Genomic DNA, 72,089 nt, shown 5'->3' with positions numbered 1-72,089 from the left:
GTGCACCTATGTATGGGTGTAGTTCCCACCACACTGAGTATTGGGAGTCGAGTGGAGCTGCCATAAGGAAAGGGCTACCGCCGGGTCAGTGTCAATAGAGTGGGCCAACGAGGACGTTGTGTCTAGAAGCGTGGTGGGATGTTGGGACGGGGCTTAGTTGGGTAGTTTATAAATCTTTGGGTTCCCTTAACTTGTAGTAAACCGATTTTCGAGTTGAGTTCTACCCATGGGCTTACGACGAATTGGGGCAGGTACCCTAACACATCCTAAAGGTGTAGGGTGGAACTATTGAAAGTTTGTTCAGTTTTAGGGTGACATCCTAAACATGTAGGGTGGAACTGAGATGACAACTAAGTGTTGCCTTCTCCTTAAGGTTATGTAGGGTGGAACTGCAAAGGCACCAGAGTGTTTCCTTCTCCTTAAGGTTATGTATCAGGCTAATTTCTTAATTTATTTATTAAACACAGAATTTGTGTTAGGGTATTAACTGCTCCACTTCATAACTAACCTTTAGATACTACACTAGAGCCGGTCACATAAAACTTTTGAGTTCCAACGTTGCTAGTACATAACACCACACAAAGCATAATAAACAAGGGCTGAAGCCCGAAACACTTAGATGTATGGGGCAAGAAAAACTCAAAATTCTGGGGCCCTACAAGCTGCAGTACCTCTCACACATCGGTACTGCTTAGATTCCAAGTATCGTACTAAGGGCTGAAGCCTAAAACACTTGGATGTGCGAGGCATGAAATACGCAAAATTTTTGGGGTTCTACAAGCTGCAATACATCTTGCAGTACTGTTTAAATTTCAGATATCATACTGCGAAAGTTATTCAGTTCCGGTCTTATATTTGTGGGGTCTGTACCTTGAATTTATTTCCTACATTGTTGTACAACTTGTTTTCTACTATTTCTTCCATTGCCAATAAATATTTCTGGTAGACTAAAGTGTTTTTCATATGTTGATATCATACTTGAGTTTAGCTCTAGTTCATACTCGGGTTATATTCATACTCGGCTGATATTTGTGCTGGCAAAAGATTGACTAGGCGGTGTCTCTCAGTCATGTGTTGGTTTCAGCATGTTTAAGCTGTCTCATATGTAGCTTGATCTTTTAATTTTTCTCAATAGTTCACTCTTCAAAAATCTTTGCTTCATGCTCTTAATTTGACCCATTTTCATACTTCCATTTTTCTTGATTTCAGGGTGTCCGGCATAGGTCTCATCCTTTAGACTTGGGCAAATTTCCTTCCTGGGATTTCCCTGTTACTGTTGGCGGCAAAAAAAATCGTTATGTTGATATCCGTAGTCCGGATGATAAGCACGTTATTGGTCTACCCCTTGGATCGGATGTTCCTAGAGTAAGAATTTACTTTCTGGTTTTTGCATTTCCATGGTACAGTGCTTGCTTTCTCTCTGGAAGCTCAACTTTCTTGTCATTTTTCAGGTGATTGCTGACAACTACAAAGGCTTGTTGCGTATGGTGAGTGGTATGAGAAATATCATTACTGACACAATTCAAGAATCAGCTCGGTACCAGAACGTTGCTGCTCTCCTTTCGGGCGAAGTGAATTACTACCGTCGAGAATATAACAAATTGTTGTCTACGGTGGGTGGTGGTAAACTTCAACATGTGCTTTCATCAGGACCTAAGACTGTGCCTGCCGCTACCCTACTGGCCCAGGAATCCTATACAAAAGAGAATGAGAACGACAGACCCCTAGATATTGGGAAGGCCTCGCAAGGCAAGGGTGTAGTGGATATAAGAAATCTGTCATCATCTCCTGAAGTGGAAACTACGTCAATTGACTCACTTGAATCAGGTGAGATTACTGATGAACCTATGGAGGTTGCAAGTAAGACGTCCTTGTCTGATTGCCCGACTCCTGACTCCACTGCGTTAACTGTTGATACCATGGAAAGGTTTGAATTATTGGTCAACTGCAAATTTGTATAAGAAAATATATGAAAAGTATGGGCATATGGCGACTAAAAAAGTCGTCAGGTTCAATGATGATATCTTACTCACATGTGTGACTAGCTTATTAAAGATCATCTCGGCGATGGAAACTGTGCGGGGTGTGGAACTGAGTGAAGCATTGCTGGAGACATGGGATGGACATATCAAAGATGCAGAGGCCTTGCAATTCAATGTTAAATGGCTTCGTGAAAGATTTAATCTACTTAAGAACCAATGGAAGTCATCATTTGAGATATATAAAGATGTTGAAAGCCATGAACAAGTACTCGACGCAATGCAGGGGAATTATGTTAGCCTCTGGACTAGAAAAGACAAACTGGATGCTGAATTTTCCGACGTAAGGATTCAGATAAAGAAAGCTGAAGCGATGATTTCATCTGAACGAGAAGCTATTCATGATAATCTAGCTCGGAAAATCATTTTTCACGATGAACTTGTTCTAGGAAAATTTCTAAGTTGAATGTGTACTCTCTGGCTGGGTATCAAAATTGTGTACATCAAATATGTAATGGTTTCCGACTTTCCGTAAATTGTATGAATAGTTTTTCTTTGCTGTGCAATTTGTTCGTTTCATGGTGACTTCTCATTTTGAATCTAGTTAAAACGATAATAAGAAATGCCAGGCGAATTCAACAGAATGAATACACTCTGGTGTTGAGATTATTAGTCCCAGATTGTCTGGAGAATATAAGATCCTGCGTCTTATAATCCCTTAGGGCCTCTTCACTCATTGCCAATTGGTTTTGAGTTGCCCGTATTCTAACATCCGGTCTACCTCTATAACCACCAACAACCACGCTTAGCTTATTTCTGGAAAAGCATAATCAATAGACTCGTATTTGGAAATTGGAGAAGCTAGTAAAGACCGATATTTGCATAGCTAGGCCCAAATGTTGGCGAAGTATTCTTTGCACCATGATAATCACCTATGGTGGAGCTTTTCCTCTCCTCCTTCCTTTGATCAGTTAGCCGGAAACTTGTTTTCTTTCCTGTTGTTGTTCTTGGTTTTGTCTTGCACTACACGGTATGATTTGTCCCCCGTATCCCCATCAGAAAACCCCCATCAAAAATTTATCTTAATTTTAGTAATGGTGGTGAGGGCAAGGGTTGTGTATACATAGAGGATGTCTGCTTCAAAAATAAATAAATATAAAGGATGTCCGTTGTCGGACCAGGACACAACAGAAGAAGAGTGCTCCTGGATATGACATCTATATGTTGTTGTGGTGGTTTCTGTCCTGCGGATCCATTCATGTAATTTTTTTTTATTTTTTTTTTGTTTCGGACAGACAGAATGTGTTTGCGTTTTCTCGCTCTAGTTAATGGGTTGTGAAACGGACTTGATATTAGGTAATTTTCCGGCTTTATAAGAGCAAGCATTGTGGTGCTTCATTGGCGAAATTTTCCAATGGGAAACTACTATAGTGGAATTAGTGGAATTAGCTAGCTAAGTCATGGATCACCATAATTACACATATGCGGAAACCTGACTTCCAGGCGGCCACCTAGTTTCCGCCTAGTTTTTTGGGTATATATAAAAGTTCTTTTAGATCAGTTATGAAATTCATACAGTCTAACCTCGATAAACGAATGTTCCGTAAATGAATGACCTCGCCAAATGAATAATTTTTTCCGATCTCAACTTGGCTAAGATGGTAAATGAATAACCCCGCTTAATGGATTAGTGAATTAAAAAAAAGTTGAATCCTTAAAGGCCCTATTAAAATATAAATGAATAACTACTAAATTATATATAAAAAGAAACAAAAATATATAATCAGTAAATTTTACATTAAAATGATATGCAGAACTCAAAATAATTCATCTATGGTTGAGTGTTTTTTTCTTCCACCCAAAACATAATGCACTCCTTAATTTTATGCAATGATTGCACAATCTTTGGTATATTTTGCTCGTGTTGTAGCAAGTAATTTTTTAAAATGACCATCGCTTGAGAGGTATTTTTAGATGACACATTTGGTACGACGATCATTCTACTGACCCAATAATTTCTTCATCCGTTGGAAATCCATAACTGCATCATTCTCCTTAGGATAGTTTAAAAGATGCTCGACGTCAATCACATTTCTATAACGTAAATTAGAAATGACACAAGTTAATCCTTGGATATCTTCTTCTAATTGCCCATTTTCTGGTTGGAGAACATCAATATCTTCAGACTGAATCTTACTATGATGGAAACAATTTGCAATTTTTTTTTGCCATCACATCAAATCTCCAAGCCGTAGTAGCAAAATTAATAACATCCAAAATGTTAATCTTTTCAAGATTCGGTGGGTCAAATTCAAGGCTTTGCAAGATGCTAGAATAAAAACGATACCGATAATGAACTCTGAGTGCTCGAATAATCCCAACATCACATGGTTGAATTTCAGATATTATGTTAGGGGGGAAGAATTTTGACCAATACCCTCTAGGTACATTTGTACATATTCTCTTATACAATTTAACTTCTTAATTAGGAAAACGTTGTCTAAATGAATAAATATTCAGTTATCGATAAATAAATAACCCCGCTAAACAAATATTTTCTCTTGGTCCCGAGGACATTCATTTATCTAGGTTAGACTGTATACAATTTTTGACCTTGTTCAATTTCCTTGTGACCTTGTTCAATTTCCTATAGTCAATACACACATGCCATCCCGTGGTCACTCGGGTTGAGATTAATTAATTATTATCATTGTGGACTACAGTGATACCTGATTTCTTGGGGACAACCTGAACAGGGATGACCCACTTACTGTCTGAAATTGGGTAAATAATACCCGCATCTAACAACTTAAGCACCCCTTTTCGAACTACCTCTTTCATGTTAGGGTTCAGTCGACGTTGCATCTCCCTAGAAGGTTTGGTGTCTTCCTATAAATGAATCTGATGCATATACACAGTAGGACTTATACCCTTAATGTCTGCTATAGTCCACCCTAAAGCCTCCTTATTGTCTTGAAGTACATTTACTAGCCTATTTTCCTGATCACTATCCAAATCGGAAGCTACAATCACAGGTAAAGTCTCAGATGGACCTAAAAACACATACTTTAGAGTATCGGGTAGTGGTTTAAGGTCCAACTTTGGGGGCTCTTCTAAAGAAAGAATTAGGATAGTCTCAGAAACTGGTAATGGTTCGAACCTAGCTTTCCATCTATCAGTGTCTAACACAGGGGTAGAATCTAATAGAGCATTCACCTGTTCAATAGTGCTATCGTCGTCAAAATCTAAACCAAAATGGGATAGACAACTTTCTAATGGCTCTTCAGAAAGAGTTTGGTAATGACTCCTGAACTAAGGATTCTATCATGTTCACCTCCTCAAACACATGTGTCATCTAGCTCATGAGGTTGCTTACTGACATTAAAAATGTTCATCTCATAGTCATATTACCAAAGATAAACTCATCACACCATTTCGACAGTTAATGATCGCATTAGACGTAGAAAATGGGCGACCTAAAATCACAGGTATCTGGTTCTCTGGGTCAGGGACAGGTTGGGTATCTAGGACCACGAAATCCACTGGATAAATAAACTTGTCGACCTCAATAAGAACATCCTCGATAACACCTCGAGGGATTTTAACAACCTATCAGCTAACTGCAGTGTCATCTGAGTAGGTTTCATTTCACCAAGTCCTAGCTGTAAGTATACATGGAATGGCAGTAAGTTCACACTGGCTCCTAAGTCAAGTAAAGCTTTTTCTACCCGGAAGTTACCTATTGTGCAAGCAATGGTAGGAGAACCTGGGTCTTTGTACTTTGGAGTTGTGGTGTTCTGAATGATTGAACTTACGTGACTAGCTAAAAAGGCTTTCTTATGGACGCTAAGTTTTCGCTTTCGCGTACACATATCCTTAAGGAACTTGGCATAAGCAGGAATTTGCCTAATTGCATCTAATAAGGGAAGGTTTATGGTAACTTGCTTAAAAACCTCCACTATGTCATTAAAGTTGATTCCTTCTTTGTTGGTACTTAGTACTAATAGCTGAGGAAATGGGGCTCTAGGCCTAAAATCAGACCTTTCAGGAACCGAATTCACATCATCAAAACTTTATCAGTCTCTTCAGCTACTGGTCCTGAGAGGTGAGATCTGAGGGGTGAACTACAGTATGTTCACTATCGGGCATGGTTACCTTATTGTCTACAACTCTACCACTTCTAAGGGTTCTAACAGCATTCAATTGATTCGATGGTTTTGCACCTAATTCATGAACTCCTCTAGGGTTGGGTTGTGTTTGACTAGGAAACTTACCTTTTTCTCTCAAAGAATCACTTATCAGACCAACCTGGGTTTTTAACTCGGAAATAGCCTGACTATTTTCTTGTCCTATCCTGTTACTAAGTTGTAGACTCGTTCTACGGATAACTGGAATTTTGCAGTTTGCTGAGTTAACAAGGCGAGAGATTCCTCTAAACTTAGGATTTTCTTATCTGACTGATTCTGAAACTGAGCTAGTCCTGAAGGATTCTTAGTATAGCCAAAACCTGGGGGAGCATTAGAATTACTAAACTGACCTTGACTTTGGCCCTTAGACCACGAAAGGTTCGGATGGTTTCTCCAACCAGGATTATAGGTTTCTGAATATGGGTCAATCTTTTGACGGTTATCAAATCTAGTGTTATTATAAAGAGCATTGGCCTGCTCTTCAATATTCTGGCCTTCCCAAAAAGGCTCCACTCTACCACTAGTCTGGCCCACTTCTAAGGCTTCTAACCTTTTTGCTATAGCAACAATTTTGGCATCTGATTCATAGCCTCCTTCTACCCTATTAACGTTTCCTCTACTTAAAAGAATTTTTCTGGGGTGCCCTACTATTTTCCCATTGCTGGGTTTTTTCGGCGATTTCATTAAAAAATTCCATCGCCGCATCAACAGTTTGGTTTTCAAATCCACCAGTGCATAGAGACTCAACCATGGTCGTTGTGGAATAATCTAAACCCTCATAAAGGATCTGAACTAGCCTAACCTTTTCTAAACCATGATGAGGACACTGGGATAATAAATCATTGAACCTTTCCAAATACCTATATAAAGATTCTCCCTCTTGTTGTGAAAATGTGTATATTTGCGTCCTAATAGACGATGTTTTGTGCCTAGGGAAAAACTTATTGAAAAGGCAGATGTAAGTTGTTCATATGTCTCAATTGACTCGGAGTCCAAACTATACAGCCACGACTTGGCCTTATCTTTCAGGGAAAATGGGAATAACCTAAGTTTCAAAGCATCATCATCTAAGCCTCTAATTCTTAGAGTACTACAAATTTCCTCAAAATCCCTAACATGGTAATAAGGGTTTTCATTTTCTTTCCCTAAAAAGATTGGGAGCATCTGTAAGGTCCCAGGTTTCAGTTCATAGGGTGCCTCCGTTTCAGCTAACTTAATACACGAAGGACGGGTAGTCCTAGTTGGATTCAACAAAGCTTTCAAAGTTGCCATTTCTGGCGCTATCGGAGCAACAGGATTCTCTCCTCAGTCAAAGAACGTTCAAAAACAGACTCTTCAAAAGCGGACTTTCTAGATTAAGGTAATCGAGACGCTTCGAACTACTAGGTTTCTCTTTAACAAATCTACCTAGTGCGTCTCTTTTACGTTCAGGCATACAATAGAATTTTCTAAATTGGAAGGGTAAGCAAACACAGATCAAGGCCGACTCAACCAAATCAAACCTATTGATTTCTAGCAAACAAAAAGCATGATGGCTCCACTTAGATTGTTTCTAGACCAGCTTCTAATCCTTCGAACGGGAATTCGTTACAATTTAAGCAAACCCCTCTGGAATCAATCCGAGTTAACGTAAGTTGAATAGAGGCGAGGGAAGCTCGGTGGAGCTTTGATACCCAAGGCCTCACCGGTATTACAAGGCGGCGCAGTCACGCATTCAACTTACAGAAACCGTCAAGAACTTCGAAGTATGCTTAAAAGAGTAACCAATATTTTTCGAATGACTTTCCTGTTAAGCTCGTTACCCTATCGGTCTCGTTCTAGTCAAAATTTTAGGCTTAGGTTCGCGTAGGTTACGTGTTCCTAAAGCGGGCAAGAAGAGAACGGTGATGAAATCCGAACCCTTATCTTGTATGGCCAGGCCTTGCCCTTTACTAGAAAAATAAATGTCGTATTCAGTCCTCAACATATATGCATACGAAGGAGTCCAGTAACTCGCTGACAGGGGATTCGCGAGTGTTTAGAATCTTACCTCCCGTTCCAGACGGGGGATGAATCGGTTGTAGTCGACTCGGGCCACTGACTCCGATGTCTAGTGTACGAACCCAAGGTGCAGAGACAATATCGTAATTGTCCTCCTTCTCTGCAAACAGTTTATATTTAAAGTACCCTTCCGTAGGGTAATAAAAAAATAATGTCCCAAAGTCCAAAAGTCCAAAAAAATAAAGAAAAATTACAAAAATAATAAACCCTAATACAGTTTTTTTTTTAAAATAAAATAAACAAACCCTAAACTAAAATTGTCTAAAATAAAATTGTCTTCTTTTCTGTTCTTTTTGCTTTAATCTTTAGCTCCAAGTCTTTATGAAATCACCAAACTCCTTGGCTCAATTTTCTTTATGATCCAGAACCTGTAGACACAAGATAAATACCCAAAAACATAAAAAAGACAAAAATAATAAAATAAAATAAAAAAATCTAAAACCCTAAAAACAAGTCCGCGTCGGCGGCGCCAAAAATTGATGTGATTTGTAGATAGTGGTAAAAGTGGTTCGATTCTCAGACTTGTGAAGGATATTAATTAGACTTAAATTCTAATATTAAAATAGAAAACTCACTAAAAATTATAACAAACTCAATCAAAGATGATATCAATACTAAAAGAAACACTGAGGCTAAGATTCCACTATTTTCCAAGTTCAAAGTGATTAAACCAATACTTATATTTATGCAATTTTCTTGTTTAATTTGATTCTAAAATATTGCAACAAGTAGATTTTCAAAAGTAATAATTGTAAATACCAAGTATGAAGCATCAAAAGTCTTAAAACTAAGCATACTCCATCAAAATAGATCACAATCACTCAAATAAAAATCATATTCAATAATAGTTCAAGGCAAATAATCATATAATTATTGCAAATAAAAAGATAAAATAGAATATACCACTTTTTGTTGGAAAAATAGCTTCCTCTATCGCCTCAGCAATGGGGTTTAGCTCCTCATATTAATCATGATCTCAAAATATGTGTTTGTTGCTCAAAAGATGATTAAAAGAGTGAAAAGTAATAACACAGACTGTTTGCAACAGTGTATTGGTGTTGCAAAACAGCTGTTACAATGGAACTGTTACAGAAAAACTGTTGCTTTGTCGCTGATTTTAAGACCCTAGAATACGACTGCCCTACAGCTTAATGTTCTTCAGCTGTTAAACAACGACACTGTTCTGCGACTGTTTCCGTGCGTCAATGTTCTTCGCGTTCTTCTCTTCAGCAGCAGCAGAAACAGAGTTTGGTAAAGCTCTGATTTCTTCTTCTCTGGCTCTCCTTAGGTTCCCAAACTCTCGACACCTCTTCTATATGACCCAAGACATCTATTTATATCAAAAATACCGATTAAATCTCTCCCAAATCTTCCAAAATCTCTTTCCTTCTCTTCTCGGCAAAGTTGCGGCAATTTCTTGTTTTAGAATTTCTACGCGTTTCTGAGCTTTCCTTTTTATTCTAAACTCTTCCTTAGACAGATACAAATCTTTGGAAAGGTTTACAACACTTTGATTTCTCTAAAATTCCCTAAAACAAGTCACACACGTGACTTTCCATATTTTCTGTTGTGATAAAAATCCGTCAATTGAGCCCAGTCTAATCGATTTAAACACCCATATCAGATTCCTAGACCCATAAGGAGTCTATCCTATGAAAATCAGAGGTTTAATCGTCCTCAAACTCCTCCAAACCACGATTGCCAAATATTTCCCGCCAATTTTCTGGATTTGAAACCGTGAAGAAGAAAGGACACTCCCTATCCAGAGTAGGGATGCCTTTAGCAGCTGCCTCAAGGGGTGTCCTGGGGTTGCCCCTTATCCAAGCCGGGGGTCCGAATAACAAGTGTCCCTCGGGTTCTTTCCTTCAACTTTTCGAGCCATTTTTTTTCCAAAAATGTTTATTAGCCAAAAATACCTACAAATAAATAAAACACCGTAATAAGTACAAAAATGATCCCTAACAATATATAGAATCCAGAAAAATCGGATACAAAAATGTGTCTATCACATATTAATTCCTACAATATTACACCATTGGAGGCTCGAATCTGGGACCTCCTGCATCGCATGAAACTTTGGGAAACGAATATGACCAGTTGACCTAGGTGTCCGTTTTTAATACCCCGGTTTTTATTTTCGGGAACATCTTAGTCTCACCTTTCTTTAACACTAAACACTAATGCTTGTTTGCAAATTTACATTACATGTAAATCGGATAAGACTATGGAGCATTTTGAGTAAAAATATGTATTCGTAGAAGAAAAAGAATGAGTTCAAGTTTTGACAGTAATATGTTGAAGCTAGACTATGTGCCAGACTGTTGCAGCCACAATAATATCGTCGCCTACTATGTGCCAAACTGAAGGATTCGAATTTGCAGAGAACTTCAAGATCCCAAAAGAGTATGGAAATGAATTTGCTTACACTTGTAATTAAACTATTATTGAAGATCGATTGTACAACGGAAAATATGCTAGTTGCGGAACTGAGTCAACAGTTATTAGAAACATGGGAAGAAGACAATAAATATGCCGAGACCTTAAAATTCAACATTAAATGACCTCGTCAGAGGTTTAATGAAGTTAAGAGATATTGGAGTTTAGATAAATAGATTGAAAGACATGAACAAGAATCGAATTCAGTACAACTGAAGTATGTTGGTTTTTGGGCAAGAAAACAAGAACTTGACAAAGAACTTGCAGAGGTTAAGGTTCAGAAAAGGAATGCTGAAACCAAAATTTCATCTGAACGGGGATTCTGCTTTTATACTTACCACTGGTATAAACAGTGCGTATGTATTGGGATATTCCGGCACGGTTATGGTTCCTTTAGGTTGGGTTGGAGGTTCAGTTGGTTTGGTTTTAGCAGCAGCTTTGTCGTTGTATGTCAATGTTCTTCTTGCTAAAATTCATGAGCTTGGTGGAAAGAGACATATCAGATGCAGAGATCTTGCTGGTTATATCTATGGAAAGAATGCGTATGCTCTTACATGGGCATTCCAGTACTTAAATCTATTCATGATTAACATTGGTTATATCATTCTAGATGGTCAATCTCTCAAGGCTATGTACGTTCTTTTCTGGGATGATCATCTAATGAAGCTCCCTTACTTCATTGTTATAGCTGGGTTTGTTTGCGCTTTGTTCTCCTTTCGTGTACCACATCTATCAGCTCTGAAGATTTGGCTAGGATTTTCAAATTTCTTAAATATCATATACATCGTCATAGCATTTATATAAGCGCTTAACGACGAGAAGAAGGCTTCACCTAGAGACTACAACATTCCGGGTTCAATAGCAACCAAGATTTTCTCCTGTATCGGTGGATTTGCAAATCTCTTTTTCTCATTCAATACAGGAATGCTTCCAGAGTTACAGGCAACAGTGAAACAGCCCGTAGTTGGCAACATGGTGAAAGCTCTTGTCTTTCAGTTCACAATCGGACTTGTACCTATGTACGCCATTCCTTTAATGGGATACTGGGCATACGGAAACGAAACATCAGCATACCTCCTTAACAATGTCTCAGGTCCAGTATGGGTGAAAGCAGTTGCCAACATTTCATCCTTTCTGCAGTCCGTGATTGCTTTACCTATATTTGAGAGTCCAATGTACGAATACTTGGATACAAAGTTCGGTCCAACTAAAGGAGGTGCATTTTCTCTAACCCATATCTCATTCAGAGTTCTTGTACGAGGGGGTTACCTAACTATAAACACCATAGTGTCAGCTCTTCTACCTTCCCTCGGAGATTTCATGAGTTTAACAGGGGCCTTCAGCACATTGCCGCTCACATTTATCCTCGCTAATCATATGTATCTAATGGCGAAGAAGCATAAGCTTTCAATGCCACAAAAATCCTGGCATTGGCTCAATATCGCATTTTTTAGTGTCATATCTGTTGCTGCATGGGTTTCAGCCGTGAGGCTAATCCTAGCTGACTCCAAAACTTACAACATTTTTGCGGATCTCTAGAGGCCAGACGAAGTACTAAATCTAATTCGGATATTCCGGCTGTTTATGCTTCAGCTGATTAATATTACTTGCGCTATTTTTTTTTCTAGCACTCAGACATTTTACTAACTAAATGTAATTCAGACATTTTTGAATCATTCTTCCATATGAAATGTGGAAGATCTAATATTCAATTAAACTGCTTTCTATATATCTATTCTGCAACACCAATTTTATTGCTGCCCCAAGAGATTATATTTTTTTGCCACACTCTTTTTATATTGTTGTCACAGTTATGTGGCAAAAGTTTCATTTTATAGCACTAAATTATATCTTTTTAGCTGCAGTTAAAAAGTACCGTGGCTAGAAATTTGCTTTTGCAACACCTATATTGAATGTGTGGCAATATATGGTGTACCAATAGCTATATTTTCCTGTAGTGGAAGGATGGACAATTGCTAGTTAGACAGAACCAAAAAATGTTACTTTCCGATTTGGATTTGAATACTTGCAAGGTAGTAAACAAGAAAGGATTTAAGGATGATAATCTTCGACCAGTGGTTCATACACATAGTATAGTCTCTTGTATATACCGAAAAAATGATACAGTTAGACTCGGAATGAGTTTAAATTTTTGGTCCAATATATTTTATTTTAATTTTTTTTTCAGAAAAAGACGTAACTTGCATTAATATCAATACTGGAATTGGGGATGAAATCAAGGATCCCTTTGATCAAGTGAGACTCAAGCGAATATATAGAGAGGCAAATTCTGTCACTGATGAATTACCTAAAGAAAAGCCTTCAATGAAACAAAACTATTAATCGTTGTTGTATCGTTGTTGCAAAATGCCTTTCTCTCTCCAAAAACAATTCTCTCCAGAACTTAGTAACCTTGATCCTGTTAGTGATTAGATCCTTTAGAACCATTAGAATCCCTACCTTATTTCTTCCCAATAATGACTTCTGAACATAGATTCATTACCATCGATTTGAAGTTTTTTAGGTTAGCCTGTAGTTCTACCATACCCAACTCCACCATTACTCTCACAGAATTTCATTCAAATGGAAAACTGAATGAAATTTTTTCTCTTCGTCTTGCTGCTGATTTACAAAGATTATTTTTTGAAGCTGCCAAAAATGGGGATCTAGGAAAGACGATTTGGAAGCATGAGGATAATCAACAATGGTTCTCTCCAACCAAACGTTATAATGAAAAAGGATATTATCTTCTTATAACCCTTTTTAGACCAAATCCCAAAGCTTACCCAGTCTCCTTTTATGTTCCAGCTGGAATTCGATTCGAAGGGTGGTTCAATTTAGCTACTGCTTTGTAATCCATTACAACTTTCTCTGCTTCATTATCCAGACCTAAACCTCATATGATGAACCTACCTACCCCTCAAACCAGAACAGAGTCTTTCACGAAACCTAATACATCTTATGCACAACCCCTGTTCACCCAAAATAAGGCCGTCCAATCTGTAACCCAGCATCCCATTAATTCTCCATTTAGTTGTGATAGACATGCTGCACCATGTGCTATCAAAACTAGGAACTCAAAATATGGCCAGTTTATTCACATTGATCATGATCCAACAAATTTAGGAGGATGGAATACTGCATTCATCATTTCTTCATCTGGAAAAGTCAAGTCATGGCAGTACTTAGGTAGATTGTTGTGTACAGAGTTGCAGATTCAAAAGGCTTTTGAATTGTTTCCAATAAACTCTACACAAGAAATTTTTTATGTGGATGATGACTTTTCAGAGGAAAATATGGAATTCAAATTCATCGCTCGTGACATCACATATTCTGTGTTTCGATGGCATCAAAATATCTGGGAATCTACAGTTAAGCATCACTATGAATTCAACATCGAAATACTGGGCATTCCTTTTCAGTTTTGGTCCTTAAAACTCATTCATTCAATAGGTATAATTTGTGGGAGCTGCTTATGATTGATCCTGCAACCCTAAAACTCACCAACTTACGGGCTATGCGCATGAAAGTGAGGAATGTTAATGGAATAAATTCCATACCTAGAGTGATAAAACTATTTTCTGGAAAATGGATGATCACTGCACACATCCATGTTACTGGGAAATCATCATCGGCTAGAGAAAGTTTCCTTATTACTCCTCCTGTGAATACGGAAACAATATCTAACGGAATATCAGTTACACAAGATTTGTTGGAAAGTGCCAGAGCCAAAAAGAGAAAATTCATCCACAACAACTATGGTACAGCTGTTCCTTGTGTGATGGTACCCCGTAATGCATTAACTGCCAATATTCCGAATATCACAAATTCTGTTTATAAGGATCCCGTGAATAAGGATTTTGTTTTGAATGCCACTGCTTCAATTACGGAAGATATGTGTAAACCTACGCAGAAAAGACGCTATCGTAAAAAGAAAAGAAACAGATCCAAAACCAAGCCCATGAAGAAAATCTGGCAGCAGGTTAAGTGTAGCGAACTTACTTCTCAGTTCTCAAAAATTATTGTTGCAGAGCCAGTTATCTTAGCTGAGGTGGAATCTGAGTTGGCAGAAACATTGGACGTGGCTACTGACATGGAAGTTGATGAGATGAATAAGCCTGCAGCATTCAGGATTTCAATTCCTGAAACTTGTTTCAAACCTGTAGCCAAAAAAACCTGTGTAGATGATGTTAATCTGCTAATGTCGCCTTTCAAACCTCTCGTACAACACCTGTTATCATTCCCAAATCCATCTTCAATCCAACCTTCATATTTTATTCCATCTCTAGTTCATAGACATCCCAATGAACACCCAATTCAACACCCCAAGCCTTGTTTTACCCTACACCAACCCAAAAATATGGAAAAGCTACATCAGATTACCATACCCAACTGGTTACTGACATAAGTTAACCGCCTCTTCAACCTTGGAATTAAAATTGGTATTAGTTTTCAATCTATGCCAAATCACGTGAGAAAATTTCTTGTTTCTAAGGTTGCGACAACAGGCCCTGTACTAAAACCCATTCCTATTCTGCTAACAAAAAAAACGAGTTCGAAAAGACTATGCAGTGCAGAATACAATCTATGCTGCAGGTGAGGAGATTATTCCGGTGTTTGAAGCAAAATCTACTTCCCTGCATCTCATGGGTTTAGAGAATACTTTCTTGAATGGAGAGGATACAAAATTCTCTATTACCTCTGACAATGGCATAGCTGATTACCCACCTGGATTTGAGCCACAATTGACATCACTCGACACATCATATGACGTTTTCTCTACTAATCCAGACTCTGTCATTGAGTCCCAGCCAGTAATCCCTCTCAAATTTCGGAATGAGCTAAAGCGTCTTGGTATTTCAGTCGAGGTTATTGCTTCTCCTGCTTCCATGCCAAGAAGGTCTGTCCATTCTAATGGTAAATTTTGTTCTCAATGAGTCTCAAAATCCTAACATGGAACGTTAGAGGTTTAAATTCAGGTAATAGAAGAACAGTGGTTCATAAGATGATACAAATGATTAAAGCTCCTATCATTATTCTCCAAGAAACAAAAATGATACATTGCACAGCATGGGATATCCAACAAATATGTGGTTATAAGAATGTGGGATGGACAATGCAATTATCTTTCGGCAGCTCGGGAGGTATGTTAATTCTCTGGTATAGAGATTTGGTTGAAGTGTGTGATTCACTTGTTGCTGAGTATACACTTTCTATTCTATGCACAAATAAATTCGACAATTTTCAGTGGGTTCTTACAAACGTGTATGGGCCAAATAACTCAGTTGACAGAGCTGAATTTTGGACTGAGCTCGACACTATTTGCAGATATTGGCCAAACCTACCTTGGTGTATTGGGGGTGATTTTAATACAATTACCAAGTGTGCTGAAAAAAGAATTGTAAGAAGATTACAAGAAGTATGAAGAAGTTCAATAAGTTCATTGATGAACATGATCTTATTGACTTACCTCTCAAGGGAGCTAGATACACTTGGTCCAAAGGACAAGCAAATCCGGTTATTTGCAGATTGGATAGATTCCTTATTTCACCATCCTTTGAACAACACTATCCTTTTGTTACCCAATTAGCAAAAACCAGACCCACCTCAGACCACATACCTCTCCTTTTAGATATTTCCGACCCCTCTTGGGGACCTAGTCCTTTTAGGTTTGAAGTTATGTGGTTCTTGGAGAATGGTTTCCTACAATTACTAGAAGATTGGTGGCTTTCTTTTTGTTTTGCAGGTACTCCTAGCACAGTGCTCTGGTTGAAGTTACAAGCACTTAAAGAAAAGTTGAAGGTCTGGAACAAAGAAGTTTTTGGATATACGAATACTAAACTGAAATCTATTCTCTCTGGAATTCAAACTCTTGATGACTTGGCTGAAGATAATAACTTAAATGAAGAGGAGCAGAATGTACTTTTACAATACAAAGCGGACTTTGAAAGAATTTGTAAGATGGATGAGACTTCGTGGAAGATTAAATCAAATACAAAGTGGTTACAGGAGGGTGATAGAAACACTTCTTTCTTCATCAGCAATGCTTCTGCCAGGCGTAGATATAACAGAATCAGGCAACTCTACATTGGGGATGAGTTGGTTTTTGATAAAACCAAGTTGCAAAAACATATAGTAGGTTATTACAAAACTCTTTTCTCCGAAGAAGAGATCATTCGACCTGATCTGGAAGGGATTGACTTTGATTCAATTACCTCCACCGAAGCTGATATCCTAGAAGCTGATTTTACTGAGGAGGAGGTTTTGCATGCTATTAGAGACTTGGGAAAAGACAAAGCACCTGGTCCGGACGGTTTCCCTATTATTTTCTTCCAGAAGTGTTGGCACTTTATCAAAGGTGATATCATGGGTGCTGTGAACGAATTTTGCACTACATGTACTATTTACTCTAAACACAACTCTACTTTCATCACTCTAGTGTGTATAAGATTATTGCAAAAGTTCTAGCTTCACGGCTGTAGCTTGTTATGGATAAGCTGATCTCTCCGATGCAATGTGCTTATATTCATGGCAGACAAATCATTGATGGCACTCTTATTGCCAATGAACTGGTAGTCTCTAGACTTCGATCTGGAATTCCGAGCATTATTTGCAAAATTGATCTTGAGAAGGCTTTTGATAGAATCAATTGTAGGTACCTTGAATTCGTACTTTTGAAAATGGGGTTCAGGAGGAAGTGGTGTAATTGGCTGAGGTTTTGTTATTCAAATTCTTCTTTCTCGGTTATTATTAATGGATCTTCTTTCGGTTACTTCACTAGTTCTAGAGGCGTGAGACAAGGCTGTCCAGTTTCTCCTCTTTTATTCAACATTGTCATGGAAGGTTTTTCAAGGTATATTGATAGGGTTGCTAATCAAGGCCTTATTAGTGGTTTTTCTGTAGATCCTACTGGTATTGTGGTCAATCACCTTCATTATGCAGATGACACAATTTTCTTCTTAAAGGATAACAAGGAAGAACTCCATAACCTGTTTTCAGCATTATATTGTTTCGAATACATAGCTGGGCTAAAGGTAAATACCCTGAAAACCAGACTTGTTGCCGTGGGAGTAGTTCCAGACTTAACTCTTTGGGCTGAAGAATTAGGTTGTTCACTAGAAAATCTACCTTTTATGTACTTGGGAATGCCGCTTGGTGCCAAATCTAACTCCATCAGAATCTGGGACCCTATCATCGAAAAGTTTGACGCTAGACTTTCAGTTTGGAGGCGTATTTCACTTTCGATAGGAGGTAAGTTATCTCTTTTGAAGTGATCTTATCCTCTATTCCGACCTACTATTTTTCTCTGTTTAAGGCCCCAAGCTCTGTCATTAAGATTCTTGAAAAGAAGATGCGTAACTTTCTTTGGGAATATAAAGATCGGGCAAAATTACCACATTTAGTTAATTGGGATATAGTTCGTGCTAATAAAAATAGAGGTGGTCTAGGTGTGTGCAACCTAAAAATCATGAATTTAGCTTTGTTAGCTAAATGGTGTTGGATATTTGGGGTTGAAAAGAGTAAGCTTTGGTATAGAATTATAGAAGATAAGTATGGAAAAGATTTTTCATTTTGGGTTCCAGGAAAATTCAGTCAATCCTATGGGGTCTCTTGTTGGAGGGCAATAGTTGAGTCGGGAGGCTTCATTAATGATCATTCAAATTTATTTATACATTCTGGAACTGTCATTACCTTTTGGAATGACTGCTGGTGCGGGCAACAACCTCTATCTTCTATTTGTCCTAAGTTGTTCAAGCTAATCAGAAATAAAATGCTTGTATTGCTGACATGATTACTAGTGAAGGAAATTGGCAGTTCGATTTCAGGCGGGTCCTTTCATATGCAGAGGCTCAAGAATATGGAATGCTCATTGCAACCATTGGTGATATCCCCCCTGTTCGTGACGGTTTGACAGACACAAGGAGGTGGAAACTGCATCCCTCTGGTGTGTTTACTGTCAAATCATTGTACTCTCAATTAGTGGCAGAAAATGGCGTGCCTCACTTTCCTACTCATTTCATCTGGTAGCAGGAAATCCCTCCAAAGATATGTTTTCTTATGTGGTGTTTGGTTCACGGCAAGTTGAACACTATAGATACGCTACAACGAAAACATATGTCTCTTCATAATGATTGTGCTTTGTGTGGTGGAGGAGAGGAGTCACAGAATCATCTTTTTCTTCACTGTAAGATTGCATACAAGATTTGGTGCAACTTAACACCAACAACAGGTTGGTCTTGGGTTTTGCCGGGATCAATGAGAGCCTTGGCAGATACCTGGCACACTCAGCACTTCTCTCAATTAGGCAACTACATCTGGAATTTATTAATCCCAGCAGCTATCGTTCACACAATCTGGAAAGAAAAAAATTGTAGAAGGTTTGAACCTACACACCTCTTCAAAACTGATAATGATCTCATTTTGGAAGTCAAGACTTTAGTTCTAACTTGGGCTGAGGCTACAGGTCATAGGGTTCATCAAAACTGCTCCTACACGGTTCTGTCTAATTGGGAGGCATTGTTTTTGTAACTTTCTCTTTGTTTGTAGCGTAGCTTGGTTTTTTCTTTTCTTCTTCTATCCCGGTATATTTGCATGTACATTCCTCTTCTTTTAATAAATCCTCTCTTTCAATCAAAAAAAATAAATTAGCTAAAGATGGTGCTGTCGGGGATTCGAAATATTTATTCTTTTTCATTTTTTCCTAAAAAGATATTATGGGTTTTGCTACACCATGACTTGTTTGATCAAGTGAGACTCAAGCGAATATATAGAGAGGCAAATTCTGTTACTTATAAATTAGCACGAAGCGGATGGGTTGAGATTATGTCATATTAATTCTACCTTCCATACTAATTCCTACAATATTATTACCATTGGAGGCTCGAACCTGGGACCTCCTGCATAGCATGAAATTTTGGGAAACGAAGATGACCAGTTGAGCTAGGTGTCCGTTTTTAATACCCCTGTTTTTATTTTCGGGAACATCTTAGTCTCACCTTTCTTTAACACTAAACACTAATGCTTGTTTGCAAATTTACATTACATGTAAATCGGATAAGACTATCGAGCATTTTGAGTAAAAATATGTATTCGTAAAAGAAAAAGAATGAGTTCAAGTTTTGACAGTAATATGTTGAAGCTAGACTATGTGCCAGACTATTGCAGCCACAATAATATCGTCGCCTACTATGTGCCAAACTGAAGGATTCGAATTTGCAGCGAACTTCAAGATCCCAAAAGAGTATGGAAGTGAATTTGCTTACACTTGTAATTAAACTATTATTGAAGATCGATTCTACAACGGAAAATATGCTAGTTGCGGAACTGAGTCAACAGTTATTAGAAACATGGGAAGAAGACATTAAATATGCTGAGACCTTAAAATTCAACATTAAATGACCTCGTCAGAGGTTTAATGAAGTTAAGAGATATTGGAGTTTAGATAAATAGATTGAAAGACATGAACAAGAATCGAATTCAGTACAACTTAAGTATGTTGGTTTTTAGGCAAGAAAACAAGAACTTGACAAAGAACTTGCAGAGGTTAAGGTTCAGAAAAGGAATGCTGAAACTGTTGAGACTATTAGTCCCATGTTGTCTGGGCAATTAAGATCCTGCGATTTATAATCTTATGGGCGTCTCCACTCATTGCCAATTGGTTTTGAGTTGGATACCCGTATTCTAACATGGTACCAGAGCAGGCTATTTGCGGCGAGTCATTTGACCGCGCCTTTACTCCGCGTCACCCGATTTAATTGTCCACGTGTTAGACCCAACGAGGCTACACGTGAGGGGGCGTGTTGAGACTATTAGTCCCATGTTATCTGGGCAATTAAGATCCTGCGATTTATAATCCTATGGGCCTCTCCACTCATTGCCAATTGGTTTTGAGTTGGATGCCCGTATTCTAACAGAAACCAAAATTTCATCTGAACGGGAAGCTATTCAAGAAAAACTAGATCAGATTTATGACCAAATTCACAACCAACCTGTTCGAGGCATCATACATAGTTGAATACAACTTTGTCGATGGGTATAAATGATTGTATATGCTACATACATATAAAGAAAGCTGAAGAGACGATTTCATCTGAACGACAAGCAGCGATATATACATATAAAGAATGCTGTACATGACGAACTTCTTGTATGCACATTTTTTAGATGAACGAGTACTTTATAGATGGGCATATAAGAAGTCTGTAAAGTTTAATCTGCTAGTGATTAATGTTTAATCAGTAGAGATGATAGCTATTTACTAGTTGTATAATTTTATATTAATAAAAGCTACTCCCATATGAGCAATAATTATATGTTAATTTATGTGTTTATAAACGAGTAACTAGCTCTTTGTTGGCCTTGTCCGTTATTTTGGTGTGCTTCGGATCATTATACAGTAGTCTTGATTTTCTGGCTTTTACATTGAAGATTGCCTAAACCTAGTCTAGGAATAACTGGTGTAGATATTAATTTCAGTAATCAATTTTTTTTGATACATGTCAAGAGACTTCGCATTGTTGTGAACGATTGTTTTAGCTATTTGTATCTCTTTGTAAATTGGCATCTCATAATATCCGGCTAGTCCTTGTTGACATGCCTCAGCACATTTAATCTTATATTGCTGTGAAGGAAAAGTTAAATTTAGATATACGAGTTAATTAGTATATGTATTAGCTGAAAAGGCTTCAAAGTACCTTGGAGTGATCTTTGCTCTAAATCTGATGCTGAGAGGAAGCAGGTTAACCATGCTGCCGTGAAACTTCGGTTGATAAGTCTTAAGGAAGCTTCCTATGACGCTGGTGATGTTACAGGAATTAACTCGAACGCACTTGTATTTCCTTTTAAGATGCATGCCTAGTAAAATCAGAACTATATCAATATATAAAAGCTATGATGAAATTTCAAGTCCTAGAACAGAAAGTCATAAACCAAGGATAGTAAGGATGTTGTCGAGGATGAACATGCATATGTACATATGGTCAGCAGGAAAAAGAAGTTTCCGTCATATCCGTAAGTGCCATAGTGGGTATTGGGGGAGGTACTGGATTCAATCCGACCCAGTGAGTCGTGACACTAGCCTGCTTGTGATGAGATGAGACCCATATATACATCCACTGGGACAATCCTGACCACCAGATCTCTGAATTAGGGTTTTTCGCTTTCTACACAACTAATTTCTGTAAAGCCACAAATTCGTGTTGTTGGCTTGTTGCAGTCGACGACTTAAGTAAGGTACTCTCTGCTCCTAACACATGACTTCAATCTGTAATTCCTTGTTCTTATTCCTTCATTTTCATTAATTTTGAATGTTATTTTTTTTATTTGTTTGTTTGATAAAACCCTAAGAATATGTGTTTCAAAATATTAAAGGAAATCATGCATTATCAATTTAACTATCGTTGTATGATTAGGGGAACCATAACATATCAATATGAGTGAGGCGGCAGCAGCAGAGGACAGGATCAGTAATCTAACAGAAGACATTCTTCATCATATCCATGCTTCCCTTGATATCAAGGAAGGTGCTCGTACAAGCGTATTATCAAAAAGATTGAACCACATCTGGACAACTGTACCCATCCTACATTTTGTGAACTGGAACCCTAACATAGAAATCTAGCCCACTTCTTCTGAGACCGAGAAATTCATGAATTTGGTTGATGGAACATTGGATCGCCGTACTATGTCAAACGTAGAAAAGTTCTCTCTGGTCAGCAACCATAAAGGTTGCTCCTACAATTTCAGCTGATTTTTAAGATGATATCATTATCAGTTGATTAATCTTGCCGTGTTAAAACCCATTGTAACAAATCAACTGATTCAATAACCAACAACTCTTCCAATTACAACTTTTGATCTACCATCAGAAGATTCATAAACTTCAAGACTAACTTTAATTAGTACCACTACCAACAATAATGGCATCACAAAGAATTATCCTAGCACAATGTTCTTCTTCAGTTTGAGTTATACATGAATAATCAACATTAGTAATATATTTCTATAGTTCAAGTCCTGCTACACCTAACTTTTCAGCAACAAGAATTGTTGGTTTTTTATCCAAAGCCATCACTACAAACATTTTTTTTTCTAGTTTTCTTGTTCGTTGTGGGAACGATGTAATTAAAAAAGCTGATGGCATAGACACCTTCCGTGAAAGTGATGGGTTTTTCTTTAGGTTTGGTGTTGATAAAAGACTTGTCATGGAAAAAGCCTCCATGAAATTTCTTGTTGAGTTGGACAGCTAATTGACCTAAACTATCCGATTTCCAAGTCCACTCATACCTATCATACAACTCAATGAAGGTCGTATGAAAACCCACTTATTTTTTTCCTTCCCTTGCTGTCTTCAGTACCCTACTAAGCCAACAACTTGGATTGTCAAATTTTCTTCTAACACTAGTATCTTTGACGGGAAAGGTTTATCAAACCATAGCAGATACTTTTGTATTTTATGTCGAAAATTCAAATTAAATAACAGATACATATATAAACATAAAAACAACAGTAGAAATTCATGGTAACGAAAAAACTGTAAATTGAATATTGTTTTTCAATAAAATATTTTGGACTGGATCCAAGTAACTTCTGGGCTACCTACATACTCCGGTTGAGGGGGACCAAACCAGAAACCTCAATTAATTACTGTTGGAGATCAAGTTCATGTAGTTCTCCTACATTACATATCAACTAAAAAATAAATATTCTCAATATTCTTCTAAACAACCAAATCGTCAAGATTGAAATCGTCTATTGAAAAGCTCCACTCTTGATCATCTAATTGATTTATTAAGTCCTTGTTGTTCTCTAGTATCATATCCACGTAATCCTCTTGTTGATGTTGTACTGGAAGATACTCCTCTTGTTGATCTTGTACCGGAAGATACTTGTTTAGTTGATCTTGTACTGGAAGATGCTCCTCTTGTTGATCTTGTACTGGAAGATTCTCGTATTGTTGATCTTGTACTGGAAGATACTCGTCTTGTTGATCTTGTACTGGGAGATACTCGTATTGTTGATCTTGTACTGGAAGATACTCGTTTTGCTGATGATGTACTGTAGCTGCTTCTACTTCCGGTTCCTGTGTTATTGGAGATGAGAATTTTGGAGGGGATGAAGTGGTCATGGGTGCTGATGGTGGAGGTGTCTTACGGCTGTTATGGATTTGACACAAAACCAGTTCATGCCTCTTCTTACTGCTAACATCACCACCTTCATGAGTGTCGTAGCATAATAACACGTACTCGTACATTATCCAATCTGTTTTGTCACCTGCATCTTTCTTACTACTTGTTTTTCTGCTGCCATCTGGTTTATTCTTTTTGTTGAAGTAGTAAACCAACATTTTTCTGTATCCAATGATATTATCATTTGTTGTTGTCTTCCTTTTCCTACTATTAGGGTTTTCTTGATGATCAACTCTTCCACGTGTAAGAGTGATCTCTTTGTCACCTTGAGTCGCTAACCAAAATCCCTCTGGGGTTGTACGGCTAGTTCTGCCGGTGGTTTGAGATGTTCGAGTAGTTGTGGTAAAAAAGTACCATTCATCATCATCCTTACGCTTTTTAAATGTTTCTGAATTGATATTCAAAAGAAGAAGAAGAACAAGTGTTAAGGATCGAGCAAGAGAGAGGAGAGCATAAATGCGGAAGCATAAAAGACTACATTGATAATAATTCTGGTATTTTAATTTTCATGGCTTAATAGCCTATTTATATTGTTCACAAACTTGTCGACCACTCAAACTACTTTCCTAACTAAGATCAAACTCTAAACATAGACATATCTCCTAAATATAAACTCTCATATATATTATTTCCTAATACCCTCCCTCAAGATGGAGCATGTAGATCACGAATGCCCATCTTGGACCAAAGAAATTTAACTTTGGTTTTCTTTTTTTTCTTTTTTTTTTTTCAACGCTTTTGCGAAAAAAAAATCTTCAGATTGTAGTTTAAGGACGTTTCGGTCCTCTTTGTAGTTTAAGGACGTTTCGGTCCCCTTCATAGTTTAAGGACATTACGCTTTCGGTCCTATTTTCGTAGTTTAAGGACATCTTTCGGTCCTCTTCGTAGTTTAAGGACGTTTCGGTCCCCTTCATAGTTTAAGGACATTACGCTTTCGGTCCCAATAGCAGTTTTAGAACATACAGGTTCCATCTTTGTAGTTTAAGGACATTGCGGTCCCATCTTCATAGTTTTAGAACATTTCGGTTCCATCTTCGTAGTTTAAGGACGTTTCGGTCCCCTCTTCGTAGTTTAAGGACATTGCGGTCCCATCTTCATAGTTTAAGGACGTTTCGGTCCCCTTCGTTTCTTCGGTAGAATACTTCTTGTACTCTTGGTTTCTTGGTTTCTTCGATAGAATACTTTGTGTACTCTCTCGACAACTCATAGGATTTTAACCTAGTATTGTTGTTCTTTTTCTCATCACCTCTTGGTGATTGTTTTCTTCTTTTTTTTTTTTTTTTCTTCACAACATGAATGTTGTCTTCTTCTCTCTTGTTCCAGTCACGCACTTCTTGCGAAACCTTCACACTTCTTTGTTCTTCAAGATTCTCTCACAATCCTGTCGTCTTTACAAAGTCTGCCACACTTTATAGGATCTCCAAGTTTCTACCACAAACTCTTCAACCACACTTCAATCTTCCAACTGTTATAACTCTTTTGTCATGCTCACTGTAACACTTTCTTCTGTAACTATTCTTCAACACTTAACTGTGACATTATTTTGTTACACTTCTGTTCACCTGTAACAGTTCTTTTGCAACATCTGTGTAATTGTGATTGCTCTTTGTAACACCTCACATAACACTTCCTCACAAACTTTAAACAACCCGTACTTTTTTTTTTTTTTTTTTTTTTTAACGGACCTTGTGACCATCTAGGGCAGTAATTGTACGTCCCTGGTCTTGACCACAGACTCCTCTGTTTTAAACTCGAGCATCTACGAACTTAGTTCGTGTTTCTTCCATTGTTGATCTTCTCTTTCTTCCATCAAACCTCAACCCTTGATCATGGCAGCAACATCTCTGAGCTGTTTAACTTGATTATAATCACGACCCAAGTCTTCTAGCACCTCCATTATCCCGTCTTCACCAGCAAGAACTAATGGCAAAACCTCATTGCAGACTCGAGTTTCTCTGACCTCACAAACAGCAGCGACCACTTCTCACTACGTCATCCCTTCATCGCCATCTCTGTTTCTTAACCCGAGCTCCATCACAGCAAACATCGAGCTCTCCGTCCTCTGTTCCTCCACAAGCTCTTCTCAAACCATCACCATCAACTGTAATTTAACGCCGAGAGACACTAACCACCATCTTCATCATTGAGAAGCAATGACATCAGTTTATCCTCACCGGCAAGACTCCATCATGAGTTTGAATCTCACGTACCGAACTTCCTTTTTATGTTGACTTCTAAAAATAGTTCAATCAACCCATGTTTCCTTGTTATCTTGTACAAACAACCAAACACACCTTAACCTCAACCATCGATTTGATATCAACAGTCATAAACACCTCATCATTCTCTTCCCAGATTTTTCTCGTGTCCACCACAGCATGATATCTTCTCAAACCCTTGTCTCAAGCTTCGGAGAACACAAGTTAAATCCATCGCAACAAGTCACGATTTTTTTTTTTTACTAACCTTTCCTTCTTCTGTGTTGATTTCGAACAGATTTGATTTTAGTTCAACAGCCATTAAACCATGACTACAGCAGCAACGTAATCCTTCGTTCATCACCTCAAACGACACAGCTAACTCATCTCAGTTTTCTTCTTATATCAACAGCAATCACCACCTTCCATCAAAGGAATTCAATGGCGTCACGTTATTTTCAGTTCCTCATTCATCATCTTGAGACTGAGATTCATCTCCTTAAGCTCATACCAATCTTATGTCGTCTGTTTTCTTCAATACTGGCTACGAAACATGGCAGTAACTACCACAATAGTATATCATCATCTCTGCCTGCATCTTCTTCTTTGTATTTTCTTCGAACCCTAACCAAACTGGAATTCATATTCTAGTTACGGTATACATCACCTTCCTTCATGACATCATCTGCCTTCCTCTGAAAAACCAGCAACACGGCTTAACAAACCTTAAACAGCTCCAGCTTGGCCTTTATGACCATCTTTGCGAACTCTTCTCATCAAAAACACCGTTAACATTTTTTTTTTTTTTTTATACGTGAAACCCTAAACCGAAAACTCTCTAATTTTCTTCCTCTCCTCTCTCTACCTCTCACCTTGCTCTGATACCATGTTAAGGATCGAGCAAGAGAGAGGAGAGCATAAACGCGCAGAAGCAATAGAAGACAACATTGATAATAATTCTGGTATCTTAATTTTCATGGCTTAATAGCCTATTTATATTGTTCACAAACTTGTCGACCACTCAAACTACTTTCCTAACTAAGATCAAACTCTAAACATAGACATATCTCCTAAATATAGACTCTCATATATATTATTTCCTAATATGGTATCAGAGCGAGGTGAGCAAGAGAGAGGAGAGCATAAACGCGGAAGCATAAAAGACTACATTGATAATAATTCTGGTATCTTAATTTTCATGGCTTAATAGCCTATTTATATTGTTCACAAACTTGTCGACCACTCAAACTACTTTCCTAACTAAGATCAAACTCTAAACATAGACATATCTCCTAAATATAGACTCTCATATATATTATTTCCTAATAACAAGAAAGAAAACAAGATCAGAAAACAAGGAGATTGAACAAGGAGAAGTTTAAAACAAAGGAACTGAATTCTTGACATCCTCGCTAACGTGGAGTTTCAGAAATTCATGCATGTATAAACAAAAACAACATGGATGCATGTATAAAAAAAATATAAAGATCGAAACGAAAAAGGCAGGGTTTCAATTAGTAATCAATTAAGAACGTACCCGTTAGAGTAATCGGATTGTATTTATAAAGATCATAAGAGTTGATCATATTTGGTGGCAACTTCTGGTTCATCAGCTTGGGCTTTAAATAATCCAACAATAGTTCTTCATCTGTTGGCTTAAACCTAAAACCTGGTGGTAGCATCATATTCAGATTAACTTCATCTTCAACGCCGCTACTCATTGTTTTGTTAATCTTTATCTTGTTCCTTAACCCGATTGATTCGATTATTTAACTTTTTTATTAGAAAACCTGGGACTGCAATTATATCTATCAACCGAATCTGTATATATAAGAAAACCGAATCTGTATATATAAGAAAACCTCTTGTTTCGCCTTCTTCTCTTGTTATCATATAAGGACCGGACCTCAGATATTTATTGACACCGGACCGACATCAATAGATACATAGAAAGTTTTCTGAACTTCTAAACTCGAGACCTCGCCGTTACAACCTGTTTTTCCAGGTCCACCAAGGACACCTTCTATAACCTGATTTAAAACACTGAAGGGTTTTCGACTTTATTCTTAGAAAGAGATGAAGATGCGGACACAGCAATCCAGATGTCTTTGGTTCAATGTAATGGTCGATGTCCTGCAGAAGAAATCCAAAGAGCCTGCCAACTAAAGCATAAGAAGGTCCGTTTATTTGGGGGCTTTTGGTGGATGTTTTTGGTTCTAGGGAGGAGGTTGGTGGCTGGTGAAATACCATTAGAAATTGTGTTAATCTCCTAACAAAGCGTCGTGGCTCATTAAAATTTATAGAAAAGAAGATTTCAATTACAGGAATTTTGAGCAACAAAGCTGAGCAAAATCCTGATTTGCACCTGGACCCTTTTTTTTTCTATGGCAGGCGCACAATTACATTTCATTTATGTATTTATGCGATGATTTTTCTTTTTCTTTGTGCAGATTTTCAATTGGAATAGAGTCAAGCTTCGTTATTGTGCTGGTGCATCTCTTAATTTAGGATAGCCAATATGATGGTGAAATTTTTACTGTGCAAAATTTTATTTTCGCTAGAAAAGGATAAATGGCTTGAAAAATTTCCTTTTAGTCAGGATTTCAAATTTTGCAGGTAGACCAGGTAGTTGGTTTATGCTTCTAAATCTTTGGCATCATTTTATTCCCAACTTTACCATTGTATTGTAAACACATATTTTTTTGTCGTAAATGTCGTAAATCCAAATGTATTGTAAACACACGGTGTCCAATAAACTTCTTCTCTTACAATTTTGTATGCCAAGCAACTCTATTTTCGAGGGCAATGGATCTGGTTATTGGGCATGGAAGAGTTGATTTCCAAGGTTTACCATTAAATTTAACAATTTCCCTTTTTTCACTGTCTTATGATATTTATTATTACCATCCAAAATCTTGATGCTAATATGTTTGTTTCCCTTTAAGGTTACAGGTTTCTTATGATATTTATTATTGTGATCTATGAAATCTTCCTCTTACTGTAATTTGTACAACTTTTCGTTTAAGTAGAAGAGGTTCACTGGTGATTAGGAATGAATTGTATAGCTTCTAACTTATGTGCCTAAGAATATAGCTGAAGTCCATCTTACAGTTATTGCACTTACTCGTTTTCCAAAACGATTATTCTGGACATTACACATACACATTCAGTTCAGCATCTTGCTAAAAGAGTGCATAGGGCGAATCCTGCCGTTAATTAATCACTAGTATGTAACTTATGCTACTCACCGGGTCCGGTGGGAATTGTCGACTCGGACTGACAAAATGCTTGGAGTGGATGTTTTTTCCATACCAACCCCAAATAACCCACCGGGAGATTCTCTGCCCATAAATGATCAAGATGACTGAGAAACTTAAGATAAGGAACATATGCCGCAGGAAAATATGAATTCCTATATCACCTAATTATGGTCTTATGGAACATCTCCGCGCATCTTTAGTGATGACAATTGTATTTATGTTGTCATTAAGCTGAAGATGAGTATTATACATACAGGACACTTTATATTTTTAATTAACTGTTCAGTTTCTAACTTCCAAACAGGACACTGTTAAACAATATTTTCCATCATTTTTGTACATCTATGTAGGTTGTACTAATTCTAATTTACAATTACAAAAACAATCCACAAACAAAACATAAGCACTTTAGCTTATTGCACTTACAAGAGGTTAGGAAAACTAATTGGAAGATAAGTTTTCTGCCACAAGCTCTAATTATTCACGACTGATGCAAATGCAAAACATAGGGTTGGTATTAATGTCAACAATAGAAACGGGCAAGTCTAAAAAGAAGCAAATCCATTCTAGGTGAAAACTAAAGAACAAAGCACACTCACCATAATTAGGTTGGTATGGAACGATCCACACGATCACTACATTGAATACCGACACGACTCATATCAAATTCCCCTATAATTGGGCGCCAAAACATAACACCCGACAAATTTTGTTCTAGTGTTCTGAGTGAATTAGGTTGCAGGTTTCCACCAGGATTTAGTTTCTCTAAGGAAATAGGAAATCCAATCCTTGTTTAAAGATAATTAAGGTAAGAATCGATCTATATATAGTGGTCCTCCCCTCTATTAAATTTTCAATTAGGGAAGGGGAAAAAAAAAAGAGGCAGAGAAAATTATAATGGCAGACTTGGATTCTGGTATGAGAGAATCAAGAGATATTGAAAGCGGGGATGTCATTGTCAAAGTACCAGAAACTGCGCATCAAATTAGTCAAGATTCATGGCTACAAATTGCTTTTATACTTACCACTGGTATAAACAGTGCGTATGTACTGGGATATTCCGGCACGGTTATGGTTCCTTTAGGTTGGGTTGGAGGTTCAGTTGGTTTGGTTTTAGCAGCAGCTTTGTCGTTGTATGTCAATGTTCTTCTTGCTAAAATTCATGAGCTTGGTGGAAAGAGACATATCAGATACAGAGGTCTTGCTGGTCATATCTATGGAAAGAATGCGTATGCTCTTACATGGGCATTCCAGTACTTACATCTATTCATGATTAACATTGTTTATATCATTCTAGCTGGTCAAGCTCTCAAGGCTATGTACGTTCTTTTCTGGGATGATCATCTAATGAAGCTCCCTTACTTCATTGTTATATCTGGGTTTGTTTGCGCTTTGTTCTCCTTTCGTGTACCACATCTATCAGCTCTGAAGATTTGGCTAGGTTTTCAAATTTCTTAAATATCATATACATCGTCATAGCATTTATATAAGCGCTTAACGACGAGAAGAAGGCTTCACCTAGAGACTACAACATTCCGAGTTCAACAGCAACCAAGATTTTCTCCTGTATCGGTGGATTTGCAAATCTCTTTTTCTCATTCAATACAGGAATGCTTCCAGAGATACAGGCAACAGTGAAACAGCCCGTAGTTGGCAACATGGTGAAAGCTCTTGTCTTTCAGTTCACAATCGGACTTGTACCTATGTACGCCATTACTTTAATGGGATACTGGGCATACGGAAACGAAACATCAGCATACCTCCTTAACAATGTCTCAGGTCCAGTATCGGTGAAAGCAGTTGCCAACATTTCATCCTTTCTGCAGTCCGTGATTGCTTTACCTATATTTGAGAGTCCAATGTACGAATACTTGGATACAAAGTTCGGTCCAACTAAAGGAGGTGCATTTTCTCTAAGCCATATCTCATTCAGAGTTCTTGTACGAGGGGGTTACCTAACTATAAACACCATAGTGTCAGCTCTTCTACCTTTCCTCGGAGATTTCATGAGTTTAACAGGGGCCTTCAGCACATTGCCACTCACATTTATCCTCGCTAATCATATGTATCTAATGGCGAAGAAACATAAGCTTTCAACACCACAAAAATCCTGGCATTGGCTCAGTATCGCATTTTTAGTGGAATATCTGTTACTGCAGGGGTTTCAGTGTAAGAATATTTCTACACATAGAAATATTCCCTTGGGCCACGTAATAATTTTGGTTAATTATAGAATATTGCTAACTTATGTCGGTTATCATTTCTGGGATTATTTCCTAATATCTCTTTTTTTGATGGACAGTCGAGATCTAATGCTATTAATTAAATCCTAGGAACTTGGTCCTCCTTCTACCTATAAGAGGAACACAATAGCCATCGCTATTGGGTTCGGAAAATTGATTATTCATAACGTAAGAGGTGAAGAAGGAGAAATCATGACCTCCGCAAGGTATTACCGCTGCTACTGAGATCATCGGGGATGTACTACGGATTAACGCTAACAGGTATTCCGTATAAATTATTCTTGTATATAATTGTCGTGTGATTATCATGAAGTTCAACGATCCTAAATTAAGTATCTATAAAATTAAATCTTATATTCAGCCGTTAGGCTAATCCTAGCCGACTCCAAAACTTACAACATTTTTGCGGATCTTTGGAGACCAGACGAAGTACTAAATCTAATTCGGATATTCCGGCTGTTTATGCTTCAGCGGAGTAATGTTACTTGCGCTATTTTATTTTTCTAGCACTCAGACATTTTACTAACTAAATGTAATTCATACATTTTTGAATCATTCTTCCATATGAAATGTGGAAGATCTAATATTCAATTAAACTGCTTTCTATATATCTATTCCGCAGCACTCTTAAAGATCATGTAGTATGATTTTCTAAACTTGGCAGGTTGAATAATTAACTAGGAATGAGAATGGCCATCCAAAACTTGTGCTGTTAATAAACCGAATTTCCAAGTAGTATTTGTATAAAAGAATGATGACCAACAAAAATTCTTTGTGTATGTATGTGGTAGCTAAATGTGGTGAGGATATGAAATCCCATGTGATGTTTTATGTTATAAGTAAATTAACACAGAAATCCCAAATGATATAGTGAGCACTAGCTAAACCACCAGTTCTAAAACTTTTAGAAATAACTTTTGAATCCATTTTAGGATTAAAAGTTAACACCTCTTTGTTTCCTTTATACCATCACTTGGTGATTATTGATTAATCTATGTAGTAAACTCTGATGGCAGACTATCACAATCAGAATGAACTTAAGGTCCGTATAACAGGCATTATCTCAAGGATGAACTTGATCAAACGTGAAACATCTTTATTGCCAACATGAGAAACAATAAGTTAGAGGCTAGCTAGCTCCTGCCGTTCAATTTTTCTTAAGCATTTTTCGAGTGTCCATTGCTGTTTCTTAAACATTTTTCCAGTGTCCATTGTTAAAATCCTATTCATATGCTGATTATGGTAATGTGTAGCAAACAATCAACGTTCAACAAATTTTCTTCATTTCAATTGCCATTTTCATGCACTCATGTAATTTAGCCACTTTATTTCTTTCGTGTTTCTCATAATGCACTTGAAAAACATAGACATCAAAGAACGAACTCTTTTCATTAGGAAATTTTTTATGTTAACATACTAGTCTATTCAGGTCAAGTGACAAAAAGGAAAGCAAGGGGGATGAAATTGGATACAAGCTAACTATGGAGAGAGAAAGAGCGAGAGAACCGCTCTATCTAGATTGGAAAGTTTTCATGGTTTCCATGGAAACTCAAGGCAATATTGCAGGAGTTCGTTTGGAGGAGAGGAAGAGTGGAGGCTTTACTTCTTGGATTTATTTTTCAGCAGATGTGGCAAACTGGATGGTGGAGGTAATGGAGGAAGCAATGGAAGTGAACTGTCAGAGAAGAAGATGGCCTAAACGAGAAGGTGAATCTGCATTTCTCTGTGAGACAAGAGAGAATGAAGCAGGAAGGTATCTGCGGGTATCGCGAGTAAGAAGAGGTGAAGAAGATAAGTCTTATGCTATTTGTGTTCCATGTGGTGAGAGATGCTATTATTGGGCTGTTTTATTGAAGGAGATTAAGAAGGTGCTGATGGATCATAATTTGGTGAAGAAAGCAAAACAGGTTATTCCTTCAGGTGACGATTTTTAACAGGTTCTGCCAAGAAGAATCACGGAGAAAGATAATTTTAAAGGACTTATCAGGGTGGACGGTATTGTAAGGTGGCAGAGGGTTGCAAGGGAGGTATTACATCAAATGCAGTGGGAGTCTTTCATTGATCTGGATATCATAGATGTGCAATCAGCTCATATTGTTCTTTCAAAGGACTATTGGCTGGACTGGTGGAGGCCAAGGAGGATTATGATTGATGACTGTATGGTTTATATCACTCAGGCGAAAGAGCAAGAAGTTGTGCAGCATACGGATTCTATGACTAGGCAGAAAAAGGACGTAACCATTCTAATTGAAGCCATGGCAAGATACGAAAAATGGTTAAAAATTAGAGGAATTCCTCAGATATTTTGGAGTTATAAGCTCTTTAAATCCATTGGTGATTCATTGGGAGGCTTAATATTAGTAGCTACTAGCACTTTGAGGAGGGAGGGATCAAGCTTCTTCAGAATCTCAGTCAAAGGCGAGTTTGCTAGCATCCCGGCGGTTATCGTGGTGGAAGATGAAGATCGAAAGTGGATCGCATCAGTTGAATGGGATTACAAATTCTCGCCTAAACAGAAGCCGAAATTGGGGGAGTATAGCAGAATGATAGCTGAGTTTGACAAAAATTCAAATTCGAACTTAAAGGCTTTAGATTCGAATTTAAGTGAGCTCAATAAGACTTTTTTTGAGCCAGGTCGTGACTTGACCCAGAAGACTAACCCAACAGCTCACGTGACGCAGTCTAGGGAAGTCGGGTTTATCAAGTCCAACGGACTGGGAGAAAATGGTGCTATTTTGGAGAGGTTTGGTGCTGTGGGGGAATCCAGTTCTCAGAGTAGAACCATCACTTCTACTGCTAATAGATTTCACGTTTTGACGGAGGGTGAATGTGAAGGAGCAGTGTTTTCTTCGGCTAGGTTAAAGGCTATTGATAGCGTTTTGGAGGCGGAATCAGGTGGTTTCATGAATGTGGTTGGAAGAGATGATGGTGTACCCAAGCATTCTGAAACTAGTTTGCACTTAGGAAGCCATAATGGCTTTGCTAAGGATGATGGAGATGGGGTGATAGCAGAACACGGTATCTCACAGGAGAATTTGTCAAATGCAAATAACAATCTTCAAATTGTTTTGCTTGAGTGAGAATCGCGAAGCTAATGATTCACGGGATTTGCAACAAGTGATTCCTTCTAAGGAAGGTGAACAGGCCAGCTTATTTAGGGTGGTAGAGGAGAGAGAATTGTTATCAACCTTGGAGATATACAGACGGCAAATGTTGACTCTAATGAAGTGATATTCTCAACGTCAAAGATGGTAGTGGAGTTGTGTTGCAGGTTAGGAGGCATTAAGGTGAAGGATGAACTCCAAGCAAAAGAGGTGATTGATGAAATTCTTTTTAAGTACAGAGATCGTTATAAAGCCATAGCTGAAGGGAGGAAGATTCAAGATAGTTGCGACTCGTACGAGACAACAAGTTCAATTGAGACGGTAGATGATACTGATGAGGTTACTTCCAGGGAGAATACTCTTGAGCAATGAGTTCAAAACTCATCTCATGGAATATCAGGGGGTTAAATGCTTACGATAAACAGGTGGCGGTGAGGGACCTGATTGCTGCGCACAGATGCATGGTGTGTTCTATTCAAGAAACTAAGATACAAAGTTTCTCGAGCTGGTTTGTGAGACAGCTTTGGCATGATTCGGATTTTGGATGGGAATTCATTCCATCACATGGAAGTGTTGGGAATAGCGGAGGTCTATTATCTATTTGGGATAGTGCGACGTTGGAACTATTAGATAAGAGAGTGGGTTTAAACTCAATTTCTTGTCTGTTTAGATTCAGGAGCACAGGCTTTAAGTTCATTGCGACGAATGCTTATTCTCCATGCGATTTTAATCTGAGGGAAGATTTTTTGAGAGACCTGGCAGAGATAAGAACTGTTGGAGAAAATGAGTTTTAATTAAAAGATTTTATGGTCTTGGTATGGTTTGATCTAATGACCTAAGGGTCTAAGGATACTCACTCATTTTTGGGTGAATGAAGTGGAACCTTTAGTCCCACATTGTGGAAAACTAAAGAGGAGCTCCACTATATAATCATACACTTATGTATGAATTGTAAAACGTGGGTGGAGCGGGTAGGCAAAAATACATATTTTGACCCATGCGATATGCGCATATACCATGCACCAAGTCCCTTTCCTACACGGATTTATTTTTGGGAGAATTTAATTCCAAAATTATTTTTTAAGAGTTTTATTTGTGGGAAATTCTTTTTACGAGTTTTACTTGTTTTTGAAGAAAACAAAAAACCTAACTTGATTTGCAAGTATCTCATCCTATAAATATGACTCGAAATTCTGTTTTAAAAACACACAAGCAGCGACTATCTCTAGGTCTACTTTTCTTCTTCTTCTTCTTATATTTTGTGCGGCGTTTTACTTCCATCCCTGTTGCTGAGTTCAAGAGTGGGTAACTTGCGTTGTGCTAACTCAAGTTATATCGGGGAGTCTTATCCTGGACACATATTCGCACGTTGGGGTTTAGCATTACTTCAGAGTATACCCGCGAACTAATGTGTTAAGGACAGCTTGTTGAATCTGTGATTCTGCCCTCATCAATTTGTTCGTGGTAGAGTTGTTTGATACTGTTCTTTATATTTATTGTTTGATACATCTGACGTTTCTTCAATTGTTGCAAGATTCCAACAATCTTAACACATTAGTATTCCTTGTAACAATGGGAAAGAACGATGTTGAAAGACCACAAAAGTTTAACGTAAAGGATTTCAAGAGATGGCAATCCAAGATGCTATTTTATCTAAGCCATCATGAACTGGATTATGTTCTTGTTCCACATGCTGAATTGATGAATGCTGAAGGTTTAACTGATGAGGCGATCGAGTTTAACAAGAGGTGTAATTTTCTGGCGAAAAATCATATCATGAATGGTTTGGAAGATGCGATGTATGATTTTTACAATGCTAAAGAAAATTTCAGTGCTTATGATTTGTGGACTGCGTTAGAAGCAAAGTATCAAGCGGAGACTGCAGAGAGCAAGAAATTTCTGGTGGCGAAGTTTATGGACTTCAAGATGACGAATGATAAACCTGTTGTTGATCAATTTCTCGAATTTCAACAGATCATTAATGAGATTCTTGCTGAAGGTATGGTCATTGATGAGACGTTTCAAGTATCTGCGGTAATTGAGAAGTTACCATCTTCTTGGTCTGAATACAAGAAAAAGCTAAGACATGAAACTGGCGAGATCAACATGGTTGAATTAGGAAAGAAAATTCAAGTGGAAATGATGATGTGCACCAAGGATAAGAACGTGTCTTCTGCAAGGGACATGAGTAACAAAGCTCATATGATTGAACACAGATCTTCCAAAGCTGGAAAAGGTGAGAGTAACAATCGTAACTCTAAGCGTGGTCCTCCCAAGAAAGGTATGTTTCGAAAACCAGAGTCTAGCATTACTAAAATTAAGGGTGCTTGTTATGCGTGTGGAGTTACTGGACATATGGCAGTTCACTGTAGACATCGTAAGGACAAAAAGGATAGTGCTAACTTGGTTGAAAAGAACAAGGACGAGTTTTCTGCAGTAGTGTCTGAAGTTAATTTGGTGACCAATGTGATGGACTGGTGGGTAGACTCTGGAGCTACCAAGCATGTTTGTGGGAACAGAGACCTGTTCACCTCCTACCAGAGGGTAGGGGAAGGCGAGAAACTCTATATGGGTAACTCATCTGCATCAGAGGTTGCAGGAAAAGGAAAGGTCGGTCTGAAGCTCACATCTGGCAAGACTCTCACATTGAATGAAGTTCTTCATGTTCCAGACATCTGCAAAAATCTTGTTTCTTGTTCTGTTTTAGATGATAAGGGTTTTAAAGTTTCAATTGAGTCTGGAAAACTTATAGTAACTAAGGGCAATGATTATGTGGGTAAGGGTTATAAGACTGGGGTCTTTACAAACTTAATGTAACCTGTCCTGAAGTGAAATTGAATGATTCTTCTGCTTACATGTGTGTGTCATCGAATGTTTGGCATGGTAGACTTGGTCATGTAAATTACAAATCAATGCATAAACTGGCTAGCGTAGGCTGCATACCCAAATTCACTTTGGATAAAAGTTATAAGTGTGAGATTTGCGTAGAATCTAAGCATGCTAAGAAATCATTCAGGAAGAATGTCCAGAGAAACACTAAACCCTTAGAATTGATTCATTCAGACGTAGTTGACATGAAGTCAGTTCAAACTAGAGGTGGTAAGAAATGGTTTGTCACTTTTATAGATGATTGTACGAGGTACTGTCAGGTTTATTTGCTTAGAGGGAAGGACAATGCCTTAGAAGCCTTTAAGATATATAAACGTGAAGTTGAAAACCAATTGAATGCTACCATTAAAACTTTTAGGTCTGACCGTGGTGGTGAGTATCTAATTCCTATTGGAGATTTCTGTGAAGAACATGGGATAATACATGAAACTACAGCCCCTTATTCACCTCAATCCAATGGTGTAGCTGAACGAAAGAACCGTACCCTTAAGGATATTGAATGCCATGTTGATTAGTTCAGGATTACCTTCGAATTTGTGGGGGGAGGCTATCCTCTCAGCCAATTACATCCTGAACAGAGTACCCTTTAAAGGATCAGATAAAAGTCCATATGAGTTATGGAAAAGTAAACAACCATCTTATGATTACTTCAAAGTGTGGGGGTGCTTGGCAAAGGTGGCCATCCCTCCTCCTAAGACAAATAAGATAGGACCCAAAACCGTTGATTGTGTTTTTATAGGGTATCCTGAGCATTCTAGTGCTCATAGGTTTATGGTTGTGAGTTCTGAAATTTCTGACATAGGGTTGAATACTATCATGGAGTCTAGGGATGCTGAGTTCTTTGAGAATGTTTTTCCTATGAAACGTGATTCTCGAAAGAGATGTTTAGATGATCCCCTAGAATTTACATCATCCAGTCAGTCATTACCTTTAGAGGAAGATGAACCAGAAATAGAACCTAGAAGAGGTAAAAGGGTTAAAACTATGAAAACCTATCCTGGTTGCATTACATACCTAGCCGAGTCTGATCCTCAGACTTACAAAGAAGCCATGACTTGTCCTGAAGCTCCGTGGTGGAAAGAAGCTTCAATTAGTGAAATGGATTCCATTCGAGAAAACGGTACTTTTGAACTTGTAGATTTACCTCCAGGGTCTAAGGCCATAGGTTGTAAATGGATTTTCAAGAGAAAACGTAATATAAATGGAACTATTGAAAAATACAAGGCTAGGTTGGTAGCGAAAGGCTATAAACAGATAGAAGGTATAGACTTCTTTGATACATATTCACCAGTAAGTAGAATTAGCTCCATTAGGATGTTAATTGCTATAGCTTCTGTCCATAACCTACAGATACATCAAATGGATGTAAAGACAGCGTTTTTGAATGGTGAATTAGATGAAGAAATTTATATGGAACAACCCGAAGGCTTTGTAGTTAAAGGTTGTGAGAAGAAGTTTTGTAAACTGAAGAAATCTTTGTATGGATTAAAACAAGCACCTAAACAGTGGCATGAGAAATTTGATCATGTGATGATTTCTAGTGGTTTTAGAATTAATGAATCTGATAAGTGTGTTTATACTAAACTTGTCAAGGATGCCTGTGTGATTGTATGCTTGTATGTTGATGATATGCTTATACTAGGTACAAACATGGATGTTATTAATACCACTAAGAAAATGTTGAATGAGAACTTTGACATGAAAGACTTAGGCCCCGCTGATGTCATATTAGGGATGAAGATTAGAAAAACTTCTAATGGCTATAGTCTGAGTCAGTCTCATTATGTTGAATCCATACTTAAGAAATATAATCAGTTTGACTGTAAACCTGTTTGCACTCCATATGATTCTTCTTGCAAACTCATGAAGAATAAGGGTGTAGGTGTTAACCAACTTGAATACTCGAGAGTCATAGGAAGTCTGATGTATTTGATGAATTGTACGAGACCAGACATTGCTTATGCTGTGAGTAGGTTAAGCAGGTATACTTGTAATCCAGGGCAGAAACATTGGGATGCACTTAATAGAGTGCTAAAATACTTGAAGTACACAATGACCTTTTGTTTGAATTACGAAGGGTATCCGGCCGTCCTTGAGGGATTTTGCGATTCGAACTGGATAACAGACTCAGAGGAGTCTAAGTCTACGAGTGGATATGTATTCACTCTAGCAGGTGCGTCTGTATCTTGGAAGAGTTCCAAACAGACATGTATAGCTCGCTCAACTATGGAGTCGGAGTTTATTGCGTTAGATAAAGCAGGAGAGGAGGCCGAATGGCTAAGAAACTTTTTAGAAGATATTCCTCTCTGGCATAGGCCTGTGACAGCTATATCTATACATTGTGACAGCAAATCTGCAATAGGTAGAGCTAAAAATAGCTTCTACAATGGAAAGTCTATACATATGCGTAGAAGACATGATTATTTGAAATTACTAATCTCAACAGGCGTTATTTCCATAGATTGGACAAGGTCCAAGGAGAATATCGCGGACCCTTTGACGAAAGGCTTGTCCAAGGAGATAGTTAGTAAAGCATCGAAGGGGATGGGGATTAGGCTCAAATAATTAAATTTGCCATGAAGGATACTCAACCTTGCTGACTGGAGATTCCAAGATCAAGGTTTCGAATGAGACAACTAATTTTTGGTAGTTAAAGGTAAACACTATCAGATAATTTCATTATCTGTCCCTTCCCTATGGTGTTGATGTGATAGTGTGACTGCATGTGGAGGATGACTTTTAATTAAGTCTTAATGAGTTCTATAGTTTCAGTTTAAGATTGAAGTGGGGTGTAGCAGTAAACACTCTTGATGGAACTCACCTATCTGAATGAGGAAGTGGATCGCTTCCTATGAGAATGGAGCCAATTCTTTAGAGCATTCTGAGAAACAGGATATGTCCAGGGCCAAAATGGACAAAACGGCACGAACTTAGCAACACTTGGAGGATATCATGCGTGGATATTATTTGAACTACACCAAACGCTAGCAGTTCAAGACATCGCGTTCACTGTTTAGCTAGTAGTTCCGGTAACTTCTCACTAAGCAAGGTTCAAGACCTCATGGACACCTTTGCCTAAATGGTATTTTCCTTACTCTGATTTTTTCGTTTTCGACATTTCATTCATGTGGGGGATTGTTGGAGAAAATGAGTTTTAATTAAAAGATTTTATGGTCTTGGTATGGTTTGATCTAATGACCTAAGGGTCTAAGGATACTCACTCATTTTTGGGTGAATGAAGTGGAACCTTTAGTCCCACATTGTGGAAAACTAAAGAGGAGCTCCACTATATAATCATACACTTATGTATGAATTGTAAAACGTGGGTGGAGCGGGTAGGCAAAAATACATATTTTGACCCATGCGATATGCGCATATACCATGCACCAAGTCCCTTTCCTACACGGATTTATTTTTGGGAGAATTTCTTCTTTAGGAATTTAATTCCAAAATTATTTTTTAAGAGTTTTATTTGTGGGAAATTCTTTTTACGAGTTTTTACTTGTTTTTGAAGAAAACAAAAAACCTAACTTGATTTGCAAGTATCTCATCCTATAAATATGACTCGAAATTCTGTTTTAAAAACACACAAGCAGCGACTATCTCTAGGTCTAATTTTCTTCTTCTTCTTCTTATATTTTGTGCGGCGTTTTACTTCCATCCCTGTTGCTGAGTTCAAGAGTGGGTAACTTGCGTTGTGCTAACTCAAGTTATATCGGGTAGTCTTATCCTGGACACATCTTCGCACGTTGGGGTTTAGCATTACTTCAGAGTATACCCGCGAACTAATGTGTTAAGGACAGCTTGTTGAACCTGTGATTCTGCCCTCATCAATTTGTTCGTGGTAGAGTTGTTTGATATTGTTCTTTATATTTATTGTTTGATACATCTGACGTTTCTTCAATTGTTGCAAGATTCCAATAAGAACTTGGTCAGCTGAGGCCTGGTGTTTTGCAGGGAACTTAAACACAGTTCGAAGTGATGCGGAGAGGAACAAGCCTGGAGGGGATGCTAGGAATATGGCTTTCCTGAACGATTTCATAATGGAGCAGGAGTTGATTGATTTTCCCCTTAACGGTGGAGCGTTTACTTGGAGCAACATACACGCTGATCCAACATTGTGTAGACTGGAAAAATTCTTGGTGTGCACTTTGTTCGACGCTAAGTTTAGTGGGGCAACTCAGACTGCACTGGTACGTACAATTTCTGATCATAACGCGTTATTGTTGGACTTGACTCCTGATTTTCGTTGTGCTTTGAGTTTCAAAATCGAGAGTCATTGGCTAAATCATCCGGATTTCATAAATTTGGTGGAGAATTGGTGGAGGGCAATGGTCTTTGAAGGTACACCAGATTATGTTCTGTTTCGTAAATTGCAAAATCTAAAGTTCTTTATAAAATCCTGGAGTAGAGAGGTGTTTGGTAATGATAAGAGGGAGGAGGGTAAGCTACTGGAGAAGATCAAAACTTTAAATTTGCAAGAGGAGACAATGGCTTTGACTGATGTTCAGGGAGAGGAGAGAGCTAATCTGCTAGTCAAGTTAAATAAGATAAAAATAACAAGAGCTAGGATGGCTTTCCAGCGTGCTAAGGTGAAGGGGTTTAAGGAAGGTGATAGGAATACGAAGTATTTTCACAGGATTGCGAATGCAAAGAAAAAACGAAATTTCATAACAAAGTTGAAGATTGGAGGCGTTGTTGTTTTCAATCATGATACAATTAAGCATGAACTTCAGAATTATTATGAAAGGTTGTTTACTGCTAATTCTTCAATTACCCCTTCTTTCGATAATATGCGATTCAAGAGCATCGATGAAGTACAACAAACCTGGCTTGAGATAAGTTTTGAGGAGGAGGAGGAGGCTTTAGCTGAGATTAAGAAGTGTGGGGCGAACAAAGCGCCAGGGCCGGATGGGTACAACCTAGAATTTTATAAGGCGTGTTGGAGTTTCATTAAATTCGACATTATGGCAGCTGTGAATGAGTTTCATAGTAATGGTTTTCTAGACTGGCGTCTCAACATGTCATTCATCAAGCTGATCCCTAAGAAGGAAGATTCAGCCACGGTGAAGGACTTTAGGACACTCAGCCTCATTAGCAGTTTTTACAAGATTATTGCTAAACTACTCGCGGAAAGGATGAAAATTGTAATCCCTGCTGTAATTTCGATGCACCACCAGGATCTTGGAAGCGTTACTAATTATCTTGAACCTCCTCATCTTTCAACGACACCAAAACAATGCTGTTCGCATGAGGAATTACGTTTATTATATTGCAGCCATTTGCACAACTATAGAAAAGTTTGTTCAATGTCAAAGTTTTGAGGTCATAACGGTAAAGAGTCTTGTACATGTAACACAATACAAGTTCATCGTTCCTTGTTATTGCTACAGGATCTATGTACTACGGAAGATCTTTCTGGCGCAACTCTTTCCACTCTATACTGAACTGCTTGATCCAATGCCACGATTTCTTGCGTTTGTAGTTTTGTTTCAAATCACAACCATTGGTGGAGTTAGTTTTTTTTTCTCTTGTATGCGCAAATATTTGTGCAATAAGTTTCATCATGCATATGGAATGTACACACCAAATACAGATTATTCCCTCCCAACAACTTGCGGCGAAACAAACCAACCAATTGCATAACCCAAGCATGTTAATTATACTGTATCTGCTGCACTCTAAAACAAATTTGCCATTGAGCATCTTATCATAATAAGGGTAATTGTAGTTCATCTTACCACGAATATGGTCATACTGATCAACATAACGAAGTTTGATTTTTATTTCATACTCATGAGAGGAAGTGAGAAGCAAACCTACCTTATCAGTCTTACTGCGGAGGGGAATTCTCCATATTGTGCATACTTGTTTGGCCTGTAAAGCTGTTGAAATTCGTAGTCGAGAAAGTACGTTCTCCACGATATCTGAGTGAAGGTTCTCCATAGTGTTGTCAGGTGAACATATAACCTACCGTTTCATGTAGAGAACATTTATGATTTTTTTTTCTCTCTCGAAGAGGAGAATATCAGGTTCGGGTTTGGGTTCTTAGCAAAAATAAACGGGTCAAAGAGGTCAGCGTAAGATTATTTTTTTTTACCATAAGATTACATACCTATCTCATTAGAATGAATTGCAACAGCCCATACACGACAAAGTCTAAAAAACGCAAGGCAGTTGCAACCAACCCTCTACAACCAGTTGAAAAAGCATGCTAATGATATATTGAAGGAGCCAATGATGATATATACACTTGTGATTAAACTGCTGAAGATCTATTCTGCAATGGAAACAACGCTAGTCGCAGAACCGAGTGCATCGTTACTTTTTTTTTTTGAAGAGAAAGGTTAAAATTCATTAATCAAGAAGATCATGAACAAGACAAAAAGAAAAACGAAAACAAAAAAGAACATGAAAAACGTACAAAAGGAAACAAAGCTCCACAGTGCCAGAGCCAAGGTCAAGAACACGCCACAACAACATTCAACAGAAATAGGAAAACAAAAGCATGAAAACTAAATACCTCCCATTATCAAACAAGCAACCTCATCATTTTTTCTTTGCAGACTTCCTGTGACCTCTTTCAAGCTTGTCATTAACGGGATCATCCTTCCATCCTAACTTTCCAAGCTCCCTATCCTTCCAAGATTTCTGATATTTATCATTTAGCTCACAGAAAATGCTTGTCTCTTTTCTGCTATGATCTCCTAACAAACCAGAGATTTTTTCAATAATTGTAAGGGTTTTTTTCTGAGAAGCAGAGTCGAGTGCATCGTTACTAGAAACATCGGAAGGAGAAATTAAATATGCTGAGACATTGTAGTTCAACATTAAATGGCTTCTTCAGAGGTTTAGTGAAGTTAAGAAATATTAGAGTTAAGATAAACAGATTGAAAGACATGAACAAGAATTGGATTCAGATAAGGAATGCTGAAGTGAAGATTTCATCTGAAGGAGAAGGAGAAGCTATACAAGAAAAGCTAGCTCAGATATAGGACTAAATGGTATGTATATAAAGAAAGCTGAAGAGACGATTTCTATTCATGATAATCTAGCTCAGAAATTAATTTATCATGATCAACTGGTTATAAGAAAAATTCTAAGTTGAATATGTAATGGTACGGACTAGATCTGTACATATATATTTTCAAACCGTAAAACCGAACCGAACCCTAGCTTTATCTTCTTTTTGAGAAAATTTAATGGTGGGTTTGTAACACCTCGGTTTGGCCCCAATCTATTGCCAAAAAAATCCGAAGTGCTGCGTCAATATCATAGCCGAAGACCGACTACTAAGCCCAAGCTTATTAAACAGTTAATTTGGGCTAATTTAATTTACATTCATGTTAACATTTCTATCATAGCTGAAACTTAGAAATTTATTAAGGAAAATTTTACCGTTGGTTTAACCTGGTTTTTTGAATCCATTAGAAGAAATACATATTTAGTTTTCAATTAAAATCATTACCATCGTTCAAGTTTCAGGATTTAATTAATAGAGTTATTTCAACACCAAATTGTAAAGCTAAAAATAAACCAAGATAGGCTCCTAGAATTTTGTTGGCTTGATACGAGTTCCTAAATTAATGGTATTTATATGAATAAATTCCTTAATATTATGTATCAATTACTCGTCATTTTTAGGTGAAGTTTAATACCTTAAGATCATGGTCAAACATGAAGTTGACCAATACCGGCGAAAATCAGAACTATAATAGTCTAATTTATAAAATTCACATCAAATACCTCACAAGTCAAAATTGAGTGAGCTTATCATTTTAGAATTGATAAAAGATAATTACAATTCCTTTTTACTATGATCTAAAAATCAGTATATCATAGTTTTTAAATTAGAATATTTAAGGTATATTTAAAACTGTCGGACAATTTCTGGAATTAACATCGGTACAAAGTACTATTTTAAAAATATATATGCAACCCAAAAAATTCTACTGTTTATGCCAAACTTTTCTGAAGATGTTTTATAATTATTACAAAAATAATTATACCAAAACATGTTAAGGACTAATAGATATTCACGGGAAAATCAACATGGTACGTAAATTTACAACTTTAAAATTATGATTTATTACATCTCAAAAAAATAATTAAGTGTAAACAATTGATGATGCGTAAAAACTAATTTTATAGTTTCACCATGATTAAACGAACTTTGAATCAACCAACCAAAATGAAAGCCCATCAAAATATTAAGCACACAAAATTATAGCCAATTTATGAGAAACTCGAATTAAGATATCAAAACCACATATTATGTTGTTACCCCACGTGTTGAACCGACAAGCGGCTGCCTACGTACCCAAAAGGATCAAGCACGACCGTAGTTCATCAAAAAATTCACTGATTAAAAACATGTTCAAAAACATTAAGTCAATCCTTACCTCGATTCGTTAAATCACTGCTTACCCTCTGAAAGCCTGCTCACACTTCGGGAGCCTGTTTATAATAAGCACAAAAATCCGCTCGCGCCTAGGGATCCCCATGGGTTTAGCAATCAACTAGGAGGCAACCATCAATTCCTAGTTATCCCCATGTTGTTTTAGGGAGGCAACCATCAACTCCCATGGATAATTTGTACCCGTCAAAAATATTTTTATGGGTCACTGCCCATGGACCGTAGCCCAAATATGCTCGCGCCAAGGGAGCCCAAAGACTTTTAGGAGTCGCTGCCCATGGACTGTAGCTCAAATCATAATCATGCTCATACAAGAGGATCAAAATCATTATTAACCATAAACTTCAATCAAGACCACCATATATCAACAAAACAGTAAAAACAATATAACATAAGTTTAATTAAAGAACACCCAAATAAAAGAAATAAAAGTAAATAAAATTTTGGTTTTTGTTACGCCTACCTCAAACCGCAATCCAAAATACTAACATAAATCAAACAAAGAACGCAAGCGCCAGTAATATAATAACATCCTTAATTCACAAGCATTAATCAACAGTCCGTAGCACTAGAACTAAGTTGAGAAGCCGATGGTTTTCCATTTTCCTCCCTTCTTCTTCTTTATCTTTTTTTTCCCAATCAGAATAAACTAAGCCTTCCCATGATGTAATTAATTCATGCAAGACATTAACTAAGGAAATAAATTCAAGAATGTCAACACTCCCATGTCTTATTAAGTAAAATCCTTAATTTTATTAAATCAAAATTCTGTCTAAGACAACAATATGACAACTATCTGGCCACTAAAACATGGACAATTATATTCTTTGCCATTTTAGACTAACATTTCCATCCATACAGAAATTTCATTTATCACTAAATTTGACAACTAAGAAAAGTAAACTCTCTATATTAAAATTATTAAAAAAAAATCTATCAACAACCCTTAATAAAAAAACATGCAATTAGTCATTATTAAACAATATTTGTTTTTATTTCCATCTTATGTGACAACTAGCAATAAGTATTCCTCTATTTAAATTAGTGAATTTAAAGCATTACTATGAATAAGTAATTCTTAATTATATTATATATATGTACATGCAATTAGTATTAAATTATTAATCAACAGGTTTCCGATTTAATTTCATAAACCTGAATACAAATATAAATATATTATTTATGTACGCTTAATAATTAATATGACATATATATACAGGTTCTCATAAGAGTCAAATGGATAACTTGACAAACCAGTTAAAATCTTTCATTTTAATTATTTTCTTATATATTTCAAATCCATGCACCAATTATCTAGCAAAAAATTAATCTCTTTCCTAATATTAAGAAAAATTTCTAATTTAATTACATTTAAAAATAATAACCTCAATGCGTCGTACCTCAATTAATTGAATCCTAGTCAATTAGTTAATTCAAAAGAAGAATGATTTACATTTTGCAAAAGATACAAATAGCATTATTATTATTATTACTAGTTTTACATCCGTGTGATGCACGGGTTTGTTTCCCGCATATCAAATATTGGATGTACCTTTTAATCTATATCTCATTAAAAATATTTCTCGCATATGAAATAGGATGCATATTTTAATCTTTTTTTCATTAAGAATAATATTGGTAAAAAAACTATTGGTTGCCTTAAAAACTGGAGTATCTGGGGTTACTATTTGTAAAAAGCAAGCTTCCATTGACTTGAAACCTTTGCAGAGTATATTTGGTTATGATATGCTTCTTTCCGGCTTCAGTCTCGCAGTAATGATTTCTATTTGAGCCAATGTAATGATCTCATTTTAAATCCATCCCCTGTCTACTATAGATATCATAAGGTGGCATAACTCCTTGGAAATTGAATGGCATGTTATTAGAGCAAGCTTTATGACGGAAGAAATCCACCTTCCATCTTCCATGCCACCTCAGCATTTGGAATCGCTCATGAGAACGCAAGTCTTATGATAGAATCATGGAAACGTTAAAAAGAATTAGCGTTTGACTTGGTGAATGATATTTGACTAAAATATTTACATGGTTGAAATTAACAGTAGTTTTTTTGTATTTTTGATAGCTGTAGATTGAAGTGAGAAAGTGAAATTATTTTTGACGCATACGACAGCGATCAATTTACTTATTTATTTTAGTGGTACAATTACTCGATGCTACGTTCCCATGGTTTCCTAGCATGTATTGCTTGTTCATTAAAACTTTTCTTAGCAAGCAGAACTTTAACATTTTAGTAGTACAATTGATTCCCCTGGAGGTGGGACACATCTATGGTACATAGACCCACTTGATAATTTCACTTACGGGTTGCTCATGCTAGTGAGAATGTCACTGTATGGTATCCTCATATGGAACATGCATCCAAGTGGATGGCTAAAAAATCTGCAATAGAAGTTCCTTGACCTAAAGGTATTGATGTCTCATCCAAAGCGAGGTGTTCGAAAAATCATGCTTGTAGAAGTATAAAATACGTATCTCAAAATTTCAAATTATGTTGGAAGGAAACCAAAGAAAATGGCATTACATGGATTATAATTTACGGTGATTTTTTAGTTTCGGCAAAAGTAACATAATGGGGGATGCAATCACTGCGGTCTCATGATTACTTTTACTTCTATCTGTTATCTACAACTGCCTATAATGTTTTGATCAATATACGATTTCGCCAATGGCGTCTTAAATTGGCGTTTACTTTGAATAACATGCCAGACTTAAATGTTTTTTGTGCTTCTTGTGTTTCTTATGTATGGGGAAGATCTAACAACATAATAGCTCGCAGTCAACCTTTTAATTTCGTTCCACATATACTTCTTTACGAGTCCCTGAAAAATTCCCGTATGTCAAGAATCAAGGACACGCTGATACCTTGCCATCAACCATCTCTTATCCTGTCGTGGCAAATGTAACGGGAGGATGTCCATTTTCCGTCCCAAAATGATGGTCAACTAAAAAGTACTACATAATTAACTTTATAAGAAATCAAAAAAGTGAAACTCTGAAGAAGAAATAAACGGTCCTAGAAGGCTTTAACATGAAACTCAATGCTAAAAAGCGCTTTCTTTTCTGATGTGCAGCCATTCTTTGTACGGTTGTACCACTTGATGGCTCTTAGTGAAGGTAACTTGAACTATATTGTTGGTACCACTGCCGTATCTAATCTTGAAAGACTACTTTGCTGTATTATATTATTTACATATTAAAACTACGTTAATTCGTGGGAAAACCAATGACTTGGATAAGTCTTCGCATCTCCTAATGGTTGCAACTCAGGATCTATTTGGTGAGTTAGATAAAACAAAGATGTAGTTTTGGATGATGACTTCTATTTGATATTCTAAATCTATGGTGTATGTACATTAATTATCAAGAGTTTTAATATTAGCCGAAATGGTCAACATTTAGATTTTCAGATTCTGTGATCAGGTTAATGCAATGATGCGCATTGCATACCATCACTTTAACGTTCTCATTTATTATCCACGGCCCGTCAGTATCTGTCCGATATTCGGAATCCGTTTCCGATTATTCGAGATCCTATAGAATTTTATCCGTTATATCGGATATCGGATACCGGATGTTATATGTTATCGGATATTTCATCCTTAACACATCAGAATCGGATTAGGCTATATCCGTTTGTTTAGATATCCGATATAATAAGGAAGTAGTTGTAATTTTCCCATACCCTTATACTCCTCTGCTCGAGGACTCGAGAAGACCGAAGACTGAAGTGAAGACTCATTTCGTTTTTTCTTTTTTTTCTTCTCTTCTCAGTTCTCACCGGCGCCTTCTCTTCTCTTTTTTTTCGTTTTAGCGGCTGATAGATCAGGAGTTAGTCATCTTCTCTTCTGCAACGTCAATTTGTTAAACTTGGCGTGAAAGATCGAGGGTGTGGAAAGATCAGGGATTAAGCTATACCCTAAATTACCCTGGTACCAATCTTTCTCTTCTCTCTGTGTAGAAAGACAGAAAGTTATTTAGTATTTCGGATATAGAGTGATGAATTTATATGAGTTTCTATGTAATTAGAATTTATTAGGGTTTTGAAATCAGAAATTGCAAATTAGGATTTTTGTTGTTGTTTCAAAATTTGGGTTTTCTTCTCAATCATAGGATAAACTTGTTGAGTTTACTGGTTATTATTGATTGAATTGAATCATTTAGATGATGAGTGAAGTTGGGTGTTCTCTTTATTGGTTAAATTTTAATGAAAACCATAGGTTGTTCTCTTTATTGATGTCAACTTGCACAGTATAGTAGCCTGATACTCTAGGAGTGTATTTAACATCACAATGGGAGTCCTTTAACTTCAGAATGATATTTGTTTTTACAACTGCAGCTCCATTTGATTGTTATTTATGATTGTTTGCAGGACATTGCTGTCGGAGCAGTAAAGAAGAGGCGTCCTGCTACTAAGAAGCCTTACTCTAGGTGAATGATTGTTATGAACTTATGAGGATTGCCTGAATATCAAAGTAGGGTCATATATTTTGGTCACATGTTATTCTTTTATAATGTTTAGTAGCCATACAGGGAGCTAGAAGGAAATGTGTCGCATATATATTAGCCATACAGCTAATATATATTAGCCATATATATTGTCCATTATAACAAGAAAGAAATTAGTTCTAAAATTCTTCCACTGATCATTCAGAAAAGGAATGAAAGCGAAGTCCATTAATCTAGGTTATAAATTACAGTATAAAGAAGATAGTGAGAGTCGGGACGATTAACTTAACAGGTGCACTGCTTAGCTTAATTGAAATGAAAGAGTACTGATTATGTTCCAATGCATTTACAATGTACTGCTTAATTAGACCTCCTAGTACTGTTATCTAAACTGATTAATCTGAAATGAACAGCATGATAAATCGAGTGCATTCATGGTGCATTGCTCAAATCTTCCTACTCACTACAAGAAAAACTGGATTGAGCGACCACGCAGATTTAGTTGCCAAAGCCCATATTAAGACGTTCTAACCCTTAGAGCGATTAAAAGTGGCACTTGCTCTGGAGTTGCAAAAGGTGGAATTTGTAAAAGTCTTGAGCAGCTAGGCACTCGCTCTAGGTATCAACCAATTATCATAAAGCGACTTTTTTGGTCATTGCTCCAAAACTAGACCAACCACCCTACAGCAAGTGAAATAGCCAACCCTTTAAAGCTAGACCAACCACTTGGAGCCAGTAAAATAACCAATGCTTTAAGGCTAGACCAACCACTTTGAGCAAGTAAAATATTCATTGCTTCATCGCTAGATCATCCAACCTGGAGCAAGTAAAACACCCATTGCTTTTAAGCTCGACCGATGATCCTAGAGCAAGTAAAATACTAGTTCATAGATACATAGAACAACTGGCCTGCAATTGGTTGCTCAAGTTTTTAAGCTACCAAATTTTTGTGCTCGCTCCACCGATTCTGCATTAACTGTTCTGGTATCTGATTTAGATAATCCATCTTTAGTGTTTTGATTTAGATCATCCCACAATGTCATTAAAGGAAATTAATAATGAACAAATTATGAACCAAATTAAAAAGAGAAATAATTTTATTATACCACATAATTCAATCTACATCATTTCTTAAAAGAGTAACATTCCTTACAAAAAAAAAAAAAGAACAAAAATACATTCTAATCTCTCTCCACAATTTTAGAAACAAAAGCTGAAGAACACTACTTCAAATTTGAAACACTCATTGAAGTTCTTTGACTCTCAATGGACAGGCTGCAAAATACTTATAGATTCATGCTGCTGTGACCTTCTATCACCAATCTGTTTTTTAGCTCTGATTTTGAGACCAAATAGAGCACTCGTTCAAGATCAAGTCCATCCCGTCAAACAAATAATAAACTGGGTCCTGCATATACAAACAAATACAAAGAAGACAAGATCTAATTAGAATAAGGAAGCTAATCTGTAGGCTAAACTGGACATACAACACCAAGAACTGAATCAAAAGACCAAATAATAAAAACTGTTAATTTGGTACTTTTTCTAAACATACCCTTCAAGATTAGATCCATTTGCAGTAAATCTCACCTGATTTATTCATTCCAACAAATAAATCTAGGAAAAGAATCAGATTCATTTGGAGAAAAAGACAGAGATTTAAGAACTTGAATATGCATGAATATGGTTGTGCAAATTGATCTTAAACCATATTCATACTGCTGGTACAAATTCTTTTCAGAAGAAAACAACTCTATCAAATCTGAAACTCTCAAATTAACAGAATAAAATAAAATCAATTCAGCATAACCGATTAAATAATTCAAAGAAACATTGGCAGCAAATCTATTAGCTTACACATTTAACAAAATAATGAAAAACGAAATCAAAATCACCATAATCAAAATAGATTTAATTTAAAAATTCTAAAGAATCATAAAAATTTACTAATCACTATAAGCAAATCTATATTTTCTTTTAATTCGCGATCTATATCAAAACAAAAACAACAAAATCTATAAAAAAAATTGGCCATGATTCGAGAATGTCTTGGTTTTTCGCGGTTAATTAACATGGAAATGAAAAATCCATGAACTGAAACGACCACAAATTAAATTTAGAAACCCCACATCATTTATCCATGAAATGGACCTAATAATAAATAACCATATCAGACCAATTTTAACTAAATCAAAAGAAACTAGAAAACTAAAAACGGATTTCATGATTAATAGTTCTCAGACATCATAAATTGATTAGGGAGAAGAGCAAAAATTACAAACTCTAGTCCCCAATTGTGTCCTCATCGAACCTTTTGAATCACTAAGAGACTAAAATCTAACAGATGATCCAGAGAGATCTATGGACTGAGGGAGGAAAGGAAGGAGGCGCTGAAGTGGGAAGTGATGAAACGTAGGGTTAGTGTATCAATAAATAGAATGGCACTAGGCGTAAAAAAAGGAAACATCTGTTGTTAATAAGCAGAACTATTAGGGTTTTACCTCAACTATCCACTAAGACACAGCCAAACGAATGTTTGCTTTAGCCCCTATTTGATTGGTTAACAAAGTCATGCTGGTAACCACGTGTAATGGTGAAACAATCTAATGGTTTCTCTTGGCGTTATACCTAGGTGAACGAACAAAATCACTCAGATCTAAATAAATAAAACCCCCAAAATGAAACAAAAATGAAGAACAATATGAATCAAACCCAAAAGGAAACTCACATACAAAATGAAACCCACTACTTATTTCTTTTTTTGAAGGAGAACTCAGTTAATAATTCAACAAACAAACAACAAAAATTCAAGATGAAAAAAATGAAAGAAAAACCCAAACTCAGTTGAATAACCAGAAATCTCAACTCTTCAATGATCATTAGAGTTGAAATCAGTAAAGATTCAACATTTTAAAACAAATCCCTAACTGAAAAAGGAGGAAAATAAAAATTCCAAACTCCTCAAATCATCATTAGAGTCAGAATCAGTTACAAGTTTAACCATTTAGAAGAAATTAAAGATAGATCTCAGTACCTATCTAAATGAAAACGAATCATATTTTCTTGATGTGAATTAAATTGGTTCGATAACAGAAGTTTAAAACAAATCGCTAACTGAAATAAGAAGGAAAAAAACAATCTTCAATTAAGTAAATATTTGAACTCCTCAAACCATCATTAGAGTCAAAAATCAGTTATACGTTTAACTGTTTAGCAGAAAATAAAAACATTTCTTAGTAACGAATCATAATCTCTTGATGGAAACTAATTTGGTTTGATATTAAAAATTCAATGTCAACAAAAATTGAAGAGAGGGTGTTGAAGTTTAAAGAAAAACTGGTTGAGAGGGAGAGAGACGTGAAGGTGGTTGAACTCTTCTGGGAGAAACGGGATCGACTTTAGCGGGAGCAGGGGAAGTGGAGATGACTTAGAGAAAGGAGGCGGAGATTGTGAGGAAGGGTTAGGGTTTTGTTTCCTTAAGGATTCATATATAGCGTATACAGATTACGCAATCTCGAGAAGATCCAACAGCTCACAATGAGGTCCAGGGGCTTGATTACTAAACGTGCGTTTTGCGTTCTTGATTAAATATCGGACACCGACATCCAAAAAATTTAAGACTAAAAAAAATATTAATATGCCAGTAGGAGACTTTCTCACATAAAAAAAAAAGTAAAAAATAAAAAATAATATTAACATTTCGTAGAACTATTCTTATAAAAAATAGAAATAAAAAAATTTCTAAATATTTCTAAGCTATTTTTTTAATTAAACAATTGCATGCGGATAATAAAGCCCATTGATTTAAGTTTTTATTTCCTATAATAAAGTGACCACTCATGCATGTCATCTATCAATTTAAACTTATTAAAAAACAATAAAAAATCTTCTTTAATATGATATTTCTTTCCCTTCTCACCATAAGAATTTTTTTTAAGATTAATGTTGTTTCCATTTATTCAAATTTACCTTTCGTACGCTTAATCTCAAATCTAAAATAAATTCCACATTTATTCTCCATATTTAATCATATGTAGTAAATAAATGTAATTAAGATTTTTAATTTAATATTTTGAATTAGCTGGAATACGAATTATTAAGTTACCAAAATAGTTCATATTTTCCATTTTTAATTTTATTATTAGTTCATATTTTAATTTAAAATCCATACCAAATTTTCATTAATACCTGTGTCAATAAATAAAAGTAAATAATCTATCAACATGCCAATAACAGACACATGCAATGAGTCATTAACATAAGTTAAATTAGCCTAAATAAATTGTTTAATGAGCTTGGGCTTAGTAGTCTGACTTCGACTATGATATTGACGCAACACTTCGATTTTTCGGGCAATGGATTTGGACAGAACTCGGTCCCGAATCCAATGTATTCGCCGAGTTTACCCAATGTGGAGATCTAGGATGCCAAATCCATAACTATTTATTGAAGTGTTTATTATGTTTGCGAGTAACGGCATTAGAAATGGCTTGACCGCGAGTGAAGTTAGGAAGTCCTCTACCTGTAACAGTAGAAACACCACTATTACCCTGAGCAAACATCCTGACAATTAGATTCATCGTTCTTACATAGTTTCCGATTTATAATAGTCCACTCCTGGCCAGGTTTCAACCTTGGAGCCACTTTCTTTTTCGAAGTCGCCAGAAAAGGGTTTGTTTAAAGTTTCGGAGAATATTCCGATGAAATTTTACTGTAAATCGTCGGATTTATTTTTCTTACGAAGATTCCGACTTATAGTAGTGCACTCCCGGCCAGGTTTCGAGCTCCGAGCCACTTTCTTTCTCGAAGTCGCCAGAAATGTGTTTGTTTAAGGTTTCAGAGAATATTCCGATGGAATCTTACCTAATGAATGGTTGGATTCATTGTTCTTAGAAGATTTCGTCTTATAGTAGTCCACTCCCTCACAGGTTTCGAACTCGGAGCCACTTTCTTTCTCGAAGTTGCCAAAAAATGGTTTGTTTAAGGTTTCAGGGAATTTTTCGATGGAATCTTACTTGTAAATGGTGGATTCATCGTTATTACAAAGTTTCTGACTTATAGTAGTCCACTCCCTCCCAGGTTTCGAACTCAAAGCCACTTTCTTTCTCGAAGTTGCCAGAAAATGGTTTGTTTAAGGTTTCAGAGAATTTTTCGATGGAATCTTACTTGTAAATGGGTGGATTCATCGTTCTTACAAAGTTTCTGACTTATAGTAGTCGACTCCCTCCAAAGTTTCGAACTCGGAGCCACTTTCTTTCTCAAAGTTGCCAGAAAATGGTTTGTTTAAGGTTTCAGAGATTTTTTCGATGGAATCTTACTTGTAAATGGGTAGATTCACAGTTCTTACAAAGTTTCTGACTTATAGTAGTCCACTCCCTCCCAGGTTTCGAACTCGGAGCCACTTTCTTTCTCGAAGTTCTCAGAAAATGGTTTGTTTAAGGTCAATGCATCCGTCGAAAAGTGATGCATGAGGTCCATGCATCCATCGAAAAGTGATGCATGTGACAATGCATCCATCGAAAAGTGATGCATGAGGTCCATGCATCCGTAGAAAAGTGATGCACGAGGCTATGCATCAGTTGAAAATGTATGCAAGAATGATATTCAGGAACTTGAATAAAATTTCATGAGGTCGATGCATGAAAATGGTAGCATTACAAAAGAAAACATTCCAAATTACATTCCCATTAAATAAGAACATTCCAAATTACATTCCCATTACATAAGAACATGGTAGCATTACAAAAGAAAACCATCCATCTAGTATCCCAAACGAGTTATGAGAAACTTTCGAAGAATGCGGTAGTGAGCTTCGTATTTGAAATTTTTTCCTTTACATCTTCGCCATTCCAACATCGAAAATTAAAATAAGAAATCATATGCAAACATTTAATTCTAACATACAAGGTTCGGCTTGTATTTTAATTCACACACAAGTCGAACCTGAATAACATTAAGTTCGGCTAATAATTTCTTTCCCATATAAGTCGAACCTTAAAATTTTACAGAGTTCGACTCATAATTTCTATCACGTATAAGCCAAACCCTACAATGAATTTATAGACAGTTGGCATTGAAAAAATTACCCTCATTTTAATCAAATGTCCATTGACTTTAATCAATTTCACCCGTTATCTATCAATTTTATCCAATATCGCTCGACCTTACTTTGTTTTCCTTGGATTCCATGGGTTTATATGGTTAACTATTAAATCAAACCGGATGTCTATCTAGTTCACTTAATTTAGTTTTTTATCAGTCAATCTTACCTTATGTCGATTGGACTCACTTAATTTGTCTCGAATTCCATTTCTCCTGTTATCAATTACTTTATCCGAATTCGAAACTCACCATCATTGTAGTACAACGGTAAAGTCACTAGGTGATATATCAGTGACTTGAATTCAAAACTTGCCCTAATGACTTGAATTCAAAACTCGCCAACATCAAATTTTTTACCGATAACAAGAAGAAAAAAAACGTTAACGATACGTATGAAATTCATTTTGCCCAAAAGGGAACCTCAAAACCATACATATGGGTCGCCATTTCATTTTCAATTTCTTTGAATCTCATTGTCAATTTCTTTGAATCTCAACAACAGAACAAAAATATGAATCCGCATGATATTGTATCTAGCCATTTGAAAGCCAGACTCTTCAATCGTATGGTTGTGCACCCAAAACACTAAAGTCATGCGGATTGCTACCTTATCCAACAGTGGAAAAAAAATTCCACCACAACTTTTATGTGGCGCGAAAATATCTTGAGTTGATGAATTGGCGGGAGCGTTGGCGCTTTTTTTTCTTTTTTGAGTGAAACCTAAAATTGAAACCCTGAGGCATTAACTCTCACCTTCTCTTGGAAACCTCTTTTATCTCTCAGAAACAAAAACGAAAAGCAAAATTGAAGCTTTCATCCTTCTTTCGCTTTTGATTTACTGGGGAAAAGTCTTTCATCTTCGATTTCGTTCATTTTGGAATCAAAGATCCCAAAGAGAGAAATCAGGGTTCATAAATGTCTCTCTGGTTTGGTTTTCAGTATGTTTTAATCAAGGGATTTTTTTGATTTCGATGTGGATTTTGATTTAGAAGGGTAAATTGATGTTTTCTGAAATTCGAAACTGGGGAAATTGATGTTTTGATTTATTGTTATTTTTCTTTTGAGAATCAATGTTAGGGTTTGGTGATGAAGTGGGCATGGATTGGTTTTTCCATCATACTACGTCAAACCCAATTTTCTTTCAATTGAGAAATGATTACATGTGAGAATTTCTGTGTTTTTTCTTGTAATTTTACGCATTAAATTTCTGTACTCAACTGTGAAGTTCCCGGATCTTGTGAGAGTCCTCAATTGAGAAAATTGATGCTTATTAACCTGTGGAAAGATAATTTTGAGTCTATATTTCTTGAATATCAGGGATGGGTGATGTTTGTTTTCTTTTTCCTATGGATTTCAGTTATTCAAACTCTGATTGTGTTTGTCGAATTATCTGTCATTTCTGATTTTGTGATATGGTGATGTTGATTCAAGGATGTTTTCATGGCCGAATTTATACAATTGATAGAGATTTGTACATCGAATAAGGGGATTATTAGAATTACTGGGTATATATTCAATCAATTCTGCATTTGGAAACTTGGAGTTTTGTTGACATTGTTTGCGAAGTATTACACTGCATTCTTCATTTAATGTTCCACCTGAAATTAGCGTTGTCGAACTGAAATATATGTCGTATGTGATGTAGTGATGTTGATTCAAGGATATTTTTATTCCCAAAGTTACAATCGATGGAGATTCGCGTACATCGGCTATGCGATTAATAAAATTACTGGATGAATTTCAACTTCATTCAATGAATTCCCCTTTTCATTTGGAAACTCAGAGTTTCCTTAATTGTTAACTGGTTCTTAAGAGCACATGTAGTGGTGTTGATGCTAGTTGTGAGAGTACATGTTTGGATCATGCATTAGCTTTTAGTTTATATTCTTTGGTTCGAGTTCTGAATTCTTCATATGTTTAAGTTCTTAAATTGATTTTCCAAGGCTGAAAAAACACGAGTTTTCTTACATTACATTTGATTATGGGTATTGGGTATTTGAGAAAAGATTCTTTTTTTTGGGTTCCGCGGGTGTTTTAGATTCCACTAATTTTCTTAGTTTAATAATAGAATAATTTGTTCAATTACATTTCCCTCACACGGCACACATATATGTAAAATTTGAGTAAGATAGTGGTCTAATACATTGCATTTTGACATTTCTCAGCGAGCTCACTAGCATGTATGACCCGAAGCAAGTAAAAGACATCAGTTTGGATGTAAGTGTATTCATTCATTCACTAATGGATAACATACTTCACGAAACAAAGGTTTTTGTTTGATTTCCATATATATATGAACTGTTACAATTTTCAGGATTTGGATATGGCTTTGAAGGAATCAGGTCTGGAACATGCATTTATTTCTGGTGAAAACAATATAAGGAAACACATAGGTTGATCTGGTTGATTTTTAATTATAGTCAGTACTTAACCCCATCCTATTGCTCTGTAACTTGAACTGTTAGGAGATGCCCGGACTTGTTAATAAGATTTCAAAATTTCTCTTGATTCTTTAGGACATACATCAGTACTTCATCAGAATTGTCCTCTTTAACATTCCTCAAGTCACAAAAGTGGTTGGTTTTTCAAAATGTTTAATGAATAGTTGCAGGTTATTGGTTATAACATTGACGAATACATATATCTGCATTGGCTTCATTAGTAATCTGTGGAAAATGAAAATTAACTTTCAAGATTGTGCAAGTTATAAGAGATGGGAGCATACAAGTGCTCGCCTTTGGTGCCATTCATTTTATAAAATATATTCTTTTGTTATATATAAGTAGCTTGAATACAGAAGTCTTTTTAAAAGTAGCTCGCTAACAGCATACATAGCAGAACTAATGATTGACTAATACTGGCAATTTGTTGTTTCCAAAAAGAGGATTACCTACCAGTTGACATGGCTTTGTTAAGTGTCTAATCGACATGAGTAATTACCATGCTTTTTTAAATCCTCATCGTGTGCATCCCTTGTTGTGTGACTGTTGCTCATTGAAAAATCTTATTAACAACTCCAGGGACAACATTTTTCTTGTAATTCTTTCCTGTTATTTACTTGAAGATTTAAGATACTGATAGAAAAGGAATCCTATAAGGACAATACTTTGATGATGCTACTTCTACGTCATAACATCACTCTGTGGACCTCCTGTATGCAGGACTAAATTAAACATTCAACACAAGCACCAGCAACGGCTGAGGAATAAGTATGTGCAGGAATGAATTTGCTTTAATCTGCTACTATATTTTCAATGTCTGTTTTTATTTTTCTTCATAAGGATGTTATATATTGATTCATTTAATCTGCAAATTTATTGAAGGCATTCTCACGGTTGATAACGGGGATTGCAATTGATATAGTTGTCAGCACGGAAGAAGGAAAGGAAAAGGCGGAACTTGGGTTTCACTTTTGAATTCTTGTATCCGAGTGTTAAAAGTTTCAGATTCCGACTTGAAATATATGGGTTGGATTCGTAAAAGAGTCGGGTTTAAAATAAATGTTAATTCAGTCGATTCATGTTCATTTTTCGTTTTTTTTGCATTTCTGTGTTCAAACATTTGATCATAGTGAATGAAAACATTAATTTGAAAGAGTTTTCATGGAATCATTTTTCCATCATGTAAATCCTACTAAGATTGTTTCATTAATACTGAGATTGCAAATGCCGACTTCAAAAACCAAATTCTCGTTTGAACAGGTGGTGTGTAGATTGCTGAGAGAGGTTACACCAACCCATCTGTTTTTGAGTTGCTATGTGACGGTGCCTCAAAGTAACTAGCTATACAGGCACTTTTTTGTCGCTACACTTCACTCGGTCAAAGAGATCTAGGGGCCAAACACATTTGGTAGTGGCTTAAGTTTAATGGACATAAGTTTATAGCAGCCGAGATGGTGTGTAGTTGCAATTTTGGTTGCTTGACCACTAAAGCGACTAAAATTCTGGGATCTTGCTAAGATTTTGGTCGCTTAAGCTAGGTTTTCTTGTAGTGAAACATCGAACCAATTGTAATCTGTTAGGCTACACTAGATTTGCAATCATCTCCTACAATTTCATCTCCTCACTGTTACCTTCCTCCTCTACCACCACTGAAGTAATTAATTAGAGTTCATAGAAAAATTCTTGTTCAAAGGAAGTTCAGTACAAAACCATCCTCATCAGGCTGGTAAGGTATTTTTCATAAATGAGAAAGTGCAAAAGGACCAAGCGTGCCTGCTACTATAATGTGAATGCAGCATAGGTAGTTGCGAGAAACATAATAGCTCATATTGAATGCATTAGGGGAATAAAAACACATGTACACCGCTGGGATTCTATCTGACATTATACCTATTCAGCTTTAGGCGATCCCGGAACTAAATTAATAAATTGTGCATAACTAATCTACCAATCTTTCTCTCAAATTCAGAGGCTAATAACATCAAATTCTATTGTACAGACAAGTTAATAACATTAATTGCTAATCTAACGAGCAAAACATGCATAGATCACTAAAACATATCTACATATTGAAGAGAAGTGATTGTTGATAACTTACCAGCAGCAAGCAATCAAATGATATTGCATCACTTCCACACAAAAATTGATACCCCACTACATGTCCAGTCGTGCTTGTGATGTAACTGCTGCTAATAGTAGTTAGGTTACTACCATTTTCTGGGGAAAAGAAAAACTAATCCACACTAGACTTACAACCACCTCCATTAATACTATCTCCTCACTGTTATCACCGCCACTAACCAACAAACACCGCTAAAAAATTAAAATTGAAATTGAAATCGGTATGAATTAAAATTAGAATTGGGAAACTTGTTCTTAAGATCAATTCATACCAAAATTTTACATTTCAATTTCAATCCGCACAACTTTAGCTTCCGTCTTCGATTCATACAGTAGATGCTAAACCTAGAAAACAAAACCCTAACTTTATAAATATTGATCCAATTCCAAGTGAATTATCTGGATACCTTTGGTTTGAAATCATGCACCACCATTTCTCCATCGAAAACAAACCCATCTCCGCCACTGCTTGATTTATTGAGACAATTTATAAAACATCAATCCAATCACTCACTGAACCAAATCCCCACAGAAAAAATCAGTAAATTCACAGATATCCTTGATTTACAATCCCGAGCAACTTCAGACCTAATTTTGCAGCCATGAAAATCTCCAATTGTTTGTTGTCAATGCGAATTCAGTTTGCCGAGATAAAATAATTCGACAAAGAAGAAGAAGATAAAAAGGGTGTTTTAGTAATCGAGATACAAAATAAGTTATAAAGGTTGGGTGAAATATCCACCGAGGATATTAGAACCATAGGATTTGGATTGATGGTTATTTCAACCAGAACCATATTTTATTTGTCTTATAGATGTAGGAATTCAAATCTAAGAGCTAATTAAATCTAAGGATAATTTAGTAATTTTATTTGTTTGTTGTCAAATCTAAGGGCTCCTCCTCAGAATGCTTGCAACAGTCGCGAAGCTGCAAAATTTGACGAGCAGCATTGGTCTCACTTTATTACGGTCTCCCGTTGATCTTAATTATCTTGGCTAAATTAGGGCCTATGCCATTTAATTGGGCCTATGAATTTCTTCATCCACCCAATAGAGAATGATAAAGGGTGTCTAAAAATTGTAAAATTACTAAATTAACCTTAAAAAATCTTAATTATTCTAACATAAATACAAATACAAAATCATAACTTAATTAACATATACAAAAATCATTAATCAAACTCAATTTATTTCTCAATTAAAACTAAATCCTAATCAATCACAAACAACAATTATAATGTAATTTCCTTTTGGTTTATAAAAAAAAACCCCAAAAACAGACAATTCAAGTGATTGAGTTAAATCCCTTTAAATCCTTCCTTCTAAGAGATACTCTACAATGATATAGCTCTAAAACTTTGAAATTCACTCATCAAGGTACCTGAAAAGCCACCCAGAATTGGTTTATATGTAAACCATAGTAACCCAATTGTGATCAAAATCGGCTTTTACTGTGAACCTACATAATCCGATTCTGGGTTGATGTGATGAACATCAAATATAATCGGATTACATTAATACACACATCAACGGATTCTGGATTCATGTTCGGATTATTTTGGACCATATGTAATCCGATTGTTTAGTTAAAAATCTCTGAACCCTTTTCTTCAATAATCGGATTACATTGTCGTCCATATAAACCGATTCTGAAAAAGCTGCAACAAACTACCTCAAGAATCGGACTTTATAAATAAACTTAAAGTCCGATTCTGGTACAAATTTCATGAGTCCAAGTTACCCAAAAAAACAAAACCACTTTCATTAATTAAGCTTGGTTCAAGTTTGCAAAATACAATATAAGAAAGCGACAAAATATAAGCATCTGATAGATCAAGTTTTTAACATAAGGAAAAAATACTCATTCCAACAAATGGAGACCCTCGAATTGATCTGGCTCGATCAATTCCTCTCATCGCCTCATGTTGGGATCGTATTTTTTTAGCCACTCCTTGGTGACCTCCGTGACCTCATTTAACTTACCTACCGGTGGTAATGGACAATCATCACGTACTCTAAGACCGATATAATGTATGTTGTTATGGTTGAATAAAACAATTCTCCGATGCTTAAGCGATTCATCCCAAATGGTGTATTTTGGTGCGTATGTACAACATGTTCCCTTACCAAATAGATGAACAACGCAACTCCACGTTTCTTCCAAGAGATGACCACATAGAGGCATCTGCATCCAATGCTCTCGGGTAATTGGTCCATTTCCCTTTGGCCCTTGTACTTTAGCAACCATTTTTTCAAAAATCACTTCTTTATCTTGTCTTGTTTTTCCCTCCTTCATCATCGATATGTATAATTCCTTGTCTTCTTGTAGGCGCAAGGCCATCATCTTTCTAAAGTATTGACATTGGGTTAGTGCTTGATCCTTATCCGTTACTATGATCCTCGGAGTTTGATCGCCACAATATATCTCCTTCAAGGTCTCTAGCATCCAAGTAAAACTCACATCATTCTCCCGATCCATAACCCCCATCCTATCGTGAAAGTTTGCTTGTCGGAAGTATGGGAAGCAATGTTTAACAGCGGCATATTGTACTTGTTGGTCTTGTATGTACAATCTATTAACAAAACTTGATAGAAGCATTGTGCCAACTTGATCATCTCCGGATGCGCCAAGAAAATACGAGTCACTTTGCCTTCCAATACTTGCTTCCTCATTGTGTATCCGTGTTGATCGGCTAACCATTGAGATTGTTCCATAACCGCTCTACCATCCCATGGCCTCCTCCTAAAGGCTGCTCTTACTGTGTAAATTTGCCTCAAAGTGGACAAGTTATCCTTATCATCCTCCTTAATCTTCCTAAGGATGTCACTTGGTCTACACGATTTCATCGACCTCACCGTTTCCAATTGATGTGGTTTCAACCCACAAACGGCCACGTGTCCAACAAGAGATTCCGGATCATCATGATTGTGACAACCATTCATCACTTTAGGGAACTTGTATACTCTACTACCATCGGGTTTCTCGGGTCTATTAACTATAATCTTAAACGGGCAACCATACTTCTTTGATTTAGTAATGTATTCCCTTGTCGTCTTCTTCACGTATAGTCTTTCCTTTGTCCAATGACTTTCTTGCTTTCCACCTCTCTCACAAACAATTTCCAAACGCTCTTACTTGAATGGCGGCCTAAAACTAATGCGCATTTGATCTCTATTCCTTTTCCATAAACCATTGCTTTGCATCATTTCTATCTTTCCATTCCAAATCGGTAAAATAGTGGGCAGAGGTGTCAAGACCCAACAGAGATACGACTTCGGGTTGATCTTCTTCAAACGCCACAACAATCTACAATAAATATCAACAAGTTGGTGATTCAAAATCGGTTTATATGTTACAGTCGATTAACCGATTCCAAGTAATCGGTGTATATGTGCAACTATAAAGACCGATTTAAGAATTGTCGATAAAAATTCAAAGTCCAGAATCGGTTCACTTCTAGTGTCATACAATCCGATTATTATTCACATTTCTCCTGGAACTTTAAAATCGTTTTACATATACATGAAAATAAACCGATTGTCAACTTTGTGTTTTCTACGTGATTATTTAAGTGAAGAAATCGGGTTGTTAACATCACCAACAAAGACCGATTCTGGTCACGTACCAACGGAGACAAAAAATTTACTACAATCGGGTTATATGGTAACTAACAAAGACCGATTATAGATCCAAATTTGGGGATTTTACCTAGAATCGGTTTATGTAGTGTTATCGAATAAACCGAGTCTGGGTTAAAGTTTTGAAATTTTTTCCTTTTTTGAGCGTTTGGGACATGCAAATACATGTTTGTAGATCGTTACAACTCATACCTGTTTATTAAGAGCATTATCACCTTCTTCTTCCCGACGAAATTGTTCTTGTGCTTGAATAATATCCCCAAGCATTCTTTGGTTCACTTTGTCTTCTTCGTTCAACAAATTTTCCAATTCGGTAACTATGATAATCTGATGCACCCACCTCTTCATCACTACTAGAGTCTTCATCATCACTATATTCTTTCATTTTTGCTAAGAAAATGAAAAACCCTAATTTTTCTTTTTTTCCCTCTACTTCTTTCCCTCCAAACCTTAAAAAAGAAAAATGAATTTCTACTTTAATCCAAACATTATAATCCCACTCAAACACTTATTAACTTAACAAAAATTAACTTAATTAATCATCACTAATTTAATAAGGGCATATTAGGTATTAACATAAATAATGGATAAGGGGTTTCTACAAATTACTTCCTAATGATCCTATATTGCCATACAGTTATATATAGGTCCTAATTAAATGGCATAGGCTCCAATTTAGCCAGATTAATTATTTCTAATCACCAGCCATAACTCGGTTTCCTCGCCATTGGTATGTCGGTTGCAAAGTTGTAGTCACCTTAGACTTGCCTTATTCAAAATTGTCTCTAATTTTTTTTTTTTTGTAATTACCAAAATAAAGTCCAGATACATAATTATGAACTCACTTTATGGAGGGAAATGAATCAGCAAGAACCAAAAATTGTGACGATAATCATTTTGCATGAGCACAGAAAATGAACTTGCCGATACAAGTGAAACTGGCAAAATAGCTTGTGAGTGCGTCCAATCAAATGTCGACAAAAATGATGGAAAAGTCTTAGCAACTGGTTTTCCTATTGTGCCGTACAGTGTGTCTATCTCTACCCCATGGTGAGATTTTCATTAGTGTCTCGTTCGTTGTGAGAAATGACGGCATAGCACTTGCTCCTAGGAAATGAGTTTTTTTTCAGATGACGAAACGTGGGCCCCATAAATAGGAGATACAAGTAATCCATTTTAGGGTTTCTGTTCTAAATCATTACTTTTCTTCTTAAACTACATAAGCATGTGTACCTTACTTATACTCCACAGACAGACAGACAGACTGCGAACATATAGGCAAAAATAGATATTCTTTTCGAACAACAACCAATGAACATGCATCTTGATGTATCCCACCATCAACTATATCCATTTTTGGTTTTTCTAACAACTATTGCTCAATGTGGAGGGCAATTATTGAACCAAATTAAAAAGGTTAATTTCTCGTCTGAATGACCTTCTCAGTTAAAAAACAGTAGATTCTGAAACATTAATTAAACCTGTTCCATAATTATGAATAGAAATCACTACTGCTTTACACTCTTAGTTAGAGATATAACCCTCATCCAAGGATTTTTTTTTTTTTTTTTGGGCAGGTAAAAAACTGCGAAAGGAAATGTAAACAGCTAGACCATTTGAACTATATATTAGACTTTGTCATACAAAACATCAAAGTGGCTCATTAATTGAAAGGCACTAACTTTTCCATTTCCATTTTAAGATATGAAATTAGCTTGTAGTTGTTGGCAGCATTGACGTCGTAATAATTCAAAACAGAAAAACCTTCACATTGAAGAAAAAGTTGGAGCAAACAAGGGTTCCCAAGATATTAATGTGAGTGGGTCTGGATTATTAATTCCTAACACCTTCCCTGAATTAAAACACACATTTTAGTTCATCATCGTTTTCACCCATGTAATCCAGTCCTCATAATTCATTTTAGAGAGCCATAATCCATCATCATACTATGTAACATCATCATCATAGTTCAATACTCCTGCAGACAAACAAAATCAAGGGCAGGTATTCCTCCGTTTCACCCAGCTTCAAGTGTCGATGTATTCCTCCTGGCATCATTGTGATATTTCCTTCTCTACCACAGAATTTAAATATCAAAAAAAAACCAATTTCAAAACCCTCGACAATTTCAAGAGAAAATCATAATACTTTTGGACAAAATTAGTAATTCCTCCACAAAGATCAAGATTATCAAGTGCTGCAGTGATTAGCTAAATTATCAATTTCAACAATCTCTCTCTATTCTACAATGAGCGCAGCATCATCTATCTGGTCACACTCTATCTCTATCTCTATTCTGCTAGCTCTCTCTTTTCTCATCACCACCGTCGCAAGGCCCGCAACTCTGCCACCACCATCACCCTCATCACCTCAAGGTCTTCAGCAGATACTCTCAAGAAATGGTGCCCGATCGACTACTCAAGAATGGCGTTTCTTAAACATGTCGCTGGCGTTATTGGTACCAGATATCGTTGTTTCCGAACATGGTACAGCAACATTCCGAACAATCACAGAAGCGATTAACGCTGTTCCTGATCGTAGTTCAATGCGCACAGTGATATATATAAAAGCAGGTACAATTGGATTTATCCCAATTTTTTAGGGTTTCTCCTTAGTGGTGGATAGGGGCTATTTTTTTTTTGTATTTGGGATTTTACATGGTCTAGTTCTTTTAGACTTAAGTAATTGTTTCTATATGACTTTGCATTTCTTTGATGTTTGGCCTTTTAGGCTGAGCTTAGTTTACTGTATCTTATACTATTTTATTGAGAGTTTGTACAATGCACTTACTATTCTATTTATTTATATAACTAATCATAATTTTTACTGATAAATGAAAAAACAGGCAAATACGAAGAGAAGAACCTAGAGGTAGGATCGGAGAAGACAAATGTAGTAATGATCGGAGATGGGATCGGGAAGACGATAATTACCGGCCGCAAAAGCGTAAAAGGCGACAACATATCCACGTTCTACACGGCGTCTTTTGGTAAGTAACACTCTAAACCTGGATTCCAACTCAAATGCTAAACGAATGTACCAGGGGGGGTGGGCTGTTTTGTTTGGGGTGTCTTGATAATTTGTCTTGTATGGGATTCGATATGCACCCCCAAAGCAAATTGGTCTCCCTTTTAGCAGCCATGAAGCATGATTGACCTTTCCCGAGTTGGTCCAAAACAGACCGCCTTGCTTGAAAAACCTTGCCCGTACGACCAACTTGCACATGTGGATGTTAGCATCTGAGCTGCACGTGTCAGTCAAAAACATAGACTCGGGAGTAACTTGAGTCGAAAACATGGACTCGGGACAGACGTTTCAATCCTGTATAAACTATCTCTAAAACGGGTATTTCTTCTTGGTGGTGATCCAGATGGTTTTGATCACTGAAGAGGAAAAATTGATGATTTAGATGGTTTCGAACAAGTTAATGAGCAATGGTTATCAATCTCTCTTGTAGTTGCCAGTCTTGATGATCTTACCTCATTTTGATTAGTTCAGCTAACAACTAAGACTAAGACTAACCGAATTGACAAAAAGAATCATCGTAATGACAACTTTTGTTGGTATCGTAGTGAGCAAGTACATTCAAATAGGTAAACAAAAATTGCAACTTGGATGTAGCAAGTTAGTATAATCCTTGCACTGAAGTTTAGTGCTTATACAGAAACACTAGGAGAAGAACAAGTGACTGAATTGGGCGACAGGGAAGTCTTCCTCATAAGCCCATTGTACTTGTTTGAGATTAACTATGGAGCTAAATATAGTTTTTGTTAAGTACATTTCAGTCTTCTTTGAGTTTTTTGATAGTCAACTTTGGTCTTGAAGTGGCACACTGGCACTATTTATAAGTCTACTTTTTCATGAATTTTTTTTTGGTTTTAGATGAATTCTAATTTGTTGTGGTAACTTTACAGTTGCGACGGGTGATGGATTTATGGCGACCAATATAACGTTTGAGAATAGGGCAGGCCCGTACAAAGGCCAGGCAGTAGCTCTCAGGGTCAGTTCGAAAAGAGCCGTTTTCTACCGCTGTAGTTTCTTAGGCTATCAAGATACCCTCTACGTGCACAAGAATGTTCAGTTTTTTAGAGAATGTGATGTCTACGGGACAACTGACTTCATATGTGGTGACTCGAGCGTCGTGATCCAAAAGTCTCACATTTACACTCGCGCACCATTGGTTGGACATCCCACCATTATCACAGCCCAGAAGCGGGAAAAGTCAAATGATACCACAGGTATTTTCCTACAACTTAGTTGGTTAATCATATCGGAAAATAGATCATTTGTCCAAATATTTTTAAAACATGGTTCCAATGGACGAGTAAAAATTATTACGAGTGAAATGGAAAAAAATAAGATAGCAAGGATGAAACTGGATTCATCCTGGCTTAGACTTAAAAAATAGCGAGGATGAAACTAGATGCATCCTGATGTATATTAAAAATAAGAAAAAATATTTGACAATGGATAGGATAAAACTGTTTACATCCTGGCTATTTTAACATTTTTGTCCATTTAAACAGTATCAAAAAAACCTAAATATCTTTTTCACCTCAATAATTATTGATTTTGGTCTTTTTAACCAATTTTATGCAATCATATACACCTACAGTTGTTTGTTGTTGAGTTGATCAAAACCAACATTCACGTTATTATCAAAACGAATTTAGTGTTTTAACTTTTGACATTCACATTTCACGTTTTTTCTTTCTCTTTTGTTTTTAAAGTTTAAGTTTCACAAAGGAGCATGTTTTAGGGCATATCATATAAATACAAAAACGGGTTATTAGAAAGTAATCTTTAAAGCTCCTTATCCATATATTTTTCTTAATGCCAAAACTGTCTTTATTTATATTTTAATTTTTAATTTGTTTTTTTCAAATTATATTTTTTTAAATTCTTAAAAAGAATAACTATTTTAAAAATTAATTTTTTTTATTTTTTTATATTAAATATTTTAATTTGTATTTAATTTATTTTTTCTTTTTTAGTTTTTTTTTTGAATTAAAACTATCATCTAACGTTGCATAGAAATTAATTAGTTTTTTTGCTGTTTTTTTTTCAAAAAAAATTGAACTTATAAAAAAAAATTATTTAAATAATATTTTTTTATTTTTTTCTGATATTTTCTTTTAAAAATAGTAAATATTTTTAAATTAATTTTTTTAATTTAAAAAAAATAGAAAAACAAAAAAGAAAACTAGAAAAAAAATAATAAATTAATTTTTTTTAAGTATGATTGTGTTAGTTTCTTAAGCCCATCTGAGTTAAGAGAACACTAAATCACCTTAACCAGTTTGACTTGGATTTTCTTTTCTCAACTAAATCACCTTAACCAATTTGAATTAGATTTTCTTTTCTCAACTGAATCACCTTAACCAGTTTGACCTGGATTAGCAAGACACAACAACAAACCGACTTTTTTTGTGTGATTTACATGCTAACCAATTTTTTTTTTTGGGAAACAGGTATTATTATTCATGATTCTCGGATTCTTCCCGAGCCAGAGTTCATGCAATCCAAGAAGATCTTCCAAACCTATCTTGGACGACCGTGGGCTAACCATTCTCGAGTAGTGTACATGTCTTGTTGGATGGATAATCATATCAATCCTCAGGGGTGGATTCCTTGGAGTACTATACCAAATGATACTGTCCCGGATACTCTTTTCTATGGTGAGTTCAACAATTCAGGTCCTGGTGCTTCAGTGTTCCCCCGAGTAAACTGGACGAGCTACCATAGGTTTACTACTCCGGAAGAAGTTCAGAAGTTCACCGTCAATCAATTCATTCTTGGATCGGCATGGTTGCCTTTGACTGGAGTACCTTTTACTCCAGGATTATCAGATTGAAAGATTGTATGAACAGTTGAGAGTTGATAAAATCATAGTACTGTTTTGATAGCTCAACTAATATGTTCTTATGTATTAGACAATATGATATAATATTTATGATATGAAAATTTTCTTTACTTGCATATCTTTCATTTCAATAGTTTGTTTTAATGTTCCCTGATAAATATTCAGTTTACCAAGTATGACACCATAAAAAGAGAGAGAGCTAGACAACCAAAATAACTTATCGAATATCAAAAATATTTCCTTCAACTTTGTAAAAACAGCATCGAGATGGATACCAGATTAAGATATAGACGAGAAACCTAGAAGGAGAGCTTGAAGTTTAACTTCCATGATGATATCATCGAATCTTTTCATCTTGGATATGAAATTTTAGAGCTTATTTCGATCCAAATTGACCAAAAAATAAGCATCAACAAGAAAGACTTTTCCATATTTCCGGGCCTTTGAGAGTGGAGGATAAATTGTCCCAGAATTGCACAATTTCAAGAACCGAGTCCTAGAGCCTCTATGAAACGGAGTGTTGATGTGATTGTAGATAGTGATAAAAGTAGTTCGATTCTCAGACTTGCGAAGGATAAAATATAGACTTAAATTCTAAAACAAAAATAGAAAAATCAAACAAAGATGATGTTGTTATCAATATTAAAAGAACACTGAGGCTAAGATTCTACTATTTTCCAAGTTCAAAGTGATTTAAATCCAATATTTATATTTATTCAATTTTTTCGTTTAATTTGATTCTAAGATGGTGCAACAAGTAGATTTTTAAAATAAGAAGTGTAAATCAAAAGCATGGGATATCAAAAACCTAAGTCCAAGCATATACCATCAATGGAAATCACAATTGTTGAATAAAAATCATTAAAACAATTCTCAAACAAGGCAAATAATTGTAATAAATAAGATAAATAGAAAATACCACTCTTTATTGGAAAAATAGCTTCCTTTATCGCCTCAGCAATGGGGTTTATCTCCTCATATCAAAAAAAGGTTCAAAATATTTTTCCATTGCTCAAAAGGTGTTTTCAAAGGTGAAGAGACTCAAAGGGAGTAAAACAGTTCAATCGCAACGTTTATATGTGTTGCAGATCGACTGTTACAAGAGAAACATAAGGAATAAGACTGCTACAGCAACGATAGAAGCGAAGTGCTGTAGAACAACGACAGTGTTCTGCGACAGTTGGGCGTGGGTTGATGTTCTTCGTGTTCTTCAGCAGCACCAGCAGAACAGCTTTCTTGCAACTCGTGATTTTTGTCTCCTCTGGTTCTCTAAACTACCCCAAACTGTTCATAATCCTTCTATGACCTATCTGAACTCCTCTTATAGCCCACAGGTCGATTGAATCTCAAGAAATCCTCGGTTATTCTTATGTTTTTCTCCACCTCAAGTCTCGGGATTTCTTTCCCTTCCAAGCTTATCTACGCGTCAACTTGGTTCTCCAAACTCTCAAGTACTCCCTGTAGACTGAATAAGGACTCAATTCATAACGTAAAATCCTCTGGTACTTCCATACATAA

At 36.4% G+C, this 72,089-nt stretch overlaps 3 protein-coding genes and 3 pseudogenes across 3 annotated transcripts in view; 5 read left to right on the top strand and 1 right to left on the bottom strand.

Annotated features, from left to right (window-relative positions):
• LOC113322435 overlaps window positions 1-2,536 on the top strand; it is a 10,879-nt gene extending 8,343 nt beyond the window's left edge. The window contains exons 20-21 of the transcript XR_003347138.1: window positions 1,210-1,365; window positions 1,452-2,536. The gene's annotated coding sequence lies outside the window, so the exon portion shown is untranslated. The remainder of the gene's footprint in view (window positions 1-1,209; window positions 1,366-1,451) is intronic.
• A 4,439-nt stretch (window positions 2,537-6,975) lies between these two features.
• Window positions 6,976-7,075, top strand: LOC113325571 (annotated as a pseudogene).
• Window positions 7,076-10,969: 3,894 nt separating this feature from the next.
• On the top strand, window positions 10,970-12,181 carry LOC113320655 (annotated as a pseudogene).
• An 11,179-nt stretch (window positions 12,182-23,360) lies between these two features.
• On the bottom strand, window positions 23,361-27,748 carry LOC113323931 (NAC domain-containing protein 96-like). Its single transcript, XM_026572277.1, has 2 exons — window positions 27,565-27,748; window positions 23,361-24,217 (listed from the first exon to the last, which is right to left on the bottom strand). The coding sequence occupies exons 1-2, from the start codon at window positions 27,746-27,748 to the stop codon at window positions 23,361-23,363; spliced, it is 1,041 nt and encodes a 346-aa protein (XP_026428062.1).
• A 2,507-nt stretch (window positions 27,749-30,255) lies between these two features.
• Window positions 30,256-33,464, top strand: LOC113323930 (annotated as a pseudogene).
• A 33,492-nt stretch (window positions 33,465-66,956) lies between these two features.
• On the top strand, window positions 66,957-70,562 carry LOC113323929 (probable pectinesterase/pectinesterase inhibitor 61). Its single transcript, XM_026572276.1, has 4 exons — window positions 66,957-67,281; window positions 67,554-67,697; window positions 68,623-68,946; window positions 70,180-70,562. The coding sequence occupies exons 1-4, from the start codon at window positions 66,957-66,959 to the stop codon at window positions 70,560-70,562; spliced, it is 1,176 nt and encodes a 391-aa protein (XP_026428061.1).
• Window positions 70,563-72,089: the final 1,527 nt, after the last annotated feature.

Source organism: Papaver somniferum, chromosome 11, assembly GCF_003573695.1.
Source record: "Papaver somniferum cultivar HN1 chromosome 11, ASM357369v1, whole genome shotgun sequence".
In the NCBI taxonomy this organism is placed as follows: domain Eukaryota; kingdom Viridiplantae; phylum Streptophyta; class Magnoliopsida; order Ranunculales; family Papaveraceae; genus Papaver; species Papaver somniferum.
The sequence above is the reverse complement of the archived record's forward strand: the minus strand, read 5'-3'. Positions and strand labels throughout refer to the sequence as shown.

Bases quoted from the DNA above. Each gene is read 5' to 3' on its own strand.
- LOC113323931 (XM_026572277.1), bottom strand. From the start codon at position 27,748: ATGAGTAGCGGCGTTGAAGATGAAGTTAATCTGAATATGATGCTACCA. The intron at 24,218-27,564 runs GTACGTTCTTAA...ATATCAATTCAG, and splicing joins CAATCCGATTACTCTAACGG to AAACATTTAAAAAGCGTAAG.
- LOC113323929 (XM_026572276.1), top strand. From the start codon at position 66,957: ATGAGCGCAGCATCATCTATCTGGTCACACTCTATCTCTATCTCTATT. The intron at 67,282-67,553 runs GTACAATTGGAT...ATGAAAAAACAG, and splicing joins AGTGATATATATAAAAGCAG to GCAAATACGAAGAGAAGAAC. The intron at 67,698-68,622 runs GTAAGTAACACT...GTAACTTTACAG, and splicing joins GTTCTACACGGCGTCTTTTG to TTGCGACGGGTGATGGATTT.